Source organism: Rhincodon typus, chromosome 1, assembly GCF_021869965.1.
Source record: "Rhincodon typus isolate 14 chromosome 1, sRhiTyp1.1, whole genome shotgun sequence".
In the NCBI taxonomy this organism is placed as follows: Eukaryota; Metazoa; Chordata; class Chondrichthyes; order Orectolobiformes; family Rhincodontidae; genus Rhincodon; species Rhincodon typus.
The window spans coordinates 20,891,845-20,955,826 of record NC_063332.1 but is presented as its reverse complement, the minus strand read 5'-3'; the positions used below and the strand labels follow the sequence as shown (position 1 = coordinate 20,955,826).

Genomic DNA, 63,982 nt, shown 5'->3' with positions numbered 1-63,982 from the left:
TCCTGGGGAACAATCCATCCAGCCCTGGCGACTTATCCACTTTCAAGGGTTCCAGCTCCTTGAGCACTTCAATCAGCGGTTCTGACACTGTTTGTTTGGCAATTTCTCCATCTGCAGACCCTCTCTGGGTTTATAAGGCCCTTCCATATGGGGTTGGTGCTGGCACTGAGAGGGCATTGGGCAGTTGGGTGATGGGCTGGAAATGGGCCAATGGGTGAAGACCCTACACCAATGGGCAGCTGGGTCTGACCATGAGTCTGGGTTCAAATTGGAATTCCCGTAGGATCTCACTGGCAAATACCGGAAGCAAATCCCTGTGGTATCCAGAGTCAGCCCCTCCCACTAGAGCAAAAGGCTAGGGGGCAGCAGGACATCCCCCCACCACCACCAAAACCCCCAACCCTCCCCTCACTAGAGCTGTCCCTGTCCATCAGCGACAGCTGCAGATCCACTGGGTGGGGCAGCGGCTTGTACTCTACAACGACGGCCTGCTTCCTGCAGCAACCAGCCATTTGTAAATGTTCATTGTTTGATGTTGCTGTCCATTCAGAGCTCCTCTCACATTCTCCCACCTGCCCCAGCAACACCTACATTAAACTGCTGGCTGCACTACACATCAGCCCTCCCATTGGTCCAGGTGGGTGCCTTCTCCTAGTGACAGCCTCCTAATTGGTTGCCCTGGAGAAAAGGCTCGTGTGTGTGACCAAAGGTTAACTCGCTGCATCTGAGCAGCATCCTGATGGCTGGGTGACCACTCTGTGAGTGACAGACAAAGACCAGCTTCACTGACCAATAACAGAAGTTGCTGGAAAAGCTCAGCAGGTCTGGTGACAATAGTGAAGAAAAAAGATCAGAGTTAACGTTTTGGGTCCAGTCACCCTTCCCCAGTTCCTCAGTTCTGAGGAAGGGTCACCGGACCTGAAACATTAACTCTGATTATTTTCTTCACAGATGCTGCCAGACCTGCTGAGCTTTTCCAGCAACTTCTGTTTTTGTTTTGATTTACAGCATCCACAGTTCTTTCGCAATTTTTTAAAAAAAGAGATATTGAAACTTTGGTCAGAATAAAGGAGGTATGGCTCAGGTACAGGCAGCTGGGATCAAGGGAATCCCTGGAGGTATACAAGGGATAAGGAGCTTACTGAAGGAGGAAATCAGGAGGGTGAAAAGGGGACATTAGATAACTTTGGCTTAGGGTGAATCCAAAGAGATTCTTTAAGTATGTTCAAGGAAAAAGAATAACTAGAGAGGGAATAGGGCCTCTCAAGGACCAAAGCGGACATGTGTGGAACCGCAAGAAACGGGTGAAGTCCTCAATGAATATTTCTCGTGTTTATCGAGGAGAAAGACACGAAGACTTGGGAACTTAGGGGAAGTTAGTGGCAATATCTTGGGGACAGTACATATCACAGTCGAGGTGGTGTTGGAAGTATTAGAATATATGAATGTGGATAATTCTCCTGGTCTTGATCAGATATATCCAAGAACCCTGCAAGAGACTATGGAAGAAAGTACGGAGGCCCTGGCCGATACATTTGCATCGTCATTAGCCACGGCTGAGGTCCCGGAAGACTGAAGGGTAGCGAATGTTGTGCCCTTAAAAAGGGCTGCAAAGAAATACCTGGGAATTATAGACCAGTAAACCTAACATCTGTGGTTGGCAAGTTACTTGGGAAGATTCTGAGACAAGATATACATGCATTTGGAAAGACAGAGTGTGATTAGGAGTAGATGGGATGGCTTTCTGTGAGAGATCATGCCTCACAAATTTGTTAGAGTTCTTTGATGAAGTGACCAGGAAGGTTGATGAGGGCAGAGCAGGGCAGGGCAGTAGACCTAGTCTACATAGATTTCAGTAAGGCTTTTGATAAGGTTCCACATGGTAGGCTGTTCTGGATGGTTAGATCACATGGAATGCAGGGAGAGCTGGCAAATTGGATATACAATTGGCTTGATGGTAGGAAACAGAGGGTAATACTGGAAGGATGCTTGTCTGACTAGAGGCCTGTGACTAGCAGTGTGCCTGAGGGATCAGTGCTGGGCCCATTGCTGTTTGTTATCTATATCAATGATTTGGATGAGAATGTACAAGGCATGATTGGTAAGTTTGCAGATGACACTAAAATAGGTGGTATTGCGGTATAGTGATTAAGGTTATCAGAATTGCAGCAAGATCTTGATCAGCTGGGGAAGTGGGCCAAAAAATGGCAAATTGAGTTTAATATAGATAAGTGCGAGGTGCTGCATTTGGAAAGATAGGAGTTTCATGGTGAATGGTAGGGCCCCAAGGAGTGTAGTGGAAGAGAAGGACCTTGGAGTTCAGGTGCACGGTTCTCTAAAAGTGGAGTCACAGATAGACAGCGCACTGAAGAAGGCTTTTGACACACTGGCCTTCATCAGTCAGGATTTTGAATATAGAATTTGGGAAGTTATGTTGCAGTTGTAAAGGACATTGGTGAGGCTGCACTTGGAGTATTGTGTTCAGTTCTGGTCACCTTGCTATAGGAAGAATATTATTAAACTGGAAAGAGTGCAGAAGAAATTTATAAGGATGTTGCCAGGACTCAAAAGATTGAGTTATAGGGAGAGGTTGGACAAGCTAGGTCTTTTTTCTTTAGAGCGCAGGAGACTGAGGGGTGATCTTATATAAGTGTGTAAGATCATGAGAGGCATGGATAGGGTGAATGCACTCAGTCTTTTTCCCAGGGTTGTGGAATCAAAGACTAGAGGGCATCAGCTTAAGGTAAGAGGGGAAAGAATACATGAGAACCTGAGGGGCAATTTTTTTTTTTTTTTACACTGAGGGTGGTACACATATGGAATGAACTGCTAGCGGAAGTGGTTGAGGCGGGTACATTTAAAAGGCATTTAGACAAGTACATGGATAGGAAAAGTTTAGAAGGATACGGGCCAAGTGCAGGGAAATGGGCTTAGCGTGAATGGACATTTTGGTCGGCACGGACCAGTTTGGGCCAAAGAGCCTGTCTCCGTGCTGTAGGACTCTATGACTCTACTACTTCTCTCACTAACACCTGAAGAAAGAGTGAAGCTCCAAAAGCTTGTGTTTTCAAATAAACCTGTTGGACTATAACCTGGTGTCATGTGACTTCTGACCTTGTCCACCCCAGTCCAACACCGACACCTCCCTGTCAATAGTGAGGTAACATCTGGATTAGATCAGTCTCTTTAAGATTTACTATGTAATCAGAGATTGTTGAGGTGTTGTGTCTGTATGCACTGACTGACAATCTGGTAAATGCGGCACAATCAGGGAGTAGTTACGCAAAGGTAAGTTACATTTTTATACTACTGCTTAGGACTAACAAGTCTTACTTATGTCTCCCTCACTCTGGCACTTTGTCCGAGGGTATAATGTGTAATGACAATGTTCACAACACAATCAGTATGAATGAAAAATACGAGGAATACAAGGAAGCTGGAGCATGAGAAAATTAATTAAATTTCAACATTATTCACAAAGCTCACGATGATGCCAGTAGGGTACTTTGGAACTCTTTTCCAAAATGCAGGCATTAATATTGAATTAATTTATATGACAGAGAACAGACTTTAGAGCAAATGTTATAATGCTATTTCAACAACCCATTCTTAAATAGAACATGACAGTGTAAACTTCAAACAGTGATGAAATACACAAATGCTTGGTATACAACTTCTGTTTAATAAGATTTTCACTATTATATTTCAGGTTGTAATTATGTATTGGACATGGTACCATACACCTAACTAACTTATCTACATGAAGCAGAATTATACATGTTTATCCTTCATGCATTGTTTCCTTTCCCCATGCCAATACTCTGCTAGCCCACTTCCAATGCAAATGCTTTTTAAATTTACAGTAAATTTAAATAATCAGCCCCTGGGAGCTCAATATATGCACACTCAATGTTTGAGCTTTGTGCCAAATTGTGTCAGGAAAGAAATTACATGAAAATATACCAAAGCTACCTCAATCAAACCAACATAGAAAGGTATGCAAACATTACCGGCAGTTGTCTACTCATACATTCAATTTTTCTATTTTCTTTAAAGAATGAAGATCACACTGAACTTTAAAAAAATCAAATTTAACCCATGAAATGACAATGATACTATGAGGAACCATACGAAAACATTGTTCATGGGTAATTACATATATTTTAAGTTTTAAAAATGCACTACTAGTATTGTTTCAATATAAAATAACTGCATGAAATGGTGAGTGCTGGTGTACTCACTTGATCAAGTATCAAGACCAAGCTGAGTTCAAAAGCCCTATTGCAACCAATTTATACCCAGTAGTCTTCCCTCTTTAGTCCATCCCAAATACACATCGGCATATTCACACCATCGGTAACTTAGCAAGCATTAGTCCAACAGAATAATGAATTGCTACAGCACTGCTCAAAACTTCCTAAACTATCCCCCCCAGTCACAATAATCTTCAAAAGAAGATCTGTTTTGCATCAGCTGGTGCTTGCTCCATTGGACAATACGGGCATTTTAACCTAGGAAGTGAAGAGATATGAGAATTAATTAGAAAATCACAGTTAAAAGAATCAGAGGAAGATAAACAGTCCTTCATGATCACCCTACCGGACAAAGTTTAACAAGCACAATTCTGCTGCAGACCTGTGGGTGACTTACCCACTCTCAGACATTTCTAAGCAAACGAGTTAAACATAAATCTATTGTTCTTAAATATTTCCTAAACTATCCATTGAATATTTTTTCCAATGTGAAACTATTCACTGACAGACCTAGATAAATTATTTTGCCTAGTGAGTGTGTACAGAATAAGACGACATAAGCTTAACAGTAGAGTTGGCCATTTCAGAGTGAAATCAGATAGTGTTTTTTTTATATGAAGGGAAACAAAGTATCGAACTCTCAAAAAAAAGTCATGAAGTTAAGATCTTACCCTGGAGTTTAGAAAATTGAGAGGTAATTTTATTAAAATAAATAAAATTCTGAAGGGAATTGAGAAGATACTTATTATGAAGTTGTACCCCTTGCCTGGGGAAATCAGAATCCCTATAGTGTGGAAACAAGCCATTGGGCTCATTGAGTCCACACTGACCCTCTGAAGAACATCCCACCCAGACACACCCCACGATGCTATCCCTGTAACCCTGCATTTTCCATGGCTAATCCACCTAGCCTGCACATTCCTTGACATAATGGGCAATTTAGCATGGCCAATCTACCTAACCTAACCTGCACATCTTTGGACTGTAGGAGGAAACTGGATCACCCTGACAGATAGACATGTGGAGAATATGCAAACGCCACGCACTCAAGAGTGGAATCAAACCCAAGCCACTATGCTGCTCCACTGGAAATCTAGAACACAGTCTCAGGTCAAGTGATACAGGGCTGGGAAAGACCGTTATTTAGAATTGAGATGACGCAAAATTTGTGGATGCTTCATTATTCAATATTTTTAAGACTAAGAGTGATGGATTTCTGGTCTCTCAGGAAATCATGATGGGTAGTACGCAGCAAATCAAATTTAAATTTGTTGAGCAGTCTGAATGGCTAGGCGGCTCAGTAGGCCATATAGTCAACTACTGCTCACCATTTCTCATGTTTTTAAAAGCTGTGGTGCTGGGTCAATGGAAATTTCTTAAGATTGAGACCAGTTTTTTTATTTTGAATAACAGTATCAAGCTATGTGAATAAGAGCTTGTTCTTAGTGGAGCAATGGTACAGATCAGTCATGATCCTTTTTTTTAAATACATACACAGAATGAGGGTGTCACTGGCCAGGCCAGCATTTATTGCCCATCAGGCAGTTAAGAGTTAGCCACATTGTTGTGGGTCTGGAGTCACATGTAGGCCAGACCACGCAAGGATGGCAGTTTCCTTCCCTAAAGGGCATTGGTGAAACAGGTGAGTTTTTCCGACAATCGACAATGGACTCATGGGCATTATTAGGCTAGATTTTTCCAGATTCTTATTGAATTCAAATTCCACCGTCGGCCCTGGCTGGATTGAACATGATGTAGAGGTGCCAGTGTTGGACTTGGAAGAACAAAGTCACATGGCACCAAGTTATAGTCCAACATGTTAATTTGAAATCACAAGATTTTGCAGTACTGCTCCTTCATCAGGTGAAGTCACCTGACAAAGGAGCAGTGCTTTGAAAGCTTGTGATTTCAAATAAACATGTTGGACTATAACCTGGTGTCGTGACTTCTGGATTGAACATAATCTAATTGAACCTAAAACAAGATTACGAGGAGCTGAATGACCTACTTCTTTTGTAATGAAGGAATTTTGTAAACAATCACCAAGGATGACCTACTAGCTATTTGTTCTGAGTGATAATTAATGCAAACATGGAATTGAAACATCCAGAAAATCTGAGGGGTTTGTGTGACAGCACTTACTTGCTTCCATTAATCATTTTGTTCAGAGCATCTCGTGAGATTATGTGGCCACAGACAAGCTTCATAGGTGGATTGGATTCTGTAGTCTGCTGTCGGAGAATTGGACAGGCAAAGATCGAATGATACCAACATTTTTTACCAAGGTCTACTTCAATCTAAAAAAAAAATTAGGAGAAAATTGCATTCAGTCATATGGTGGGTGTTTTCTTGCAAGAAAGCAATGCTTCAGGAATGATTAGGACTAAGAAAGAGGGGAAGTAGGAAACGGACTGTATCAGACTGAAAAGACACAGCCAAGGAGAATTTTAATAAGATTTTTGAGAGCAAAAACAAAGTGCCTAGGCAGAAAATTTTTTGGAACTGCATCTGTATCTGAGAAGTGTGTACCAAAGGAGATCAGAAAAGTAAGAAGAGGTTGAGACCATGCAGTGATTTGGCAAAGATAATAATCTTGTAATCAGTCAGCTGCATACAAGAAAGCAGATAAGGAATAGTAATCTGAAGAGGTTATATAAGAGTGAAAAGAAAGCAACCTATAAACAGTTTTGTGTAATTAGACTAGACATTTTAGTTTTTAAAAAATAGAAGCTTGTGAGTTGCACCAGCCACAAAATAACAAGAACCTAAGAGTACCTATTTCTCCTCTAATTCCAAGTTATGTCATATCAGCATTAGGGAAGCTCTCAGTTCAGGCACAAGCACTCCTAATTTCAGTTCAGTATAGGCTCTCGAAGAGGTTTTTCTATTTCATGCCTAATAATAAAATCCAATCCCAATATTCAAGGCAACTCACTGCAGTTTTGTATGTGTCTCCTCAGTATATATAAACTATTAAAAAGAAGGCAACCATTCTCTATTCTACTAGTTGTGAGTGCAGACACTGCAGCTAGCAGCCTGGATATCAGGATCAAAACCACCAGCTACTTTAGTAAGAGTTCTCATTTCTATTCAAACTGCTAAACTTCAATTACTGCTTCTCTGTATCACTTGATGCAAAATTGCTTCACAGCAAAACAATTGGAAAATTGCAGTTTACCACTTCTATTTCTCACTACAGCCATTGTTGTATCTACTACATTAGCAACTTAATGTTAAACAGGGATGAATCATGGGCTGTGATTTTCCCCATAAAAGGACTGTACTGAGCTGGCCCAAGCCTATGTCCTGTCAGAAATTCACTGTACAGTCAATAAAGTGAAACGACTTTCATTAGGGCTTTTGTGAATCTACAGCAAATTTAAACCGTATCTTTCCATTGCTTTTATATCTTTCCTACAATGAATTGCCCAAAATTGTAGTGCTCCATGGCCTTGTGCAAGTTAAACGTTATTTCCTGGCCTTTTTAAAAATAAATTTGCAATCCTGTTGCTAAAATTTTCTCTCCATGTTGCTTGTGGGAAGGTCCACATATTCCCATGACAGTGGGAAGGTCTAAATAAACTTACTTGTGGACCATATGGGTGGATTAGTCCTCAGCTAAAATAAAGTGGTTAGCCTTAGAAATCCAGACTGCAGTGCACCCCAGGTCTCTGATTCAAGGCTGCTTCAACACGTTGGTTCCAGGCTTTAAAATGAGAACACGACTCTGTGCAAAATATCAGGAATTTGCTTGAATACTTGCTACCAAAACGTTAAGGCCTTCAGCAAGGTGTTCTACATTGAACTTGGACTGAAACAGGGATAAGAAAGAAGTTTTCTGACTGTTAATGATTTTCTTCCCATTCTTCCACACAACTCATTTAATGCATTTCCAATGAATTTTGAAATAGCTTGAAAAGTCATCATATAATCAAGCAATTACCCAACTGGAAAGATTTGAATAACATGTACAATACATCCTTCACTATCTAACTGCCATACAGTAGAAGGTAGTAACAGCAATTCTTCAGCTTGGCTGCCAATTCTAGCAGCTGAACCCAAGTTGATCCAAACTCTATCAACAGTCTGGGTCTATCACAGGTTTACATACAATCTGAATATAAACATTAATACACACTCACTGGCAACTCATCCTTCTGATTCCATACTCCGGTGCATTGTCTCTGCTCGATTACTGCCTTAATGTTAATGAGAGCTGGCAATGCAATGCACCCTGCTGAAAAACTGAACAAATAATTATTAATAAAATTAAGATACATATATCAATTTAATACAAAAACGTTTCAAACATTATATGTAACATACTGTGAATTTGCTTTTCAATAGCTTTTGCAAACAGAAGATAATATTTGGCATTGTAAAGTACAGCATGTCAAATATTTCATTAATATAGCAGTAAAATTCAATTGTACTAGGTTTGAGAATTAAGATCCAGCGATCTTGAAGATTTTATTCTGAAAAGATGTTGAAATATTACAAAACACATGAGCTGCTGAGTAGAAGGCTCTGTTTAGACCAAACACTGGTAAGATAGATTAAGTACTAATGATTATATAGTTCAGTCATGACTTCTCTAGTTTTTAACGAGAAAAGAAAATGATTACTCTCTCTTGAACAAACAAAATAGTCCCTGGCTGAGAAAACAAAAATTCCAATTCTCAAATCAGTTAAGATGCATGAACGTAGCCAAAATGAATCATTCTTAAAAGTTTTTTGCTCAAAGTGAGAAGGATCACTCAGCCTTTGTGCCTCCTCAGGCAGGGCCAGTAAGATTAGGAACATATCAACAGGGAGAATAATTTACATATGTGAATTTGAAGTGGCACAACACTGCCATCAAGTGAATAAAAAGTATTTCCCCATACATAACACCACAATCAGGATCAATTTCTGAAATTACAGCATAAAATTATGTTGGATATACAGCACAGAAAGTGCCCATTTGGTCCTATTATTCTGTTAGTCTTTTTATTCGACAAGTCACCTCCCAGTATTGTTGACAAAGCACAATTTGGAAGTTCAAATGCTTTACTAACCATAAGAATTTCACAAAACATACCGCAAAGTGTAATATTACTGTGAAAAATGACTGCCCTTGTCATCAAGACAGCATGTGATTGAGTATGGCATCAAAAGTCAGAACAAAACTGAAGTCAATGGAAACCATGGCAAACTTTCCACTGGTTACACCTAGCACAAAGATGGCTGTGGTCGTTGGAGGCAGTCATCTGTTTCTGGACATCATTGCAGGGTCCCTCAGGGTAGTGTCCTAGGCCTAACATTCTCCATCTGCTACAATGATCTCTCTTGCAACATAAGTCAGAAGCAGGAGGATCATGGATGATTGCACAATGTTCAGCACCACTCACAAGATAACAAAACAACCAGTGTTCACATGAAACATCAGGACTGGGCTGATAAATAGCAAGTAAAATTTGTGACACACAAGAAACATTTGCCCTTGAAATTCAATGGCATTATCATTAATAAATAATCCACTATTCAACTTCCTAGCAGTTACCTTTGAACAGAAAATGTTCAGAAGTGAACAGAACGTACTATATAAATACTGTTACAACAAGAGAAGGTCAAAGGCTAGGAATTCCCCAGTGAGTAACTCACCTCCTGATTCACCAAAGCCTGTCTACCATCTGCAAGGCACAAATCAGGAATGTGATGGTATACTCTTCTCTTCACCATCCAGGACAATACAGTGCACTTGATTAGCACTGCATCCACCATTTTCAATGTTCATTCCCTACGTCATCAAAGTAGTGATGTACTGCAGCAACTCACTAAGACTTCCTCCACAGCACCTTCCTAACTCATGGTCTCAACACCTAGAAGGACAAGGGCAGGAGATGCATAGGAACAGCATACAAAGTTCCTGTCCAAGCAACACCATCACTGACTTGGAACAATATCACTGTTCCTTCACTTACCAGCAATAGAAATCCTGGAACTCCCTTTCTAGCAGCTCTGCGGTGTACCTATCCACTACAGACTCTAGCAGATTAAGGCAGCATTACACCACCATTTCTCAAGGGCAATTAGGGATGGATAATAAGTGTCCAAGCTAACGATGCTATCATCTGCATTCAAAGTATATGACAAAGGTCCCAGAGGTTTGCACACTAATATTTGCTCTTTTGGACCTGGAATCAAATTTAGTTCAGATTGGACTTAAGATGCCGTGTTGGGTGTAAAGGACAGAATTAGTTTGTCAAAAAATAGAAAATGCTGGAAACATTCAACAGGTGTAGCAGCATCTATGGAAAGAGAAACAGTTAACATTTTGAATTCAAGTTGACTCTTCTCTAGAACTAGGTTCAGTTCAGTTTAGGTACATAAGAACATAAGAACTAGGAGGAGTAGGCCATCTGGCCCCTCGAGCCTGCCCCGCCATTTAATAAGATCATAGCTGATCTCTTTGAGACTCAGCTCCACTTACCTGCCCACTTACCATAACCCTTAATTCCTTTACTGTTCCATAGAACATAGAACATAGAACAGTACAGCACAGTACAGGCCCTTCGACCCACGATGCTGTGCCGAACTTTTACCCTAAAGGTCTATCTAACCTCCACTGCTACCTTATACTATCATCCATATGCCTATCTAATAGCCACTTAAATGCCCCTAACGAGGCCGACTCCACTACCCTCTCCAGCAATGCATTCCACGCCCCTACCACTCTCCGAGTAAAGAACCTACCTCTGACGTTGCCCCGATATCTACCTCCTTTCACTTTAAAACTCTGTCCCCTCGTAAAAGCTACCTCTACCCTAGGAAAAAATCTCTGGCTGTCTACTGTATCTATACCTCTGATCAATTTGTACACCTCTATCAAGTCAAAAATTTATCTAGCCTTGCCTTAAAAACATTCAGCGAGGTAGCTTCAACCACTTCACTGGGCAGGAATTCCACAGATTCACAACCCTTTGGGTGAAGAAGTTCCTCCTGACCTCAGTCCTACATCTGCTTCCCTTTATTTTGAGTTGATGCCCTCTAGTCCTAATTTCACCTGCTATCGGAAACAACCTCCCTGCCTCCACCTTATCTATTCCCTTCATAATCTTATATTTTTCTATAAGACCTCCCCTCATTCTTCTGAATTCCAATGAGTATAATCCCAGCCTACTCAGTCTCTCCTCATAATCCAACCCTCTCGACTCTGGAATCAACCGAGTGAATCTCCTCTGCACCCCCTCCAGTGCTAGTATATCTCTTCTCAAGTAAGGAGACCAAAACTGCACACAGTACTCCAGGTGTGGCCTCACCAGGACCCTATATAGCTGCAGCATAGCCTCCCTGTTTCTAAACTCCATCCCTCTAGCAGTGGCAGACAAAATTCCATTTGCCTTTTTAATTACCTGCTGCACCTGCAATCCTACTTTTAGCGATTCATGCACAAAGACACCCAAGTCCCTCTGCACAGCAGTGTGCTGCAATTTTTTACCATTTAAAACATAGTCCATTTTGCTGTTATTCCTACCGAAATGGATGACCTCACACTTATCAACATTGTACTCCATCTGCCAGACCTTTGCCCACTCACTTAGACTATCTATATCCCTCTGCAGACTTTCAGTGTCTTCTGCACACTTTGCTCTACCACTCACCTTAGTGTCATCTGCAATTTTTGACACACCACACTTAGTCCCCAACTCCAAATCATCAATGTAAGTTATAAACAATTGCGGTCCCAACACTGATCTCTGAGGCACACCACTAGCCACTGACCGCCAACCAGAAAAACACCCATTTACCCCTACTCTTTGCTTTCTACTGGTCAACCAATCCTCTATCCATGCCAATACATTACCTGTAATACCGTGCAACTTTATCTTGTGTAGCAGCCTTTGGTGTGGTACCTTGTCAAATGCCTTCTGGAAATCCAGATACACCACATCCACAGGTTCCCCATTGTCCACCATGCAAGTAACTTCCTCAAAGAATTCCACCAAATTAGTTAAACGTGACCTACCCTTCATGAACCCATGCTGGGTGTTCCCAATGGGACAATTTATATCCAGATGTCTTGCTATTTCTTCCTTAATGATAGATTCAAGCAATTTTCCCCACTACCCAAGTTAAGCTAACTGGCCTATAGTTACCTGCTTTTTGTCTACTTCCTTTTTTAAACAATGGCGTCACATTGGCTGTTTTCCAATCTGTGGGAACCACCCCAGAGTCCAGTGAATTTTGGTAAATAATTACTAGTGCATTTGCTATTTCCCCCATCACGTCTTTTAGTACCCTCGGATGCATTTCATCAGGGCCAGGAGACTTGTCTATCTTTAGCCCCATTAGCTTGCCCAGCACTGCCTCCTTAGTGATAAGGATAGTTCCTAGGTCATCATTTGCTATAACCTTCTTGCCATTAGTTTTCGGCATGTTATTTGTGTCTTCCACAGTGAAGACCGACTCGAAATAACTGTTTAATGTCTCGGCTATTTCCTCATTCCCAGTTATTAAATTGGCCTTCTCATCCTCTAAAGGACCAATGTTTACCTTTGCCACTCTTTTACGATTTATATATTTATGGAAACTTTTGCTGCCTGTTTTTAATATTCTGAGCTAGTTTACTCTCATAATCTATCTTACTTTTCTTTATAACTTTTTTTGTGGCTTTCTGTTGGCCTTTAAAGATTTCCCAGTCTACTAGTTTCCCACTACTCTTTGCTTTTTTGTACGTGTTTTTTTTTCAATCTGATACTTTCCTTTATTTCCTTAGACATCCATGGCTGGCTCTCTGAGGTAGTCTTAGTTCAGTTCTTAATATGCATGAAACCTCAACATATGATTGTGTAAACAGATCTAATAATGTTTACTCATACCTGACGCTCAGTGGTGATTCAACTGAGAGACCAAGGAGAGAGCAGGCATCCCTGGTGAAGATATCACAGATATCAGCCCACTGGTTAGAATCTAATAGGTGCATGTACGGGGAGTTTGCTATTCCCTGTCTCAAATAAACAAGGCTTCCCATTAACACCTGGATATCTGTAAAGAAACAAAAAATCAGAACATATCTCTCGCAACTAAAAGGAACATGCATCAACTTTCAAAACCAAAAATACTTTTGCGATCTTAAAATGCACAGCTTTACTACAAATATTATTTAATTTTGTTCCTTCTTCCATAGCCTTCCACCCCAACACTCAATATTTATGGCTTTCTACTTTTCACATTCAAATTAAATATAAAGAAAAACACTTCCACAGAATAAATTTGTTCATGTGAAATGATTACATAGATTTGCAACGCCGTGTAAATCCTGTACTTAATGATTTAAAATACCTACTTTCTTCACCTCTTACAAATGGAGTCAGAAAGTTATACAGTACGGAAACAGACCCTTTGGTCCAAATCGCCTGCACAGATATCCTAAACTGATCAATTCCCATTTGTCAGCATTCGGCCCAAATCCCTCTAAACCCTTCATATTCAGATGCCTTTTAAATGCTGTTATTGTACCCACCTTCACCACCTCCTCTGGCAGCTCATTCCATATGTGCACCACCCTCTGCGTGAAAAAGTTGCTCTTCACATCTCTTTTAAAGCTTTCCCTTCTCAACTTGAACCTATGCTGTCTAGTTTTGGACTGCCCTACTCTGGGATAAAAGCCTTGGCTATTCACTGTATACATGACCCTCATGATTTTATAAACCTCCAAAAGGTCACCCCTCAGCTTCCAACGCTCCAGGGAAAGAAGCCCCAGCCTACTCAACCTCTCCCTACAGCTCAAACCATCAAATCTCTTTGAGGGTGAGCTGCACTGTGGCATTCAAGGACAGGCACTGGCAATTAATATATCCCAATATGAAATATGTAATGTTGTAGATCAAAATTATAAGTCTTCCTTGTTGACTGCGTTTCTTAAGTAGATTGTATTATACTGGTCAGGGAGGTCTCAGGTTCAATCCCCAGAGTGTGCCAAATTAATTGACTTCAACACATGCAAGGATAAAGATACTTTGAATTTCCTTAATTCTTTAGGATACAACACAAGAACTAGGAGCAGGAATAGGCAATTCAACCCCTCGAGCCTGCTTCGCTATTTAATATGATCATGGCTGATCTCATCTTGGCATCACTCCATTTTTCTGCCAGCACTTCGTAACCCTTCCAACCATTGTTAATTAGAAATCTGTCTATCTCCTCATATTATGCCCAGACATCCACGAAACTCTGGGGTAGTGAATTTCATTGATTAGCAATCTTTGAGAAAAGTAATTTCTCCTCAGCTGTTTTGAATTTGCAACCCCTTATCCTGAAACTGTAACCTCTTGTTCTGAATTGCCCCAGGAAGGGAAGCATCTGCACTACATTTTCTTTGTCAATTTTAAGACCCTAGGGTGTTGGCTTCCAGGCCCTGGAGACTTGTCTGCCATCAATCCCAATAGGTTTCTCAGTACTTTTTCCCTAGCAATGACAATTCTTTAAAGCTCCTCCCTTTCTCTAAACTCTGGAGTACCTGTTACTATCGAAGTGGCACTAGTGTCCTCCACTGTGAAAAATGAACCAAAGTATGAATTTAGTGTCTCCACCATTTCTGTGTTCCCCACTAATAACACCCTAGTCTCATCCCCCAAGGATCAATATTCAGTTCAGGGACTTTCTTCCCCTGTATAGAAGCATTTGCAGTTTTTTTTATTTTTTTGTGCTAGTTATCTTGCATAATTTACTTTTACTATTTTAAAGAGGCACTTTATCTTTAAATGTTTCATAATATTCCAGCCTTCCACTGGCCTTGGCAATAAAATATGCTTTAGCTTTTGCCTTTACATTCTCTTTAACTTTGTTGCTTAGCCATGGATGTTTCCCTCACCCACCTCAGTATATAATCTCACTTCTCTGCTGGAATATACTTTAATTGGAAGGAATTGAATATCTCCTTAATCATCTGCAGCTGTTCATCAACTATTCTACATTTTAGTCTTGCTGCATGGTCCATGAGGGCTTGAGTCTATGTTTAACTCCAGAAGACGAGTGAGAGACTCCAGCTTCCCACCATCAAACTGAATTTGAATTTCAAGCATCCTATGATCACCTTCCTTAGAGAATCTTTTACTATAAGATCATTAATTAATCACACCCCATTACAAAATACCAAATCCAGAATAGTCTGCTCCCTGAGGGTTGATTCCAAAACACACTGCTCCAGAAATAATTTCCAATACATTCAATGAACTCCCCCTTGAGGCTGCATGACCAATTTCACTAATTCAATCTATATGCATTTTAAAATCACCCACGATTATTGCCGTACCTTTCTCACAAGCCCCCAGTATTTCCTGGTTTATATTGTGCCCTACTGAAGGAGTACTGTTTGGGGACCCTATAGTTTACCCACCTCCAGGGACTTCTTTCCCTTACTAATACTTAGTTCTACACAGACTGATTCTATGCCTCAATCACCAGTATCTATATCATTTCTCACTACTGCACTGAACTCTTCCTTTACTAACTAAGCTTCACCATATACTTTTCCTTCATGCCTATCCTTCCAAAACACAGAGTACCGTTAGATATTCAACTCTCGAACCTAGCCTCCCTGTGACCAACAAATCATACCCATTTGCCTCTACTTATACTGTTAACACATCAATTTTATTCTGAATGGTTTGTGGATTGAGATATAAAGTTTTTAAATTTGTTTTATTTGGAATAGGAAAGATAAAACTAGTCAGTGTCCTGCTTAGGACATCCTTGAAGGAACTGAACTGTTTGGAGAGACAGGGGGAGAACAGGATTGTGCTCAGCTGCTACAGCAGCTCCTATCAAATAGCCTTTTAATGTTCCTCATTAATAATTGAGCATGAATACTTCCATTCTGTAAGGGTAAATGCAGGAAGGATGTTCTGCAGCAAGGACCTGATGGGATTTATCCAAGGATTCTATGGGAAGTGAGGGAAGAGATCGCAGGGCCTTTGGCGATGATCTTTTCATCCTCACTGTCCACGGGTATAGTGCCGGAAGATTGGAGAGAGGCGAACGTCATTCCCTTGTTCAAAAAAGGGAACAGGGATAATTACAGGAAATTACAGGCCAGTTAGTCTTACGTCAGTGGTAGGCAAATTATTGGAAAGGGTTCTGAGAGATAGGATTTATGATCACTTGGAAAGGCACAGTTTGATTCGTGATAGTCAGCATGGATTTATGAGGGGTAGATCATGCCTCACATACCTTATTGAATTCTTTGAAGAGGTGACCAAACACGTGGATGAAGGTAGAGCAGTGGATGTGGTATACATGGATTTAAATAAGGCGTTTGATAAGGTTCCCCATGGTAGGCTCATGCAGAAGGTAAGGAGGCATGGGATAGGGGGAAATGTGGCAGATTGGATTCAGAATTGGCTGACCCTTAGAAGATAAAGGGTGGTAGTGGACGGAAAATATTCAACATGGTGCTCAGTTACGAGTGGTGTACCACAAGGATCTGTTCTGGGTCTTCTTCTTTTTGTTATTTTTGTAAATGATTTGGATGAAGGAGTGGAAGAGTGGATTAGCAAGTTCACGGACGATACGAAGGTGGGTCGCATTGTGGACAGTGTGGAGGGCTGTTCTAGGTTACAAAGGGACATTGATAGGATGCAGAGTTGGGCTGAGAAGTGGCAGATAGAGTTTAACCCTGAAAAGTGTGAGGTGATTCATTCTGGAAGGACAAATTTGAAAGCGGAATACAGGGTTAATGGAAAGATTCTTGGCAGGGTGGAGGAGCAGAGGGATCTTGGGATTCATGTCCACAGTTCCCTGAAAGCTTCCACCCAGGTGGATAGAGTTGTTAAGGCGGTGTATGGTGTGTTAGCTTTCATTAATAGAGGGATTGAGTTCAAGAGCCGTGAAGTTATGCTCCAGCTATACAAAAGCCTGGTTCGGCCACGTCTGGAGTATTGTGTCCAGTTCTGGTCACCTCATTACAACAAAAATGTGGAAGCGTTGGAAAAGGTGCAGAGGAGAGTTACCAGGATGTTGTCTGGAATGGAGGGAAGGTCTTATGAGGAAAGGTTGAGACAGCTAGGGCTTTTCCCTTTAGAACGACGAAGGATGAGAGGTGACTTGATAGAAGTGTACGAAATGATCAGAGGTATAGATAGAGTAGACAGCCAGAGACTTTTTCCTAGGGTGGAGGTAGCTATTACGAGGGGGCACAGTTTTAAAGTGAGTGGAGGTAGATATAGGGGAGACGTCAGAGGTGGGTTCTTAACTCAGAGTGGTTGGGGCGTGGAATGCATTGCCGGAGAAGGTAGTGAAGTCGGCCTCATTAGGGGCATTTAAGCGGCTATTAGCTAGGCATATGGATGATAGTATAAGGTAGGGGTGGAGGTTAGATAGACCTTAGGAATAGGGTAAAAGTTCGGCACAACATTGTGGGCCAAAGGGCCTGTACTGTGCTGTACCGTTCCATGTTCTATGTTCTATGATGTTCGTGAGGACCAGGGAATCCAGAACCAGGGGTCAAAGTCTAAGGAAGAAGGATAAATCATTTCGGACTGAGATGAGGAAAAAATTTTTCACCCAGAGTGTGGTAAGCCCATGGAATTCTCTGCCTTGGTGGTTGAGGCCAAAACACTGCATGTTTTCAAGGAGTTAGATATATTTCTTAGGAATAAAGGGATTAAAACAGGAAGAGGGGTACTGAACTGGATGATCAGCCACAATCATACTGAATGGCAGAGCAGGCTCAAAGGGCTAAATGGCCTACTTTTGTTCTACTTTTATGTTCCTATGTACATCTGTCTGCAGCTGAAACATCTTGGATTTTAAAATTCTCATAGTTGCTTTCAAAACTTTCTCTTGCCTCATCCCTACCTACTTCTACAATGTCCTTCAGTTCTACAACCTTCCAAGAGTTCTGCATTCCAATAATTCTATCCTCTTGTGCACTCTGAATTCCATTTGCCAGACAAACTATGCCTTCAGTGACCGAGACCCCCTGACTCTGGAATTCCTTCCCTCATCTTCCCCACTCCTCTATTCCACCTTCAAAAACTACCACAGTGACCAAATTTTTAGTCACCTGCTCTAATATTTCCAAGCCATCATGGTGTCAAGTTTTAACTGTTAACATGCCTGCGAAGTCCCTCGGAGCATTTTACTTTGTTAAGGCACCATGCATGATTGCATGTTGTTATTGAATAATGTTAGCTTGGGTGAAGAATTGATCACAAGTGACACCTGTGGAATTGTCTACAGGAGAGGAAGAGAGAAAATCTAACAGAAAACATATTATCATAACACATTGTAAAACATGGGTTCTCACAGTATAACTTTTCAAGCCAAAATGTAGCTTACCCTTCTGGTGATTTAATGCAAAAGGCTGAAAGTTCTTGGCATACTGAAGTGCTTCCCTCTGATTCTCTGTACCTCCCATTAACAGGCTTATAAAATATAATCTGTGTAGTTTGAATTCTAGGGAGCTGTTCTGTGCCATCAACATCTCTCGGTTTGCAACTGCCCATCTTGAAGGAAAATAAATTTACAAATGTGTTAAAGGAAACCCTACAAACCAACAAAATCATAATATAGTGGCTATGCGACTGGATTCCTGACCAGCTGCCTAGAGTAACTATTCATACGTTTGTACAAATCCCACTACAGCTGCCAGAGAACCTAAATACGGAATATTAAAAGCCAGCAATAGTGCCCACGCAACTTCAAAACTCTTGCAAAATTTAAGTGCGCAGAACTCCAAACAACTAAAAAAGCTCAATGTTTTCCACCATTCTTTCAAATTTCAGTAAAGTTGTATTTCATTTTTGAAGAAAAATTTACTTTTTAGAAGGAGGACACTTTCAGGACTTATCAAAAACAGAAAATGCTGGAAATGTCAGCAAGTCAGGCAGCACCTGTGGAGACAGAAGGCAGAGTTAATATTTTGATTATTGATCTTTCATCAGGCGGTAACCTCAAACACTAACTACACTTCTCTTACACAGATGCTTCCTGACCTACTGTGTATTTCTACTTTCTGCTTTTATTCAAGGTTTCCAGCACAGGAGTATTTTGCTTCTGTATTACTCAATAACTAAATTTTGGCAGCACAGACTTGCTGGGCCAAAGAGCCTCATCTGTACTGTATGATTCTATGAGTTGCATGATTGATAGCGAAGATTGATAATGAAGATATGATTTGATATCATAATAGTAGTCAGACAATGCCATTTCCTAGGGTAAAACAGAAAATGCTGAAGGAGTTTAACAAATCTGATCGTGTTTGTGGAGAGAAAACAGAGTCAACTTTTTGAGTGCAGTGACCCTTCTTCAGAATGTTAACTCTGTTTTCTCTTCACAAATGCTACCAGGGCTGCTAAGTCAACCCAGAAATTTCTGTTTTTGTTTCAGGTTTCCAGCATTCACAGTTCTTTGTTTTAATATATTACCATATACAAGGAGTTCAGGCCTTTGCAAAGAAGAAGACAGCCAATTCTGAAATGTTTTTGTGGCTGATTTGACAAATTTTGTTCAGGCAAAATTTTAAAAAAATCACTGCATAATATTTTAAAAAATTGCGACTTACTCCAGTGCAGGCCTTAGATCTCTTACTCTGAGCGCCTCCAAGATTCGATTGAGTTCTACAAAAGGTTCCTTTTGGTTTCCCTCTATACACAAGCCAGCTTCCTATTGGACAAATAGGTATAACGTTTATATTAGGAGCATTCATTCTGGCTAAGAGGCAACCAAACCACTTACTGCCCAAAAAGGGAAGGTAGAGGTGTAGTGTTAATGTCATTAGCAATCCAGAACCCTAGGCTAATGCTCTGTGGACATGGGTTCAAATTACATGTTGGCAGATGGTCAAACGTGAATTCAATAAAATATCTGGAGTAAAGAGCTAGCCTACCGGCAACCCTACAATCACTGTTGATCATCATTAAAACCCATCTCGTTCACTATTGTCTAACAGGGAAGGAAATCTACCTTGGTCTGGTCTACATGCAATGCCAGACGCATAGCTGACTCAAACTGCCCTCTGGGAAATTCGGGATGGGCAATTAATGCTGATCTGGCTAGTGAGACCATCATTCAATGAACAGAAAAGAAATGCATCTCAAAATATAATTAATTCCAATCAAGACAAACTACAATGTGAGCTGATTTAAATGACTCTATCGGTTAGTCAGGTTAGACATGGTGGTGAGATTTACTATGCCAAATGTCGTTATTATAAATTGATCAGAGTACAAGAATAAAGAAATAAGAGGTCATAAGTTTAAGACAAGAGATGCTGAGAATTTTCTTCTCTCAGAGGGCTGTGAGTCTATGAAACTCTGCTTCTCAAAAGGTGGTAGAACAAGAGTCTTAAAATCTTAGCATTGTGGTGGATAGATTCTTGGTAAGCAAAGAGAGTGAAAAGTGATCAGGTTAGATGGGAATACACCAAACATGTTCATAGTATATGGTAGAGCATGCCTGAGGAGGGCCAAGTGGATTACTACTGCTCCAAAAAACATATGTCTGGCATATCCCCAACTTAACCACTACCATCAAGCCAGGGGATCAACACTGGGTCAATGGACAGTGTGGAAGGGCATGCCAGCAGCAGGACTGGACATACCTGAAAATGAGGTGTCAACCTGGTGAAGCCACCAAACAGGACCATAAGACGTTGGAGCAGAAATTAGGCCATTCAGCCCATTCAGCCTGCTCCACTATTCAATCATGGCTAAGTTTCTCAAGCCCATTCTCCCCCAACCCTGAAATCCCTTGACAATCAAGAACCTAACTATCACCAACTTAAATATACTCAATGATCTGGCTTCCACAGCCTTCTGTGGCAGTGAATTCCATAGGTTCACCACTCTCTGGCTGAAGAAGTTGCTCCTTATCTCCATTCTAAAAGGTCTTCCCTTTACTCAAAGGCTGTGGCCTCGGGTCATAGTCTCTCCTATCAATGGAAACATCTTCCCAACATCCACTCTGTCCAGGCCATTCAGTATTCTGTAAGTTTCAATTAGATTCCCCCTCATCCTTCTAAACTCCATCCAGTATTGATCGAGAGTGCTCAAACATTCCTCATGTGTTACGTTTTTCATTCCTGGGACCATTCTCGTGAACCGCTCCAGGGCCAGTACATCTTTCCTACGATATGGGGCCCAAAACTGCGCACAATACTCCAAATGTGGCCTGACCAGAGCCTTATAGAGCCTCAGAAGTACATCAATGCTTTTACATTCAAGTCCTCTCAAAACAAATGCCAAAGTTGCATTTGCCTTCCTAACTACTGACTCAACTGGCAGGTTTACCTCGAGAGAATCCTGGACTAGAACTCCTAAATCTCTTTGCACTTCAGACTTCTGAATTTTCTCCCCATTTAGAAAATTGTTTTTTTGCCTTACTCCCTTTTTAAGCAGGGCTGTCATGTTAGCGATTTTCCAGTCCTCTGGGATCCTCCCTGACTCTAGCGATTCCTGAAAGATCAACTCTAATGCCTCCACTATTTCTTCAGCTATATCCTTAAGAACTCTGGGGTGTAGTCCATCTGGTCCTGGTGACTTATCCACCTTCAGGCCATTCAGTTTTTCTAGCACCTGATGGCCATCATACTCAGTTCTGCCGCCTGACACTCTCGAATTTTTGGGATATTACTCATGTCTTCCACTGTGAAGACTGATGCAAAGTAATTATTCAATTCCTCAGCCATTTCCTTGTTCCCCACTACTATCACTCCAGCTTCATTTTGCAGAGGTCCAATGTCTACTTTTGCCTCTCTTTTGGCCTTTATATATCCAAAGAAACTCTTACAGTCCTCCTTTATATTACTGGCTAGCTTACCCTCACATTTAATCTTCTCTCTCCTAATCTCTTTTTTTGTTGCCCTCTTGTCAGTCTTTGTAAGCTTCCCAATCCTCTGGTTTCCCACTGCCCTTCGTCACATTATATGCTTTCTCTTTCACTTTTGCTATCCCTGACTTCCCTAGTCAGCTATGGTGGCCTCATCGTTCCTGTAACATGCTTCTTTTTCCGAGGGATGAATTTTTGCTGTGTCTCCTGAATTACTCCTAGAAACTCCCGCCATTCCTGTTCCACTGTCTTTTCTGCTAGGCTTCTCTCCCAGTCAACTCTGCCCAGCTCCTCCCTCATGCCTCTGTAGTTGCCTTTATTTAGCTATAATACCATTACCTCTGATTCTATCTTTTCCCACTCAAATTGCAGAGTAAATTCAATTATATTATGATCACTGCCTCCTAAGGGTTCCTTCACCTTAACGTCCCTTATCAAGTCTGCCTCATTACACAACACTAAATCCAGAACTGCCTATTCCCTAGTGGACTCCACCACAAGCTGCTCCAAAAAGCCATCTTGTAGACATTCCACAAATTCCTTTTCTTGCAATCCATTACCAACCTGATTTTCCCAGTCCACTTGCATATTGAAATCCCCCATGATCACCGTAACTTTGCCTTTCTTACACGCCTTTTCGATCTCCAGGAATATTTTGCACTCCAGCTCCTGACTACAGTTTGGAGGCCTGTGCATAATTCCAAACCATGGGTTTTTTTTTTAAACCTCTGCGGTTCCTCAACCCTACCCACACAGATTCTACACCATCTGACCTTACTTCATTTCTTACTATTGATTTAATTTCATTTCTTACTAATAAGGCAACCCCACCCCCTCTGCCCACCTCCCTATCTTTTTGATAAGGTGTGTATCCTTGGATATTCAGCTCCCAATCCTGGTTCCCTTGCAGCCATGTCACTGTAATGCCCACCAAGTCATATCTTCCAATTTCGATCTACACCACAAGCTCATTTATCTTCTTTCTTATACTGCGTGCATTCAGATATAACACCTTCAGATCTATAATAACCGTCCCTTTTCTCACTGTCACTCGTTTATCCAGTGTGCTTGAAGTTTGATTCCTAACCCTTTCCAAATACTCTGTCCTATTTGTGTCTGTGCTGGAGACTCCCTTTCCCGTCATTATTTTCATATTTTTCCATATAGTGGAATCCATCCCTACAGATGTTAGCCTGTTGCTTTGTTCCCCACTGAGGGAAGTTTTACCACCTCCCCCACCCCACTTTCTAGTTTAATGTCCTGTTGACCAGCCTATTTATCCTTTTCACTAGAACATTGGTCCCAGCTCAGTTCAGGTGGAGCCTGTCCCAGTGGTACAGATCCCTGCTGTTCCAATACTGATGCCAGTGTCCCATGAAAAGGAACCCCTCTTTCCCACACCACTCCTTTAGCCACATGTTTACTTCCCTTATTCTCATGTCCCTATGCCAATTTGCACTTGGCTCGGGCTGTAATCTAGAGATTATAACCCTTGAGGACCTGCTCTTTAATATTGTTCCTAGCTCCTGATAATCCCTGAACACGTCCTCTTTCCTAGTCTTGCTTATGTTGTTTGTTCTGACGTGGACCACAACAACTCTCCCTCGACAACACTTCCAAATGGGTTTGTGGAGGTAGTGGTGACTGCACCGATGCAAATCTTCGCCCCGACCGCCAATCAGCATCGTCGCTGCCCTCTGGTGAACCATGCCAAACACCATGAGTAGCAAATGACAGGCAGAGCCCAGCGATCCCACAACCAATGGATCAGATCTAAGCTCTACAGTCTTACTAGTCACAAATGGTGGTAAACAATTAAACAGCTCACTGGTGGAGGAATCTCCACAAATATACCCATCCTCAATGATGGAAGAGCCCACAATAGCAGTGCGAAAGATAAGGCTAAAGCATTAGCAGCAATCTTCAGCCAGAAGTGCCAAACGAATGATCCACCTTGGTGTTCTCCACTGGTCCCCAGCATCACACATGGCAGTATTCAGCCAATTTGATTTATCTCATGTGGTATCAAGCAACGGTGTGAGGCACTGGATACTGCAAAGACTATGGGGTCTGACAACATTCCGGCAATATTGAAGTCTTTTGCTCCAGAACTTGCCTCTCCCCCAGCCAAGCTCTTCCAGTAAAATTACAACACTGACATCTAACCGACTATATAGATGGCCTTTTTCTTTTCTATACGTTTGTGGGATGTGGGATGTGGGTGTTGCTGGCTGGCCAGCATTTCTTGCCCATCCCTAGTGGCCCTTGAGAAGGTGGTGGTGAGCTGCCCTGTTGAACCACTGTAGTCCTCCTGCTGTAGGTTGACCCACAATGCTTTTAGGGAGGGAAATCCAGATTTTGAACCAGCGACAGTGAAGGAATGGTGATATATTTCCAAGTCAGGATGGTGAGCGGCTTGAAGGGGAACTTGGAGGCAATTGTGTTCCCATATGTCTGCTGCCCTCGTCCTTCTAGATGGAAGCGGTCGTGGGTTTGAAAGGTGCTGTCTGAGGATCTTTGGTGAATTTCTGCAGTGCATCTTGTAGATAGCAGCAGTGTGTACTAAGTGTCGGTGGAGGAGGGAGTGGATGCTTGTGGATGTAGTGCCAATCAAGCGGGCTGCTTTGTCCTAGATGATGTCAAGCTTCGAGTGTTGTTGGGGCTGCACTCATCCAGGCAAGTGGGGGGTATTCCATCACACCCCTGACTTGTGCCTTGTACATGGTGGACAGGCTTTGAGGAGTCAGGGGGTGAGTTATTCACCGCAGTATTCCTAGCTTCTGGCCTGTTCTTGTAGCCAGTGTTTATGTGGTGACTCCAGTTGTGCTACTGGTCAATGATAACCCCCAGGATGTTGATAGTGGGGGATTTAGTGATGGTAACACCATTGAATGTCAAGGGATAGTGGTTAGATTGTCTCTTATTGGTGATGGCCATAGCTTGGGATTTGTGTGGCACAAATGTCACTTGCCACTTGTCAGCCCAAGCCTGGACATTGTCCAGATCTTGTTGCATTTGAACATGGACTGCTTTAGTATCTGAGAAGTCACGAATGGTGCTGAGCATTGCACAATCATTGGCAAACGTCCCACTTCTGATCTTATGATGGAGGGAAGGTCATTAATGAAGCAGCTTAAGATGGTTGGGCCTAGGACACTACCCTGAGGAACTCCTGCAGAGATGTACTGGAGCTGAGATGATTGACCTTCAATAACCACACCATCTTCCTATCTGACGATATAGATATTTCCCAGGTATATCCTGTACACAAAAAGCAGGACACATCCAACCGGCCAATTGCTTCCCCTTCAATCTATTCTCAATCATTGGTAAATTGACGAAGACATTATCAACAGTGCTACCAGGAAGTAATTGCTTATCAACAACCTGCTTACCGATGCCATTTTGGGTTTTGCCAGGGCCACTCAGCTCCTGACCTCATTACAACCTTGGTTGAAACATGGACAAAAGTGCTGAATTCCAGAGATGAGTTAAGAGTGACAGCCTTTGACATTAAGATTGCATTTTACCAAATGCGCCATCAAGGATCCCTAGCAAAACTGGAATCATTGGGCATCAAGGGGCAAGCTCACAGCTGACTACAGTCATACCTGGCACATAGATGGTCATGGTTACTTGAGGTCAATTATCTCAACTTCAGGACATTTCTGCATAAGTTCTTCACGGTAGTGTCCTAGGTTCAACCATCTTCAGCTGCTTCATCAATGACCTTCCTTCCATCATAAGATCAAAAGTGGGGTGTTCACTGATGATTGCACAATGCTCAGTATCATTCGCGACTCCTCAGATACTGAAGTAGTCCATGAGCTGACAAGTGGAAAGTAACATTGCCTAGCATTTGTATGGCACCAACGTTCACCTCTAATAAGAGATGATCTACCCACTGCCCCTTGACATTCCCCAGCATAACCATTATTGAATCCCCCACTATCAAATTCCTGGCAGTCAGTATTGACTAGAAACTCAGCACCATATAAATGTAGTAGGTATAATAGCAGGTCAGAGGCTAGGAACACCGCAGCGAGTAACTTATCTCCTGATTTCCCAAAAGCTGTCCACCATCTGTAAGGCTCAAGTCAGGAGCGTGATGGAAAACTTCCCACTTGCCTGCATGTTCCAACAACACTCAAACAAACTTGACACCATCCAGGACAAATCAGGTCCCTTGATTAGCACCACTAGCAACGACCCCCTCCACCACTAATACTCAGTCCATATTGCTGATACTATCTACAAGACGCATTGAAGAAATTCAGTAAAGATCCTTAGACAGTGTCTTCGAAACTTATGATCTCTTCCATCTTGATGGACAAGGGCAACAGATATATGGGAATGCAACTACCTGCAAGTTCCCATCCAAGCCACTCACCATCTGATTTGGAAATATAATTTTCTTTCCTTCATTGTCACTGGATCAAAATCCTGGAATTCCCTCTTAAGAGATCCCCACAACGCCCGAAAACACATGGACTGCAATTGTTCAAGAATGCAGCTCACCACCACTTTCTCAAAAGCAGCTAAGAATGGGCAATAAATGTTGGCCAGTCAGCAATGTTCATGTCCCATGAGTGAATGAGAGAAAAGGCTTCAAGCTTAACCACTTTCTTCAAAACCATAAAATTCAGATTTCTCTACTTTCTTTTTCATAACCAATATCCTATATATGAATTAGTTTTCTGTTCTTTTCTGTATCAATTCTAATCAATGTGCATCTTTTTTCAGGCAGTGACAATTATATGCTATTCTTCAGTGCTAAACATAAGCAAACATTTTGATGCAGTATTCATCACACAATGGCAGGTAACCTTGACTTTAACTACTACACCGCCCGCAGTATTGCTCAAAACAAGCCAGAAGATATACCAGATGTTTAAGACAGATATCAATAAACAGCCAGTGGGTAACAGTGCATTTTCTAAATTGTCTCCTGGAAGACAAAACACTGAAGTGTACACCTCCTATTGTGGTGCAGTATGTATAAAATGCAATGGCAGCAAGCATTGCAACAGCAACTACATGTCAAAATCTATAGAGTTAATGAAATGCCCTAAATAGTACAAGAAATACTAAATGTAAATGTGCCTCATTCAATGTTCTTACTAACAGAGGGAAAGAGTTATAAAAAGACTGTAAGGGAGTGGCAGCAAACAATTAGAGGGTGGATACGAAGGTGAGTCGCGTTGTGTACAGTGCAGAGGGCTGTTCGGGTTACAAAGGGACATTGACAGGATGCAGAGCTGGGCTGAGAAGTGGCAGATAGAGTTTAACCCTGAAAAGTGTGAGGTGATTCATTTTGGAAGGAAAAACTTGAAAGCAGAATACAGGGTTAACGGAAAAATTCTTGGCAGGGTGGAGGAGCAGAGGGATCTCAGGGTTCATGTCCACAGTTCCCTGAAAGCTGCCACCCAGGTGGATAGAGTTGTTAAGAAGGCGTATGGTGTGTTAGCTTTCATTAATAGAGGGATTGAGTTCAAGAGCTGTGAAGTTATGCTCCAGCTATACAAAAGTCTGGTTTGGCCACATCTGGAGTATTGTGTCCATTTCTGGTCGCCTCATTACAGGAAAGATGTGGAAGCATTGGAAAAGGTGCAGAGGAGATTTACCAGGATGTTGCCTGGAATGGAGGGAAGGTCTTACGAGGAAAGGTTGAGAGAGCTAGGGCTTTTCTCTTTAGAACGACAAAGGATGAGAGGTGACTTGATAGAGGTGTACAAAATGATCAGAGGTATAGATAGAGTAGACAGCCAGAGACTTTTTCCTAGGGTGGAGGTAGCTATTACGAGGGGGCATAGTTTTAAAGTGAATGGAGGTAGATATAGGGGAGACGTCAGAGGTAGGTTCGGGGCGTGGAATGCATTGCCAGAGAGGATAGTGGAGTCGACCTCATTAGGGGCATTTAAGCAGCTATTAGATAAGCATATGGATGATAGTATAAGGTAGGGGTGGAGGTTAGATAGACCTTAGGATTAGGGTAAAAGTTTGGCACAACATCGTGGGCCGAAGGGCCTGTGCTGTGCTGTACTGTGCTATGTAGTGATGCATAAAGAATTAGCTGCATTTGTATGATAAAAATAATCTATTCTGAAATACATTGTCAATTTCAGACAAGCAATTTAGAAAAGACTGAGGAATTACCAATGGTATAGAATACAAACTACTCCAGAACCCATCAATTTACCTGACAGAGTTCTTCTGCCACATCCAGCATTCCTTGTCGGAAGAAGTGTTCCACCATCACCTCGCTAAGGAGTCGTTGGCTATCAGTTTGCCAGCATCCATCTATTGCCACCCCATTGATGTCTGCATCAAAATTCTTTAAAGTGCAAATGGGAATATTGACATTTAACAGTAATAAAGAAATAAGGAGTAAATCCATTTATTTAACTGCACAAATACTAATAGTCATTTGCAGCACAGGCCAAAAATGAAGCATGATAATACACCAGCAAAAATGAAACTACAGATAGTCCTTCCTATATCATTACATCTTCAAATAATAATTCGTATGCACTTTGTACCTTCAATTGTTGAAAAACAAAGTACTTCACAGAAACATTATCAAACAAAATATCACAGAACCACATGAAATATTAGGGCAAATTACCAACAATCTGGTTAAAGGAGAGGTTTTAAGAAGTATTATGGAGGAGAAATCAGAGGTAGAGGCATTAAGGGGCTTAGGGAAGAAATTCCAGAGCTTAGGGCCCTGGTATCTGAAGACACTGCTCATGAGAGGGACTCAATTAAAATCATTTGGTTCTAGAGCCAATAATCAGAGGACAGCCATATCTTTGATGGTTGTATTGCTAAAGGAGATTACAGAGATAGTGGAAAAGACATTCAGTGAATACAAAAACAAAGATAAAAATTTTAAAATCAAGGCTGACCAGAAGCTAGTGACAGTCTGAGAGCATAACAGTGATGGATGAATGGGACTTGGTGCAAGGACATATGCAGCAGAGCTCCAGTTGAAGAACCCTGAAATGTTAATACTGCTTTCTGTCCACAGATGCTGCCAGACCTGCTGAGTTTTGCCAGCAATTTCTGCTTTTATTTCAGATGTCCAGCATCTACAGTTCTTTGGTTTTTTTGAATTATTTAGACATTGGAGAGCAATTTAGATACTGGAGAACACTGTGAATGATTGCAAAACATGCGTCATCAGGATGGTCAGATAAGGGGATTTTAGGGAGAGGCAATGGGCTCAAGGAGATTACAAAGAAAGAGGGGGGGGGGAAGTGGTAATCATTCAGTGACCCAGCTCAAGATGGTAGAATTTGCATTAAAAAAATCTGGAATTAAAAGATTTGTGATGAATATTAAACTAATGTTGACCATCATAAAAGCCTATCTGGCCCAGTAACATCCTGGTCTGTTCTACAAGTACCAAGTAATATTGGACTTGAAATGTTAACTGTTTTTCTCTCCATATATGCTGTCAGCCCGACTGATATTTCTCCAGCATTCTCCAAAATGAAATTATGCACTTGGGTCTAGATCATTTATATTGGGAAAGCAAAGATTCCAACATTGACCTTGGGGAACTCCGCTACAAACATTTCTCTAGCCTGAAAAGTATCCATTAAAACACTTCTATTTTCTGTTGTTCAGTCAATTTAGTACTCATGTTGCTACTATCTCTATCTCTTTTATTTCATGAGCTATAAAACTTTGTTTACAAGTATTTTTGCTCATTCATTCATGGAATGTGGGCATCACTGGCCAGGCCAGCATTTATTGTCCATCCCCAACTGTACTGGGGAAGGTGAGAGGCCTTCTTAATCTGCTGCAGTCCTTGGGCTGTTAAGGAGTTCTAGGATTTTGACTCAGCAAATCATAAGTACTTCATAGCCAAGGAAATACTCTAAGTGTAGTCACTGTTGCAATGTACAAAACAGCAGCTAATTTGTGCACAGCTAAGTCCCAGAAACAGCAACATGATAATGACTAGGTAATCTATTTTTGCAATGGATTGAGGGAACAATACTAGCTTGGACACCAGAGGTATCTCCTGCTCTGCGTCAAACTGATACCATGGGATCTTTTACATCCACCCAAGTAGACAGCTAGGGCCTCAGTTCAACATCTCTTTTGAAGGACCTCACCCCAGACAGTGCATCACTCCTTCAGCACTGCACTGAAATGTCTGCCTTGATTTTTGTGCTCAGGTCCCGGAGCAGGACTTGCACCCTGAATCTGTGTTGCTAACTGAGTCGCAACATGAAACAAAAATAAAACAGGCGTTTATATTAATTAACTGCACTCACAACCCTCCTTGTGCAAAATTCTCAGGAAAGTGCAAAGCAGTGCTGAAATTCCTTACAAGAATTGCGATGTGAACAATTATGATGGTAACACTGGGTAAGGCACCCTGCATCACCTGTCACCTCAAGACTATCAAGACATATTAAAACAGCCAACACAATGAAGTAGGCTAGAATTGTCAGATGGTGGCAGTGCATTGTCCAATTCTGGGTTATAAAATGCCAAACAGGGTACATTGGTAAAGCAAGGTATTGTGGAGACCGCTACAGAAATGAAAATTGATTGTGGGGGGAAGAAATTAACCAAGTTACCTGATTCGTAGCAAAATTCTGTCCCATTCTTGGATAAAAGGAGCAGTATTTGGCATCTACTGTAAGTATAAAGAATGGGGATACATGCCGAAATACCTAGAATAAATATAGCAAAAGACATCGACAAAATGGGGTATTTAGTGGTTACATAATTGGGGAGGGGGGTCATCACAAAGATTCATAGTTCTTCCAAAAAGTTTAATTTACACATTCTAATTTTTTTTACTTGAAAATATTTTATGAACATGAATTCTGTGGAATATAGTGTTGCAGGACCACTGACCACCATTGTTACACCACTATTCAGAATGAACCCCAGGAATGGAGAGATAATAGTACATTCCAGGTGGTGACAGATAATGATCATCTCTACAACAGAACAGCCAGCAGTTCAAATTGAATTTGTCAGTTAAGCTACAGGGAAATATTGCATTTTCCTGAACAAGTGAATAAAAATCAGCAGTGGTTTCTTAGTCTCCTGCTAATAAAAGAGCTGAACATCTTTGTACAGCAAGACATAACTATTATACCTCATAACAGGAGCAACATTAACCAGTCACTCAATTTAGGTGGCAAAATTATGTTTAGGACTATGTACCAAAAGGAAATCTGAATATGTTCCCATTTTACAGCATATAAGAGGTTAATCTAAACAAATTGCCCAGGTTAGCTCAAGTGTTAGCAATTTGTACAAAAGATAACCAAAATTTGAACCAGCGTTCCTATTACTCAAAAGAAAATCAAAGAACTGCAGATGCTGGAAATCTGAAAGAAAAACAGAAATTGCTGGAGAAACTCAGCAGATCTGGGCAACATCTGTGGAGAGATCAGTTCTGAAGAAGAATCACTAGACCCAAGATGCTGAATTTGCTTTCTCTGCACAGATGCTGCCAGACCTGTTGAGTTGCTCCAGCAATTTGTTTTTCTTTCCCTATTGCTCATCATTGCCCAATGGCACAGATTGGAAGTGCAGATAGATGTCAGGTGAGCGCAGAATTAAGACTACACTGAGATGCCCCCACCAACCCTGCCATTCTCCTATTATTCACCAGCTTGCCAACACACTTACACAATTAGTTTACTTCATTTTTCCAAAATAATTCTGGAATACCCACCTCCCCAGTGTTTTAAAAAAAAATCATAAAATGTAAGCACTAATGGCAAGGTAAGCATTTGTTATCCACTCTTAATTTTGATTGCAAAGGTGTGCAAGGTGAAGCATTTAATTGACATTAAATATCAAGCTGGAAAATGGCATTCTGGATAAAGTAGCAGAGAATGATCAGTGGTCCTGACTATATTTCAGCTTAGACTGTCTTGAAAGGGAGGGAAAATTAAACTGAAAAAAGTATGATGTTCATTAGCCAATGATAAAGGTATGTGCTGAAAAATTGTAGAGAAAACATTGTAACTTATAGCCAGAAAACAAACTGCTCCTTATTTATATTGTAGCAAATTAAGATACAATAAAATTTGCATTACCTAGCACCACACAAACTGGAATCTCTGCTATCACTCCAAACATCAGAGGTGAAAATTAGTTTTGTTGAGGGCTCCTCTTTACATTTCCTTAAAAGGTATTTCCTTATTTTTGGCAACTACTTTTTCCAATCTCACTAGCTCATTATTAGGTAACGCTATCATGCTGCAACAATACCTTGTATCTCTATTGACACATTGGTTACTTGAACTCTCACACAAGCAGAATTAGAATAATTCATCAATATCCTCAATACTTATCAATTCATTTAAAATTAAAACCGCAAAGAAAACATTAATTTCTAATACAACATGGTATTTAAATTGGAACAAGATAACAAGCACAATTTTACAAAAGTTTTTTTTTCTCTCAAATTAACTGGTGTACATTTCTACACAAAAAGCCACCACTGTAAACACATCTTCTGCAGACTGGTGAGGCCACAGCTAATGCGTTTCCATAGCACTAGCACAAAGCTTACAGTTACACATTTAACAATTGACAGTGCTCATTACAAGAGAATCCTCTATTTTTTCTTCAAAGTCTAATAGCTCCTGAACTTACAGTGCCCTAGACTAGACATAGTACATTCATTTGCAAGAAATTCATTCCCTGAGCGCCTTGAAGTTTTCTTGGACCCAGTCAGCTGAGTATTTCTTTGTTGAAAGGTTTAAAACTGTTTTCTCTCCCCCTTGCAGCCTCCTTCTCTCTTCCCCCCGCCATCACCCCCACTCCTGCCCAACTCTTGCAGTGTCCTCCATCACCCTTACCCAGGCCTTCTGCAACCACCTATCTGTGCATTTTGAGCATGGTCAGGCACCACTACTATATAAAATACCATGCGGGCAGCTTTAAAGAATTGTAGAAGAACTGGCTGTAGGTGGGAGCATTTTTTCCCTCCGTATTTGAAGTGAGAAGAGTCAAAGGTAAAGGGGCTCCAAGCCTCTGCAAGTTGCTGAAACATGTCATCAAAGCATGACTTCATTTCATATCTGTTACCACATACATCAGTGGGTTAACCAGCATTTTGGATTTACTGGCCCCACCCGAACATAGTGCATGCTAGATAATGCAAATATTACTGTATAAATATTTTTGTTGTCTTAGGCAAGCCTACAGTTAAAGAACAAAAGGATAAAAGTAAAACAGTTAAACAAACAACATTTTGTTTGCTGATTTGCTTATGTTGAGTTAACGGATTGTCATCCAGATTTTATTGCTAATAAGTGTACAGTATTCTTTAATTGAATGATACCAACCCACAAATTACAACATTAATGGATTAACACCTAATTCATTTACATGGTATCTGCTTGCTATTTCAACAAGTTTAAACAGATTTACATCCCATTAAAATAATCGATAGATTAATGTCACAAATGTACATTAACATTGTTTTTGATCCTTAAAATTTTTTAATTGGTATTTAGTCTACTGTATTTTGAAATAATGTGAAGTCTAATGGTAGAAATAATGATACTCAATATTCATTTAAAATGCTCAATCTAAAAACTGCTTCTCAAATTATGTGGACAAACACTTAAAAGATGTAATCGTACAATCGTAAATGCAGATTTAAATCACATACTATGAAGCAGTCTATTTTTCCTTTATATTAACCTTTCAGTAATGTTCAGGCTTGACATTCAAAAAAAAAACTCCTGGTTATACATGAACCATGAATTTTGGTGATAAAAGCTTAGAGGTTTGTTGACCGAATCTTGAAAATACAGTAAAATGTTTCAAAACAATTGGCTGTTTGCATCCATAGCACACAAAAAAAGGGCCAAATCTTGCTGGTATGAGGCATTTCAAACCATGAACAATTATTTGAACTTTTTCCCTGCACTCATCAATTGAAATGTAATTTGGATTTAAACTTGCTGGATATGAGAGCTTATAGTGTCATCACGAGGGCAAGGTAGGGTTCTGGGACCTTAGTGAAGGAAAAAAAGTAGGAGAAGGAATAGTTGAAAAGAATCTTATCAAGTCTTTAAAGGCAGGGAAGGAGTAACATGGATGACAAAGATGTGGGACAGGTGGGGTGTGTGTGTGTCTGCGTGGTAAAAGAGAAGCTCCACAGGAGAAAAGTTCAGTGACATAAGAAACTTTACCTGATGGTTGGCGGAATTGATGTGTCCTAAAGCCTAATATCACCTAGTGGGGTAATATTAAAATATATCAAATAAATCACATGCACAATTTTACTATTGGACTAACCTAACTCAAACCATAAGAACAAAACTGTGCACAGTGTCAGCAGAAACTGCCATGAACTTACCCGGTCAATGGCTTTACCTACTCGCGAAACACTGCAGTGAATGTCCTTGTGGTCAGAAGCCAGTTTTTGAACTGTGTCCTTTATTCTTTTGCAACACTGAGATAAAACAAGCGACAAGGTCCCTGACAACTCAACATCTTGTCCTAATGCCAGATAAAAAAAAAACACATGGATTTAAATCTTTAAAACATGCATAGTTCAGCCCTTATTCCTATACTAATAACTTACTGCTACTTATAAGTCAGACATCATTATCTTTTGACCTCTGATGACTTCTTCATATTATTAATAATATTGCAATTTACAACAGAAGCTTAATTATATCCAAATTAACACACACATTGCAAACCTCTTCAGTCAATTTTAATAAAATTAATTTTCTGGATATGGACATCAGCATCACAGAATACCCAGTCTCTGGCCTACTCATGTCATTGTATTCAGGCCACTGGACCAGTTACGCTTCTGGTTAACAGCCCTAGGATATGGACAGTGGGGAATTTGACAACACTAATGCTGTTGAATATCAACAGTTGATGGTTATATTTGCTCTCTATTTTGAAATCAGTATTGCCTGACTTATTGTGCAAATATTGCTTGGCATTGATTAGCCCACGCTTCAATTTCCAGGCCTCACTGTGATTAGTGATCAGTGATCCATAGGTCTTGAAAAACATTCTATTATGGTGCAATAGAATTTTGTTTTGCTTTATCTTTGATTTTGTTATCAATGTAAAACACAAAATTCAATTAAAAATACACCCTGAAGGCAGCTGTTATGGAGTCACTCACTCTTCAATTCCTTTCCTTGGTAAATAGGAATGTAAAGAAAAGCTGTTACGATTCAGAGGCAGAAGTTCACTACCCTAACACTCATTTTCTTCCTTCAAAGACTGACTATGGGCAGGCAGTTGCCACATATCCGAAGATCTCTATCACTCCAATTCTAAATTCCTAGCTATTCATAATGGCAATGTCTTAGAGTCTGAGTCACGCAGTGTGGAAACAGACCCCTCAGTCCAACCTCTACGCCAACCATGTTCCCAAACTAAACTAGTCCCACCAGCCTACACTTGACCCTTATTCCTCTAAAAATTTTCCTATTCATAAACGTATCCAAATGTCTTTTACATGTTGTAACTCTATCTGCATTCACCACTTTCTCTGGCAGTTCATTCAACACACCAACCACTCTGTGGTTAAAAAAATTGGCCTTCGTGTCCTTTTTGAAATCTTTTTCCTCTCACCTTAAAAATATGCCCCCTAGCTTTGAACTCACCGACACTCTGAAAAAGACCCTTGTCATTCACCTTATCTTATATTTGTCAAAATACAATAACCATTACCAATCTGCAGATTCAATTTCCAAGCTGCTGGCACACTCCAATTCTTTTCATTATCTCATTAAGGTCTGCTGAGCACAAGAACAGCCTAAGCAACTAACGCTTCATTAATGTACACTGAATGAAATCTAAGTTATTGAATGATTTTTAAAAACCTTCTGAGTAAATTAATGACCACATTCCATCAGCTGTAGTAAATGGTGGATATTCGAAAGCTATCCAGATTTCTGGAAACATTTTCCTCATCTACCATGATCATAATGAATGGCAGAGGCGGTTTGAGGGCTCGAAAGACCTACTCTTGTCTTCTAGGTTTCTAACTGTATCAGAATTGCAAGGTTTTCTTGATTGAAAGGAGGAGGAATTTTGTAAATTACTGTCACAAAAACTAATAAAAATATGGCATAGAAAACGCACACAAACACAGGACACAAGCTTAAAAAGAAGGGGAGGATGCTTTGCATGAAGACAGGGACGTAGAGGGAGGTACAGTTTAAAGCTCTTGGAGTCCATGAGGGATTAGATATTAAATTGAAGTCCTAATGTTTTTTTCGTTTCTTCAGCAATGACAATGTTTAGAGATTGAGTGACTGATGAATGGTATTTATTTGTTGCTGGGCACTGGTTTAGGAGTTTGAGAGAAACAGGTGGAGAGAGTGTGCCTTCCAGTTCTTGCTTGTAAATCATTTTTTTTCCCCATCTCTGCTCTTATTCAGCAAATGTTCAAAGGAAATTACAATTGAAATTAATCTGCTTCTAAATGGAAGCATCTTTAACAGCATGAAACACTTAATTTAACTTGTGATGTTTCATTAATTAATTTGTGATGTTTCAGCCACAGCAGACGTGCAAGTTGAACTGTTGATTCACGACAGTAGTTTCACTAGGTCCCGAGATTAAAAACCTGGTACTTGGTCAAATCAATTAAACTTCCCTTTGAAAAACAACATTGGGTATGAGCTTTGAGTATTTTATATTGTGGATTAAATGACAAGAGATCAGGCACTGCTGGTTCACACTACCGAATGTACTTTGTAGATTACATCAAACAGATTTTAAATCTGTAAAAACAATAAAGATTATGAAGATAGCATGGTCACCACACCACAGTACAGCCACTTCCAAGATTTTGGTTGTCAGATGGTCCTGACCCTCACATAATGCCTCATTTTGCTAGAAATGAAAGAGGAGGCGCAAGACAAAATTAAAAAAAAAATAATTTTGGGGGGGGGGGGGCGCGCGGTGGGAGGGGAGCGAACCATGGGACTTGGGTTTACATGTGTACAAATTACAGACAGTGACAGGATAGGTTGAGACACCAGTTAATTGAACATGGGCTTTATAACTCTAAACAGAGAGTACAAAAGCTTGGAAATTAATGGTAACTGTGATGATGCTAAGACTTTAAGAGATGTATTTTGTCCTGATTTCTTTTAAGAAAGATTGAACAAGAGGTGCAAAGCAGTATGTGGCAACATAAACAGCTTGTGAGCCTTCGGCTTTTTATTAAAAAATGGTTGCAATAATAGAAGCAGCCTGGATGGAAGCGGCCAGCTCTCCCAGACCAGGATTTCCAGGTTTTTTTAAAAAAGCTTTTGAATTCAGCCGAAGCTGCTGGAATCCTGATGAAGTAGAAGCATTTTCTACCTCTAGAAATTGGGGTTTGTCTTCCTACTGCAGGCAATGTACGCGAGAAAACCTGACTTCTGAATTTGCCTTTTTGCCAAGGGGTGTGTTTATGGGATGAGACTATATTTGAACAGTTAATTAGTAATAGTTACTGTATCTATTATTCTGTTAAGTTTTCAACAGAGTTAAGTTATTCTAAATTCTTTCTTTTGTTGTACTTTAAGCATAGTGTTTGAATAAGTTATATTTTACTTAACACAGAGTAATTTGACCAGTCGAATTGCATCAGGGACATAATACTTCACATTTGCCTTTAACATAAGCAAAAGCTGTGGTCTAGGCTACCTTCTTAAAAAAGTTTGAGGTGGTCTGGTCTGGTCCGGACCATAACCCTATGTAAAACAATAATTTGATCTCACCTTGAGTACTGTGACAAATCCTGAGCACCACTCTTATAAAGCACGCAATGGCTTAAGAGAGGCTGCACAAAAGTTTCATGAGAACTGGTCAAAGGATAAAGAATTATGATTGAAAATTCGGAGACTGCTTCCCTTGGAAAAAGAGGTGGTCAGAGGAGAAGGGTTCAAAATTATTCAGAATATGGACAGTTTGTTATGATCATAGTACAAAATAAACTATAAATATTCCACTTCCATCATCTGATTTTAATATCCACGACCTTCATGGATTCAAGTGACTTTTAAAAAGGACAAACACTGACCTCAATTGACTGCTGTGACTACAGTGAAACCAAACAAATAAGCATCAAGAAATTTGCATCAGGTTTAATTCATATATGATCATTTCACATATTGGAAGACGAAAGGCTCAGGTGCCAGTCACCCAGCTTGGAAAAACAATGAGCAGACTCAAACATACAATGGACCGACATTAACAGCTGCTTGGGGCATAAGAGCAGAGACGGGGAAATTTGATTTACAAGCAAGAATTGTAAGGCACTCCCTCTCCACCTGTTTCTCTCAAACACAAAAACCAGTGGCCAGCGAAAAAGTAAGTTGGAACATCCAGTATTCACTGATCACTCAATCTCTAAACTTCGACACTGCTGAAGAAATAAATAAGTTAGGACTCAAATTTAAAATCTAACACTTAATGAACTCTAAGAGCTTTAAACTGTAACTCCCCTTACATCCTTTTCTGTGTATAAAGCATCATTCCGTTCTTTTTATGCTTGTTGTCTGTGTGTTTTCTATGCCATGGTTTATCTACTTTTTGCAGCAGTAGTAACAAAATTCCTCCTTCTTCCACTCAAGAAAACCTCGCAATTCTGATCAAGTTAGAAACATAGAAGACAGGACAACAAGGTGCAGAGCTGGACGAACACAGCAGTCCAAGCAACATCATAGGAGCAGGAAGGCTGACGTTTTGAGCCTAGACCCTTCGCCCGAAACGTCAGCCTTACTGCTCCTATGATGCTGCTTGGCCTGCTGTGTTCATCCAGCTCTGCACCTTGTTGTCTCAGATTTTCCAGCATCCGCAGTTCCTACCATCTCTGATAGAAGACAGGAGTAGGCATTTCAACCCTCAAGCCTTTTCTGCCATTACCATCATAGCTGATCATCCAACTCAATGCTATAATCCACTCTCTCCCTATATCCCTCGATTCCTTTATTCACAAGAACAATATCAATCATCTTCTTGAAAACATAACAGTTTGGCCTCAACCACTTTCTGTGATAGTGAATTCCACTGGCTCACCATTCTCTGGGTGAAGAAATTTCTCATCTCAGTCATGAAAGGCTCACCCCTTTTATCCCTTAAACTATGACTCTTGATCTGGACTCCTCCACCATCAAGGACATCCTTCTAGTATCTAACCGGTCTAGTTCTCTGAGAATTTTTTAGGTTTCTATGAAATCCACCCTCCCACTCTCCTAAACTCCAGGGAGTACAATCCTAACTGACTCAATCTCTCCTAATGTCAGTTTCAGCAACTGGTGCATGAAGACACCCAGGTCTTGTTGAACATTCCCCTCTCTCGATTTACAGCCATTCAAATAATAATGTCTCCCTATTTTTGCTACCAAAGTGGATATTTATCACATTTACCCACACCATAATGCAGCTACCACGCATTTGCCGACTTTCTCAGCCTGTCCAAATCACACTGCAACATCTCTGCATTCTGCACGGATCTCACCCTTCCACCCAGCTTTGTGTCACCTGCAAATTGAGATATTACATTTAATTCCCTCATCCAAGTTATTAACATATATTGAGACTAGCTGAGGTCGTAGAACCAATCCTGTGGTGCCTCACTTGTTAATGCCTGCCATTCAGAAGAAAAAAAGTTTAATCTTATTCTGTTTCCTGTCTGCTAACCAATTTTCTATTACTCTGATTACACAACCACTAATCCCATGTACTTGCTCTTTACACAATGCAATATTAACATTCATTTGGACAGGGGTCTATCATAATGAGTAGGGATGTAGTGCTGAGGCTGTACAAGGCTCTGGTGAGTCTGTATTTAGAATTTAATGAGCAAGTTTGGGCTCCAAATCTAAAGAAGGATATGCTGGTCTTGGATGGGGTCCAGAAAGGTTCTCAAGAACGATCCTGGGAATGAAGGGTTTGCCATATGAGGAGCAGTGGAGGAGTCTGGCTCTAATCAATGGAGTTTAGAGGATGAAGGGGGAACTCATTCAAACTTACGGAATACTAACAGACCTAGAGACAATGCTTCCACTAGTAGAAAAGACCAGGAACCAAGGCCACAACCTCAGAGTGAAGGAACAACCCTTTAAAACTGAGATGAGGAATTTCTTCAGTCAGAGGGTGATAAATCTACTTTTTTAATCCATTGCTAAAGGCGGCTATGGAGGCCAAGCCATTGAGTGCACTGAAGACAGAGATTCTTGATTAGTAAGAAGATCAAAAGTTCTGAGCACAGGGTGGGAAAATAGGGTTAAGAAACATGTCAGCCATGATCAAATGGTGGAGCAAACTCAATAGGCCGAATGGCCTAACTGTGCTCCCATATCTTATGGTCTTATTAATTTCTTATGTAAGACTTTGTTGAAAGGCTCTAAAAGTCCAAATAAACCACTTCCATAGTCTCCACTTGTCAACTTTGCAAGAGGGTTACAACCTCAAAAGAATTTCAGTAGATTTGTCAAGCATGATTTCCCTTTTGGAAATCCATGCTGACTGTGTCGGATTCTGCTACTGTTTTCTATGCGCTCTGTTTTAAATTCCTCACTATAAAATTCTATAAAATGCTATAAAATTCCTCACTTCTGACATCAGACTCACTAGTTTATAATTCCCAGTTTTCTCTCTCTTACTTTTTAAATAGACATGTTTTAATTCAGATGTGCTGACTGTGCACTAAAAGTGAATAAAAGTGTATTGCAAACAACCAAGAATGGATTAAACTACTCAATTTATTAAAATAAGATTGGTAAAACTGATGAGTTCTGTATTAGGCCAAAGACTTGTAAATCATTTTATCTAGTTTTGACAAGGTGATAAATTTGCCTTGTTTGGTCTATATTTCACTGATGGTAAGCCATCTCAAGTAGAGTTAAATTGCAGACAGCGCATGCCCAACTTATCAAAATTACAATTTTAGGCTCACTACAATACTGAGAAATGGTCTAAAAGTTTGAATTCTTCACATCTGAGCATCAAATTCAGAAAACCAAAGTCATCAAGGAAATTCATATGGTGATAACAGAAGATGTGAACCACAGGATCCCACATCCTGAAATCCATTTCTGGTCAGTTAGTATTTTTGGCAGGAACCAATTTGAACAAGTTATGCAGCAGTGAATCCTGAATACTGAATTATCAACACTGAGCATTCAACATCAGCACCAAGTATTCTTCTGGGTGCAAGTTCCTAACAATCCCAGTTCCACTTTCATTTCTCTTCAGCTCCTGGAACTGAGAGCCACAATGCAAAATAATTCTAGTATAAAAGTTTGCTCAAGTTCAAAATTAGTAAATTCAAAAAGTAAACAATGATTTATTAAATATAAATATATAATATTGTTGAAAAAAGAGACACTTATTTTGCATTCACCAGGACAATTTGCAACAATGAAAATTGAGAGAGGAAAACCAATACTTATTATGCATGAGTGCGCTGATTGGTTGGCAAGTGGACTCCAACAGTGGTATTACCATGGAGAACGCATAAAGGTAAACAAAAATAGAAATTGCTGGAAAAGCTCAGCAGGTCTGGCACCATCTGTGAAGAGAAATCAGAGTTAACGTTTCGGAACGAATGACCCTTCCCCAGACCCAAAACATTAACTCTGATTTCACTTCACAAATATTGCCAAGCCTGCTGAGCTTTTCCAGCAATTTCTGTTTTTGTTTCTGATTTACAGCATCCACAGTTCTTTCAGTTTTTACGCACAATCAAAGATGACTGAATCTTAGTGTCTTTTCTTCAACAATATGCTATTTCTGTATTACCAAACAACAATTGGAACATGTTACAAATACATTTTTGGGATTAGAAATGATTTTGATGCTCCTACTTGCTCTAGCAGTGACTAACTCCCAAGTCAGCCTGCCAGTTACTCTGTGGTATCTGAAATTGGGCTTTCCACCTCAGGAACCTGCCCTACGTTTGTTAATTAGATGAAAACCACCAGGCCTTTTATATGGCCACTTCGGCACTTTTGACCTAGAACCAGTCCTGACCACTGAAATGTTTTAAAGATTCTGTCCACAGTGTCTCCTGATCAAATTTATAACAAGGCACACCTTCCTAATTTGCAAATAAAATCATCAATCCATCACACTCATTTTGTGAAATTCCCACGGTTTGCAACTTAACAATATTTTGGGGAAACACTAAACAGACTGCAGCAATTACAGGTAACTTTAGCTCCTCGGGTTAATGAGGGCTTGAGGTAACAGATTGGGAGGATGTGGCTACAGAGGGAATTGAAAACATGGGTGAGAATCTTACAAATGGGATCCAGTGAGATTGATGAATGAACCAGACAGATTAAGAACTAGAATACAGACAAAGATTTGGATACATCCAAGTTCACAGAGGATGCAAAAATGGGAGGCCATCCAGAGACCTCAGATGACAAAAGTTTGGATAAGGCTTTCAGCAGAGGAGGCTGACAGAAAGTTAGAAAAAGGTTGAACTGTGTTTGATGGTAAAGCTGCTAAACTGTGAGGCCTGAGAAATCTCAATCTCAATCTCTAGAAAATACTGTGATGCAGCAATTGCTCATTTTGTTATTAAATGACACCTTCAGAGAAATTTTGCATAACCCATGCATTTCAGATCACAAAATTAGTTAGTCACTATTCAAAATCTGCATTTACGCAGCAAGAATGTTCCTATGGGAAGTCAACACACAGAACTATGAACTAGGTGGCAAAAACTTCAAGAAGGAAAGAATAAGGAAGTAAAAAAAATGTTCAGATTAATAAGGGACAGGCATTGGATGTCTTAGCAAGCATACAGTTACATAAATCCCCAGGGACTGGTAAGATGCATCCCAAGCTGCTATGGGAGGCAAAGGAGGAAATTGCTGGAGCCAAGGCAGATGCATTTAATAGCTCACCAGCCAAGGGTGAAGTGCCAGATCACTGGAGGACAGTTAATGTAGTTTATTCATTCAAGCAGGGATAGGCCAGGTAATTATAGACCAGTTAATCTGACATCAGTGGTGGGGAAATTATTGATAAAATAATTCTGAAGGACAGGATTATTCAACACTTGGAAAGACAAGGATTGATCAGGGATAGTCAGCATGGATTTGTTAAAGGGAAAGCCTGACTGACTAATTTAATAGTTTTTTTGAAAAGGTGATTAAATATATTGATGATGGTACTACAGTTGATGTGGTTTACATGGACTTCAGTAAAGCCTTTGACAAGGTCTCATGAAGACTGTCCAAAAGCTAAGAGCCTACAAGATCCAAAGCAAGTCAGGAAACTGGATCCAAAACTGGCTTACAAGTAGGAAGCAAAGAGGTGGAGGGTTGTTTCTGTAATTGAAAGCCTGTGACCAGTGGTATACCAGGGATCAGCGCTGTGGTTGAATTTGAACCCTGGTCCCCAGAACATTAGCCGAGTCTCTGGATTAATAGTCCGGTGATAATACCAAAAGGCCATCATCTCCCCAGTACTACTACCTCCCTCAAGCTCTTTATCAGATTAAGGATTAACACTATATCTGACCCTATCTCTACTGGACATTTGCCTGCATTGAACACAATAGTTGAATATTAGGTTGATTTTTTAAACTCTCCCTAACGCAACAGTTCTGCACCATTCTACTGTCCCAAATCTTAAATATTCTTCATACAGTTCAGGATAATCACCATGAAAGCAGGTAGCATGTTCCATGGTAATCAAGTAATAAATTCATAGGTTACTACACAACTCCCTGACCTTTACTATAGTCATGGAGAGGGATAGGCGCAGACTGTATGGGAATGTATTTAATTGGGGGAGGGGGAATTACAATGCTATTAGGCAAGAACTCCAGAGCACCAATTGGGATCAGATGTTCTCAGGGAAATGCGTGACAGAAATGTGGAGGCTGTTTAGGGAGCAGTTGCTACAGGTACTGGATAGGTTTGTCCCACTGAGGCAAGGAAGGGATGGTAAGGTGAAGGAACCTTGGATGACAAGACATGTGGAACACCTAGTCAAGAGGAAGAAGGAAGCAAGTATCAGGCATGGCTCTAGAGGTCTAGAAGGTAGCCAGGAAGGAACTGAAGAATGGACTTAGGAGAACTAGAAGGGGGTATGAGAAAACCTTGGCGGGTAGGATCAGGGAGAACCCCAAGGCTTTCTATACTTATGAGAGTAACAAGAGGATGGCCGGAGTGAGGGTAGGGCCAATCAGGGATAGTGGAAGGAACTTGTGTGCAGAGTCAAAGGAGGTAGGGGAGATCCTTAATGAATACTTTGCTTCAGTATTCACCAGTGAGAGGGACTTTGATATTTGTGAGGACAGCATGAAACAGGCAGATATTCTCGAACAGGTTGATGTTAGGAAGGAGGATGTGCTAGAAAATTTGAAAAACATAAGGATAGATAAGTCCCCTGGGCCAGACGGGATATACTCAAGGTTTCTATGGGAAGCGAGGAAAGAGACTGCTGCCCCTTTGGCAATGATCTTTGTGTCCTCACTGTCCACTGGAATAGCACCAGAAGATTGGAGGGCAGCAAATGTCATTCCCTTGTTCAAGGAAGGGAATAGGGATAATCCTGGAAATTACAGACCGTACTTCTGTGGTGGGCAAATTATTGGAGAAGATTCTGAGAGATAGTATTTATGATTATTTGGAAAAGCATAGTTTGATTAGAAATAGTCAGCATGGCTTTGAGGGGGGCAGGTCATGCCTCACAAACCTTATTGAATTCTTTGAGGATGTGGTGTATATGGATTTTAGCAAGGCATTTGGTAAGGTTCCACATGGTAGGCTCATTCAGAAAGTAAGGAGGCATGGGATTCAGGGAAATTTGGCTGTCCAATAGAAGACAGAGGGTGGTAGTAGATGGAAAGTATTCAGCCTGGAGTTCGGTGCCCAGTGGTGTTCCGCAGGGATCTGTTCTAGGACCTCTGCTCTTTGCGATCTTTCTTAATGACTTGGATAGGGAAGTGGAAGGGTGGGTTAGTAAATTTGCTGATGACACGAAGGTTGGAGGAGTTGTGGACAGAGTGGAGGGCTGTTGTAGGTTGCAACAGGACATTGACAGGATGCAGAGCTGGGCAAAGAAGTGGAATTCAACCCAGAAAAGTGTGAAGTGATTCATTATGGAAGGTCGAATTTGAATGCAGAATACAGGGTTAATGGCAGGATTCTCGGCAGTGTGGAGGAACAGAGGGATCTTGGGGTCCATGTCCAGAGATTACTCAAAGTCACTACCCAAGTTGATAGCGTTGTAAAGAAGGCATATGGTGTGTTGGCTTTCATTAGCAGGGGAATTGCGTTTAAGAGCCACGAGGTTATGCTGCAGCTGTATAAAACCCTGGTTAGACCACACTTGGAATATTGAGTTCAGTTCTGGTCACCTCATTGTAGGAAAGATATGGAAGCTTTAGAGAGGGTGCAGAGGAGATTTACCAGGATGCTGCCTGGACTGGAAGGCAGGTCTTATGAGGAAAGGTTGAGGGAGCTAGGGCTTTTTTCATTGGAGCGAAGGATGAGAGGTGGCTTGATAGAGGTTTACAAGATGATGAGAGGCATAGATAGAGTGGATAGTCAGAGACTTTTTCCCAGGGCGGAAAAAACTATTCAGAAGGGGCATAATTTTAAGGTGATGGGAGGAAATTATAGGAGAGATGTCAGAGGTAGGTTCTTCACACAGAGAGTGGTGGGCATGTGGAATGCGCTGCCGGCAGTGGTAGTGGAGTCAGATACTTTAGAGACTTTTAAGCGACTCTTGGGTAGGCACATGGAGGATAGTAAAATGTAGGGTATACAGGGTAGATTGATCTTAGTGGGATAATAGGTCGGCACAACATCGTGGGCCGAAGGGCCTGTACTGTGCTGTACTGTTCTATGTATACTCAATTTCACAAAATATAAATTGTTTCATAAATCCTATGCTACTATATTATAGTTCTGATCGAAGGAGCAATGATAATACCATTACATATAAAGTCATTGTTACTGTACAAAAAGTCACAGAGGATACGTCAATTGTATACACTGCCATAAATTACCAGAAGAGATGTGGCAACAGGCTTTCAAGTAAAATTTTCTTGCAGATTTGAGAACATACAAATTAATTCATCAATAGCATGCAGTAAGGTGGCACTTGTGGTTAAAAACAGTATAGCATGCAGCACGCTTTATGTGTAACATAAGAAATAATTCAGTTTTGTGCAGAAATTAAAAGAAAATTGCTTTGAACAGTAGCAGTGAAGTCAAAGATGCCAACAGACAGACACATGCTGTTCCTCCCAAAATTAAAAAGCTACACACATTTTGTAGTTGCTTTTGCAATCATACAGGAAACACCTCTTCCTCCACTCAAAAATCAGTTTTAGGTCCTGCAGATGTGACATTAAACTAAAGAGTATTACGGATACAATAGTTCAATGGAGTGATAAGTGGAGCAGATAGGTTTTCCCAAACCATCAATATGTATGCACAAACTGGCTTTTACGTTTCCTGCATTACAGCTTAAAGTGCTGTTAAACTTAAACCTGCTTCACTATGAAGCATTTGGATGCCCGGAAATCAGAATAAGGCACTACAAAAAAAAGTGTGTTTACAAATTTCTTCACATTTAATTAAAATGTTGTTAAATTACGTTGACTACAAATTACAATATTATGAGTCATGTTGTTTCTGGCATTCACTTACCAGGGAATCTCTCACTTCAGTATGCCTAGTTGAAAAGGATGCCTCCTAACAGATTGTCCATTGGACTTTCACTCTGATAGCAAACAAGTTCACATGAGGTTTGAAGGAGTAAAATTATCATTTCTGGTTCCAATTAATAGCTCTAGAGATCCAATCCATAGAAAAAAAAACAAGCCATAGTGCTATTCACACCTGTGAATATTGAGCTTTTAAATATTTTTTATTGTTTGCAGATGCAGAGCTTGGGAGAAAAAGTATGTGTCTTATGCCTTGGTGGATAAACATGGAATTGGCATACAAAGGTAATTGCAATTACATCTCAAGATATATGATAAACTAATAAAGTCAACTTTGTAGGTGATCCTCCAACTCCATGGGTTTTTTTAAATTCAAGAGAACTTTTTTTCTGAGCCAACACATAACAGGAAAAGAGGAGGTGCAATTCTAGATTCAGTCTTAGGAAATGAGACTGCGCAAGTGGATGAAGTGGCAAACGTGACCATTTTGGAGATAATGACCATGATAGTTAATTTAGCATCATTACAGAAAAGGCAAAGATAGTTCAGAGTAAAATTTATAAATTGAAGGGAGCCAAGAGGTAATCTGATAAAGTTGGACTGGATACAACTCCCCGAAGTGAAAGTCAGTGGAGGCATTCAAAAGTAAGATTTTACGGGCACGGTGTAGACATGCCCCCACAAAAAAAAAAGGGGTGGCACTGCCCCCGGTTATCCAGAAGCAGATCAATGCAACCAAATAAAGCTTATGACAGTCACAAAAAAAAATACTGTAGAAGCCTAGGGGGGCATAGAAGTTTTTTTTAAAAATTCATTCATGATATGTGGACTTTGTTGACTGGGCCAGCATTTATTGTCCATCCCTAGTTGCCCTGGAAAAAGTGATGGCAAGCTGCCTTGTTGAACTGCTGCTGTCCATCTGATGTAGGTATACTTACAATGCTGTCAGAGAGGGAACTCCAAGATTTTGACACAGCAACATTGAATGAATAGCAATATAAGTAAGCTATCCACTCAAACAGGTTTCAGATTCACGCTCAATCCACACTGTCAGCTGATTTCAACTAGGCAGCAATATCAGGTAAATGAACCACCTCTAGGATAAGCAGGGAAGGGAATCAAAGGGGAAAACCTATGACCCTTTGTGTAAAGCTCACATATAGGGACACATGGTGGTGACAGATACAAATGATGGACAGTCAAGTAAACTATCAGCTCAGAGGGATGGTTGCATAAAAATCTAAGTAACAATGCTGGTTGTTGTGACTCAAGACAATGCTTGCATTCACTGGAGCACAGCTAAGTAAGAATTATCTGTAAAAACAGAAAGGGAGAAAATGACAGGGAGAAAAACATATATGCATTTCACCCACACAGCAGTTTAGGAATACTAAAGTGGAAAATGGGAAGTAAAGTGCAAAGTATGCAAGTAACACATTGAATTTCCAGGCTTAGATAACAAGGTGTAGAGCTGGATGAACACAGCAGGCCAAGCAGCATCATAGGAGCAGGAAGGAATTTTCAGGCTTGCCAGGTTTTGTAGTTGTCCTTAGTTTGGCTCATCTTAAACACAACTGGTCTTAGTATTATTGAGTAGAAAATAAAATAATCTCAACAATGGATCCTGTTCCTAACAATGGTGGCTCACACGATCAGATAGCTTGTAACACTCATTGCTAAAACTCTTAGGAATGCAACTTGGACATGAAAAGAGGAAAATAACCAGAATTCAGGAAATGGAATCACAGCATGCAGCAGAAATCTTCAGAAAAGAAAAACAGAAAACACAAAAAAAAGGGAAGAACTAAACTGGTTCCCAGTAATCAACTACAAATTATGTGGAACTGATTATCATTAATGTTCAACACCATTGTTATAAAACAAAAGGACATGACATATTTTGCAGACTAAAGAGAAAGCAAATAAACTGAATGATGATTATGAAACCACAGTATACAAGAGTTAATAAATACTAATCTCATCACACGGTGCAAAGAACAACTGTGATTTAAGATACACGAACAGATAAGATATAGATTATGTAAGCATAATTAAGAAAATGTACACATTTAATCTCACCATAAAAAACTAAATATTTCATTTGACGTAACATCTTACTAGAATATGGTGCAATTGCAATAGATAAGGTATTTGAATTAGCTGGTCTATAACATTCTGATGTTATACATAATTTCAATTGCACTTACTTATGCTGTAGAGTTGATTCAAGTACTAAAGGCACTAACAGAAAACCCTATATAAAGGACTCAAACACTTGCTCTGCCAGTGACTTTGGACATTTCCCATTGCTTCCAACATAATGTTACCTACCATTCAACAATCATTAAAATATATTATCTGGTCACTGTCACGTTGCTATTGGAGAGACTTTTCTGTGCACAAATTCACTGCCGCAATTCCTACATTGCAACAATGACAAAATTCCAGAAGATATGCAATTGACTCTGAAATACGTTGGAACATCTTAGAGTCATGAAAGTCACCACATAAATGCAAGTCTTGCTTTCTTTCACTGACAGTATGCAAGTCTAATGTATAAATGAAACTGCAATAATCGAAATCTGCACACGCACAGACAACCAAAACACACATGATTACAGCATTCAGATCTCAACTGCTTACAGAATTTTCTTCCTATTGTTGAATTTTTTCTGCTTTATGAAGAGGGCAGATTCAGCAAAAGCAAGAGCTAATTCTAATGAAAACAAATCAATATACTGCAATATTTTGGATTAAACTTGCATTTAACCCATCTTAATATTCAACTGCCAGCTCTTTAGACAGCACAGAAATAGTTACTGTACCAATTAATGACATCGCTAATACTCTCTATCCAAATCATTTTCAACAGAACCTAATCAAAATCAGTTGAAGTTTCATCAACTATTAACTAATCATGGAAGAAAGCTAGTTCAATGTAAATCAATCACCTCCTCCTCTTGCCTAAGAAAATCATAATACAAGATCTCAGCAAGTGCAAACAACTAAAAAAAAACTATTTAAACAAGATGCTTAACATAGTGGAACATTTTAAAATATTTCACAGGAGCATTGTCACCAAGGCACATAAGGCAAAATTAGGGGAGATGACCAAATGTTTTGTTAGAATCTTTGATACCAATTCACTCAAGAAAACCTTAGTCGGTACGCTAAATCTAGCCATGCTTTTAACATTTGCAAAGGTCAGGTGGGAATACAAAAAATCATATTCAGCATTATGTAAACTTACTGTAAACAAAACACCTCAGCTACAATTTCAAAATTGATTATACATTTTATTTTCCTAAAACCTTATGACCACACTATTATAATATAGCTTAATTTGTAAAAAAAGATTTAAAAACTGTCGACAACTATTTTTGAGCAGCATAATAGCCAATTTGCAATAATTAAGATTTTCTGAGAGATGCACTTACATCAATTCCTGTTGTAATTACATCATGACTATCTGTCAAACAACTAATATTACCATTATCACATTGTGGTGTGCACAAAGATCAAATATCTGCAACAGGGAAATTTTAGGTTGAAACATGCAGTGTGCCATCTGTCTACTGTAGTATCACTGTAGTGGAGTACATGGTAAATAAATAGAATAGGAGCAAGTCCCATTTAAAGTTTGAGAAAATTTGCAGCTCCGGTTGTGGATGATTTTGCAGACTTGCTCGCTGAGCCGGTGTGTTGGATTGCAGGTTCATCACCCTGCCAAGTAACATTGTCAGTGCAACTCTGGTGAAGCGTTGGTGTTCTGTCCCGCTTGTTATTAATCAGGTATCAGGGTAGCCCACAAACCAACAACCACCCTGCGGCAGCTACTGACAAATGTAAAGGATCCAATACTCTCAACCAATAAAACCAACATAATATACAAAATACAATGCAAGGTCTGTGAGAAACATTACACAGGCCAAACTGGAAGAAGACTGATAATAAGGATACAAACATCAACTAGCTACCAAGAGATACGACCAATTCTCACTGGGCTCAGCATACACGGACAAAGAAGGACATAAATTTGACTGACACAACACATCCGTAACAGCACAAGCCAAACAGAGACATGCCAGGGAATTCCTGGAGGCCTGGCAATCCAACCGGAACTCCACCAAAAACACTGAACTGGGCCCGACATACAAACCACTGAAAAACAAAACCAGAAGTGACACCAACCACCCCAGCAAACCAAGGCATATAAATAACAAGCAGGACAGAAGACCAACATTGTATCAGTTAAAGACATTGCTAATGAGGTTGTTGACTTGCTTGCTAAGCTGGCTTGTTTTTGTTCAGACGTTTCGTCACCATGCTAGGTGACGTCATCAGTAGAGCCTCCGATGAAACGATTTTATTCTACTCCACTTGGAATTTATACTGTCTGGTCCGTTATGGTGAGTACTGTCATTTCCAGTTCTGTATGGGTTTATATATGGGGTCCAATTCTATATGTTTGTTGATTGAAGTATGGGTGGAGAACCATGCCTCTAGGAATTCCCGTGGGTGTCTATGTTTGACTTGGGCTACTATGGTTACCTCATCCCAGTTAAACTGATGGCCTTTATGGTCTGAATGTACAGATGTTAAGGAGAGTTCATCGTGCCGTTTTGCTGCTAGCTGATGTTCGTGTATTCTGATGGCTAGTTTCCTTCCTGTCTATCTGATGTAATGTTTGTGGCAGTTGTTGCCCCATGCAGCAAAACTGCACGACGAACTCTCCTTAATATCTGTACATTCAGACAATGAAGGCCATCAGTTTAACTGGGACAAAGTAACTATAGTAGCCCAAGCCAAACATTGACATGCATGGGATTTCCTAGAGGCATGGTTCTCCACCCATACTTCAATCAACAAACATATAGAATTGGACCCCATATATAAACCCATACAGATCAAAACCAGAAATGACAGAACTCACCATAACGGACCAGACAGTATAAATTCCAAACGGAGTACAATAACATTGCTTCATCAGAGGCTCTACCTAGCATGGTGACAAAACGTCCGAACAAAAACAAACCAGCTCGGTAAGCAAGTCAACAACCTCACCCACAACCCGAGCTACAGATCTTTGCCAAAGCTTTAGACATTACTAATATTATCTACCCAAATCATTTTCAACAGAACCTAATCAAAATCATTTGAAGTTTCATCAACTACTCATGGAAGAAAGTTAGTTTAATGTAAATCACTCACCTCCTCCTCTTGCCTAAGAAAATCATAACACAAGATCTCAGCAAATGCAAACAACAAAAAAAAACTATTTAAACATAAGATGTTTAACACTGTGGCGCACTGACGATGTTATCTAGCAGGGTGACGAAATGTCTGCAATCAAACACACTGGCTCGGCGAGCAATTCTACAACATTAGTTCATTTGCCTGCATTTGGCTCATATCCCTCTAAACCTTTCCTATCCACGTACCTGTCCAAATGTCTTACACATTGCACCCACTTCTACGACTTCCTCTGGCAGGTCATTATGCCCTTCAAACCTATTCGACTATTAGATATGACCTTGGCTGATTTCCTGCTACTACATCTTTCTGCATTACCTCTATATCCCTTGATACCTCTTAGATCCCCAAAAATATATGAAACCCGGTCTTAAATATACTCAGCAACTGAGCCTCCATAGCTCTCAGGAGTACAGAAGTACAAAACTTCACAACCTTCAGTCATAAAACGTCAATTCCTATTTCTGGATCCTCTGGTCAAAAGAAACATCTTCCTGGCATCTATTCTATTAACAATGTTAAGAACTTTAGCTGCTTGTTTTAATTAGGTCAACCCTTACACTTCTAAACATTCAATAACATAGAAGAGAATCAGAGAATGGTTACACCCCAGGAGTTCTTTTGACCTGTTTTGCCCCAAGAACAAAGAACTTAGTGCCACCCTCCTGTCTTTATCCCATTGTCCTGTGCCATTTCATTGTCAGAAAATGATACAAGTCCTTTTTGAAAGCCTTAATTGAACCTGCCTCCATCGTAACCTCATTCCAGATTCTAACCATTTTGTGCATCTTGCTATTGTTTCTTTCGCCAATTACTTGTGTCCTCTGGTCCACGATCCCTTCCACACTTAGGATCAGTTTCTCCCCATCTACCCAGAGTATTCTTAATATTGAAACTTCTGAAAGTCTCCCTTCACCTTTCCTTCTCCAAGAACAGTCCCAACTTTTCCAATTTACATTAAATTATTAGGACTCTACATTCAAAGTGACTTCAAATGGGATTGCTAAATGTGCTAAATGCTTCTGAGAGCTAATTAAAGACTTTACGTACTCAGTCCTCTTAAGTATTACAACACAGCATAAACTGACCTATTCACCGCCTCATGATAATTATGGAAGACCCCAACGCCCATTTAGAATGTTTTGACATACCCAAAGAACATGTGAACAAGCTAGAAAGCATTTAAAGCACATTCTAAAGTTACTCTGATACCATTGGAACATCATGATAATTAGAAAATTGTTCTGATGGAAAGGTCAATGATCTGATGAACATTTACTGTTTCTCTTCATAGATGCAGCCATAACCTGCTGTTTTTAAATAATGAATGCGTGAGTAGTTCACAAGAAAACTCTTGAATTCTACCTTGGATTGGCACCATCTTGGCCACAACCACACAAAAGTAAATATATAGTGAAGGAGAAAAGATGTCATTCCCAAGTGAGATACACAAACAGACAACACAGCCCATTCCTTTACTTTGTAAAACTCAAACTGCATGTAAATAATTCAGAATTTAACTGACTCGACCTGAGAACATATGATCTATGAACTTTCAAACGAAATGCAAGGTGCCGTAAGCCTTCCATTTCTACTTTATAAATAAGGGATCTGCATTTTGTAATGTATTGTAATTATTTGCAGACTGAAGTGTTCATGCTTATTCAATCTTTTTATTTTATACTTTAAATTTTATGATTGTCTGTAACTATGTTGTACATTATTGACTTGTTTCACTTGTGCCACTACCAAATTCAGCAAAAGGAACTGTAATGATTTTTCAATAAAACAAATGTGTCATATGTAATGAAGTCCCTCAACCTTTCTGTTCTCTCTAATACTTTCACATTGTTCCCAAAGTATGACATCTAGAAGTGGATGCAATACTCCAGTTGAAACCAAACCAGGTTTGACATAACATCCTTGTTTTTGGACCCTATACCCCTTTTCACAAAAACTAGGATCCCATATGCTTTATTAATTCTCCCTCTCTCAACTTGTTTTGCAACTTCAAGGATTTGTACATTCAGGTTTGTCTGCTTTCACAATCCTTTCAGAATTATAGGGATAGAAACATTGAAATATAGGTCTTGTCTACTCAATCACTGCTCACACAAAGACTCTCATGCTAATATTCAGTCTAGTGAACCTTTGCTGAATGCCCTCTAAAGCAGGTGCATCATTCCTCAAGTAAGGAAGCCAAAACTGCACACAAATCTTCATGAGTAGTTTCACCATGGTCATACAGAATTGTTGCAGGACTTATTTTCCCCCCAAAGTTAAATGTTCAAATACATCAATACAACTATGGTGTCAGTGCAGGTGACTGTTGTGCAACATTTTAGCTCCAGCGTCCAATATAGTGTTATTGTGTGAAATGGAACACCGCAACCTTGTTCTTAGTTGTGATAAAATGTTCCAGAGAATTGTAAACTATCAGTGCAAGGCAATATTACACTATCCAACCAAGACATAAACATATATCTTACATGTGCACACACACACGCCAAACAGAGCAGCCAGTATAATTAAAGGCAACGTAAGATTCGTGTGCGCGGGTAAGTGCAATGTGACAGCTGTAGAGGATAATCCTGTCCGATTGCAATGTGCCCTCGAGTCAATTCAAGGTACACAAATACAAATTCACACACGACAGGGCTGCCTACTGTTATACATTGGTGGTACTGCTCCTGCTTGGCCCAGTGTCCTGGTCGCCATGGCGGCGCTCACCTCCAGTCTGGGTCAGCTCCTGCCTCAGGCCGCTTGTGTACTCGATCAGCTCCTCCAGGGTCCGGTCACAGTGCTGTCCGTACGAGGTGAATTTCTGCAGCACTTTATCCAACTCCCTCTCCACGTTCAGACATTGCTCCATGATACAACCAAACACAAGGGAGGTGGGAGGAGGGGGAGGGGAAGAGGATGGATGGTAAACAAACAGTGGGACGGAGCGCTCCGCCAAGCGGACGCTCCTCTGGACTCCTCCTGTATGTGTGTGTCACTCGGTTTTTTCCCGGGTCCGGCTTCGCGCCTGCGCCCTTCTTCCTCCTCCCACTACCCGTTCCGGTTCGATCCAGTCCCGCTTCCGCTCTGCGCCTGCGCCTCACCGCAGCTCCGCCCACCAGCGCCGTTGTGAGGAGGTGCGCGGCGCAGGCGTTGAGTGAGACGTTCGACTTGCTCTGCGCTTGCGCAGCTTCACGACGGTGTCCGGTTAGCTCCGACCTGCGGCGCGCACCTCGCAGTCGAAATTGTTTGCGGTTGACAAACGGCACAACGCGCGACGGCTGGGCGACACCAATATTCAGCATTTGCGTGGGGGGTAGAGGGGCGAGGTTTACAACCTGTAAGGAAAGGTAAAGATAAACAAGTATATATTCACCATATATATTATGCAGATATATTTACATTTTCCACTGTGATTCCTTTTAAATACAATTATTCCCAAAATATCATGGATATGCCTGTCGTAACGGTATTCCCTCCTAATGGACTAGACCGAAAGTTGCACCTGGGGTCGTTGAATTTGTATAATTGGGAGGATAACGTTTCGTAAGGTCAAGGTGGTAACTAACGAGCACATAAAACAGCCAAGTGTTAATCAGATTTGATTTTTCCTGTGCTTCGATTTATGTGTTATTGGACGACGTTTGAGGAAAAGTTGGAGGTTTCTTTGTTGATCCCTGGGCGGGCCTGTTTGGGCTGACCTTTGACCCGCTGTCGCTGTGTTACAGGTGGCCTCCTGGATTGTGTTAGACCAAACAGCCAGAGTTTTATGGAAGCAGATTGGTGTTTGGGAATGTCTGGAGTTTAGCGTTGAATTGCAATTTTGTGATTAAAATTGAGATAAAAGAGAAACAGATGCCTTATCGTTGCCATGATGTGGATGTGCCGGTGTTGGACTGGGATGGACAAGGTTAGAAATCACACTGACACCAGGTTATAGTCCAACAGGTTTATTGAAATCACAGGCTTTCGGACCATAGCCCCTTCGTCAGGTGCAGTGAGAAAGAAGCACACAGAACACAGAATTTACAAGTAAAAGATCGAAAGGTCACACAACTGCTGAGGATGTATTAAAACATATGTAAGATGCTGTTAAATCTTTAATCAGTCAGAAGGTTTTAATTGATTAATATGTACATGTAAATCCCCGAATTTTTTTCAAGTCACCTGCCCTGAGAGAACTAAAGGTTTTATCAGTGTAAAGGAGAGGTGGCATTTTAGGTCAGACAATGCACGTTGGGTGTGAGGCCTTGATTTGTGTGGCATTTTATAAATTTCTACTGTAGAAACAAAACCAATCTGACTCCAAAACATAAACAAATTCTAAACTTGTGAAACCAAGCCCACGGCAAATGTGGTTGAGTTTCAACTGCTTTCTGAAAAAGTGTTGCAGACCAGTTGGACCAAAGAGCTGTTTAAAAACTTGAATCAGATGAAGTGTATTCACTGCAATGTGGAGATTGGCAATAAATACTGGTCTTCCCTGTGATGCCCACATCTGTGGCATAAGGGTGGATATTTTTCATTGCAAATACTAGAAAATGATATTTGTGCCTTTGGAAACAAATGTCAAAACCTTTTTATGGACATTAAGCTACTTTGACGTACTGAAAAAGAGCTCCAAGTGTAAACTGGTTTATTGTTCTTGACAAATCTGACAACTTGGATTAATTAGGAATGACAACATTGCTGGACTGCTAATGCAGAGACCCAGCTAATGTTCTAGGGACCTGGAACAAAAACAAAGTTGCTGGAAAAGCTCAGCAGGTCTGGCAGCATCTGTGAAGGAAAAAACAGAATTAACATTTTGGGTCCGGTGTCCCTTCCTCAGAACTGATGGTGGCTGGGAAAACATCAGTTTATATGCAGAAAATAGGGAGGTGGGTGGGGTAGGGAGTAAACGATAGGATAGAGCGTATCACACTAGGAAGTGTGGGCCAGGGTGTCCCGGAGGGAACGGTCCCCGCGGAAAGCAGACAAGGGAGGGGAGGGGAATATGTGTCTAGTGGTGGCATCTCGCTAGAGGTGGTGGAAATGGCATCTGATGATCTTCTGGATGTGGATGCTGATGGGATTGTAGGTGAGCATAAGGGGAACCCTATCACTGTTGCGGGGTTTCACACTTCCTTCACCCCCAACACCTCTCCACAGCCCCATGGCACCTTCCCCTGCAACCAGCGAAGGTGCAACACCTGCCCATTTACCTCCTCCCTCCCCAGTATCCAAGGGTCCAAACATTTCTTCCAGGTGAAGCAACACCTCACCTGCACTTCCCAGCATCTAGTCTAGTGCATTCGCTGCTCACAATGTGGTTTCCTCGACATTGGGGAAACGAAGCGTAGACTTGGCGACCACTTCGCAGAACATCTACATTCTGCTCGCAAAAAAGACCCTGAACTAACTGTTGCCTGCCACATTAACGCACCACCCTGCTCCCTGGCCAACATCTGTGTCACTGGCTTGCTGCAGTGTTTCAGCGAAGCCCAACACAAGCTGGAGGAACAACTCCTCATTTTCCACTTGGGGACCCTACAGCCCCTCGGACTCAATATTGAGTTCAATAATTTTAGGGCCTAAACTCTCCCATGTCGCAGCCCCCTACCCCACACACCAGGCCTTGTTACCACATAGCCTGCCATTACACATCCGCTGTTGTTAGTCCCCATTAAGAACTATTCACCCTCCCAGCCTGATCGTTAGCAACTCCTTTGACTGTCCATCTGTCTTTCTCTCTCTTTGGGCTCTATGCTATCGTTTATTCCCTACCCCACCCACCTTCCTATTTTCTGCATATAAACTGATGTTTTCCTGGCTACCATCAGTTCTGAGAAAGGGTCACTGGACCCGAAATGTTAACTCTGTTTTTTCCTTCACAGATGCTGCCAGACCTGCTGAGCTTTTCCAGCAACTTTGTCTTTGTTCCTGATTTACAGCATCCGTAGTTCTTTTGGTTTTTATTCTAGGGACCTGGGTTCAAATCCTACCATGGCAGATGGTGGAATTTGAATTAAATTTTAAAAAAATATTAATTAAGTGTCTAATGATGACCATGACTTCATTGCCGATTGTTGGAAAAACCCATCTGGTTCACTAATGTCCTTTAGGGAAGAAAACTGCAATTCTTACCTGGTCAGGCCTGTATGTGACTCCAGACCCGCAGCAATGTGGTTGACTCTTAACTGCCCTCTGGGCAGTTAGGGGTGAGCAATAAATGGTGCCTAGCCAGCAACAGCCTCATCCCGTGCATGAATAAAAACAGCCTTTTTCCCATTTCATAATTCCATTTCTCCCTCATCCAACACATGAAATCAGTTCAGGTTATCTGTTTAACATAGAAATGTGGACATAGAAAATAGGATCAGAAGTAGGCCATTCAGTCCTGCATCCAAATCAGTACCTGGTTCCTGCTTTCTCCCCATACCCTTTGATCCCTTTAGACCCTAAGGACAATATACCCTTCTTGAAAACTTGCAATGTTGTACCCTCAACTGCTTTTTGTGGCAGATAATTCCACAGGCTCACCAGTCTGGTTGAAGACATTTCTCCTCACCTCAGTCCTAAGTGACTTACCCTGTATCCTTAGGTTCTACCCCTGCTTCTGGACTTCCCAGACCTTGGGAACATCCTTCCTTCATCTAGTATTGTTAGAATTGTGTAGGTTTCTAAGAGATTTCCTCACACATTATTCTAAACTTTAGTGAATATAGTTACAACTAGTCTCTCTTCAAATGTCGGTCCTGCCATCCCAGGGGATCAGTCTTGCGAACCTTTGTTGCAAAACCACAACATCCTTCCTTAGACAAGGAGACCAAAACTGCACGCATTACTCCATGTGTGCTCTCATCATTGTCCTGTGCAATTGCAGCAAGACATCCTTGCTCCTTCATTCGATTCTTCTTACTGTGAAGGCCAACAGACTATTTGCCTTCTTTACCGCTTGCCACACATGTATGCTTATCTTTAATAACTAATGCACAAGGATGCCAAGGTTTTGTTGCACCTCCCCCTTTCCCAATCTACTGCCATTCAGCTAATAACTTGCCTGCTTTGTTTTTGCTACTAAAATGGATAATCTCATATTTATCCACATTATACTTCATATTTCGATGGCTTCGCTGTCTGCAGTGATGCCAATTTGCAGTATTCAGTATACGGATGCCAAATTTTTATTTATCACAGTATTTATAGTGTAGAGGAGCCCCCATTTTCAGCAGGTGCATCGATGTTGATGTTGGTGCAGTCAATCCAAATTCCACTTGCCTGCCTTTTCTATGTTTTTCAACTATGTACTTAATTCCACTTCAAGTGGTGTTTTGTAGAGCCTGCACAAACAATTTAGACTCCATAGCTGTGCTGTACCAATTCTGTGATTCCATGAACATGCATTTATACGGTATTGTTCACATCTTCAGGACATACCAAAATGCTTCGCAGGCATTAATTTTTGACATGAAGTCGTCATTGCTCTTTAGGATGACACAGTGGATGAACAACCACTGATGTGTTTTCATGGTAACAATTGATGAATGTTGGCTAACCCCACAATTTTTTGGGTGAAATTCCATAAGTGTTTAACATGCATCTAAACAGGCACATGGGCTTCACTTTAATGCCTGATCTAAAGGACAACATCTCCAAAGATGTAGCATTCCCTCAATATCATAAGTGTATTTAAATTCAAGTATCAAATAGAAAATGCTGTAAGTGGCAATGGCAACTTGTTAAGTGTAGGGAAAAAAATGGCCAGCTTTTACAGACAGTTGGAATGCAGTGATCTAGTCACCGGGAAGGCCTTGCACAGCTCCGTGATACCCAGAGGATTTCACCTGTGAGCCAAAGAGCACTGCTCCACCAGTCCCCATCGACACAAAAATGTAAGATTTGATTTAGGGAAACTGGCCGTTCCCTGAAACAAATGGGCTGTTTGGACACCATGACTCTGAAATTTAAACTGGCGTTCTATATATATCATAAAAGCTCAATTTTGCATATTATAAGCACCTCCTCATCTAAGACAGGTGGCTTCTGACAGGCTGGCCATCTAAGAATCCTACTCATGTTTGCAACATAAAAAAGTAGCAAGTATCCTATGACAACAAGGTGCAGGGCTGGATGAACACAGCAGGCCAAGCAGCATCATAGGAGCAGAGAGGCTGACGTTTCGGGCCTAGACCCTTCATCAGAAAAGGGGGAGGGGAAGGGGGTTCTGAAATAATTAGGGAGAGAGTGGGAGGCGGATAGAGGAGAGGATAGGTGGAGAGGAAACAAACAGGTCGAAGAGGCAGGGATGGGGCCAGTAAAGGTGAGTGTAGGTGGGGAGTAGCCACCTTTTTGCCACTACCATTCCTTCTACTCAGGACAGAAAGAGTTAAATTGACTCCATAAACTAAAATACATACATTTTAAGATATAAAATGTTGCAGTTGCAATATAAACCCAACTACACCAAACTTTGGAAAATTAACCTATAAATGAGGCTGCCCCATTAATGTAATCCTGATGCAGGATTAATGTAATGCCCAGATCAGCACCATTCACAATTCTTCAGATAATGAAGTCTAATGCAACAGTACATGGACAATATCCAGACTTTGGCTGACAAGTAGCAAGTAAAATTCACATCACACAAATACCAAATTTCCAACAAGAAAGAATTAACCATTGACCCTTAATATTCAGTTGCAACACCATCACTGAATCCTCCACTATCAATATCTTGGGGTTACCCTTAACCAGAAACTAGACTAATCACATAAGTACTGTGGTTACAAGAGCAGGTCAGAGGCTAGGAATCTTGCAGGGAATAACTCACTTCCTGACTCCCTAAAATCTCTCCATCATCTACAAGGCACAAGTCGGGAATGTGGTGGAAAAATCCCCACTTGACTGGATGGATATTGGTCCAACAACATTCAAGAAGCTTGATACTATCCAACCCAAAGCAGCTTACTTGATCTGGCACCACAATCACAGTAATTTAGCCCCTTCCTCACAAATGGTCAGTAGCAACACTATGCACCACCTACAAGATGCACTGCAGAAATTCACCAACACTCCAAAGATAGAACCTTTCAAATGTACAACCATTACCATCTGGAATGACTAGGGCAGCAGGGATATGGGAACTCCACTATCTGCAAGTTCCCTGCAAGCCAGTCAGCATTCAGACTTGGAAAGATATTGGTATTCCTTCAGCATCACTGGGTCAGTATCCTGAAACTCCCTTCCTAATGGCATTGTGGGTCTTCCTACACCGAAAAAAATGTTGCGGTCCAAGAAGGCAGCTCACCACAACTTCTCCAGGGTAACTAAAAATGGGTAATAAATGCTGACCCCGCCAGCAGTGCCCACATCTTGTGAGTGAATGAAAAAAGATGAACGTTGCAAACTTTTGATAATTTCATATGATGCTAGCCATGCATGAAATTTTCAATAGCTCATTAGAAATACATTGTGTTTTCTGTAAGAAATCCTGTCTCATGAAAGTGCCAACCGATGACATAAAAGAGAAAGTGGCTTCAAAGATAAGCAATCTGTATCCGTATGCAGCAGATGCAGCAAGACTTGGACAATATTCGGGCTTAGGCTAATAAGTGACAAGTAAAATTTTTGCCAGAACGAAGAACAAAGAAAATTACAGCACAGGAACAGGCCCTTTGGCCCTCCAAGCCTGCGCCGATCCAGATCCTCTGTCTAAACCTGTCGCCTATTTTCCAAGGATCTGTATCCCTCTGCTCCCTGCCCATTCATGTATCTATCAAGATACATCTTAAATGACGCTATCGTGCCCGCTTCTACCACCTCCGCTGGCAACGCGTTCCAGGCACTCACCACCCTCTGCGTAAAGAACTTTCCATGCATATCTCCCTTAAACTTTTCCCCTCTCACCTTGAAATCATGACCCCTAGTAATTGAGTCCCCCACTCTGGGAAAAAGTTTCTTGCTATCCACCCTGTCTATACCTCTCATGATTTTGTAGACCTCAATCAGGTCCCCCCTCAACCTCCATCTTTCTAATGTAAATAATCCTAATCTACTGAACCTCTCTTCATAGCTAGCGCCCTCCATACCAGGCAACATCCTGGTGAACCTCCTCTGCACCCTCTCCAAAGCATCCACATCCTTTTGGTAATGTGGCAACCAGAACTAAGTCCTGTACAACTGTAACATGACCTGCCAACTCTTGTGCTCAATACCCCGTCCGATGAATGAAAGCATGCTGTATGCCTTCTTGACCACTCTATCGACCTGCGTTGCCACCTTCAGGGTACAATGGACCTGAACACCCAGATCTCTCTGTGCATCAATTTTCCCCAGGGCTTTTCCATTTACTGTATAGTTTGCTCTTGAATTGGATCTTCCAAAATGCATCACCTCGCATTTGCCTGGATTGAACTCCATCTGCCATTTCTCCGCCCAACTCTCCAATCTATCTACATTCTGCTGCATTCTCCGACAGTCCCCTTCACTATCTGCCAGATGAAGGAGCCAGACAATTACCATGTCGAACAGGAGAGAATCAAACTATTTCCCTTTATTTTAATTGTATTACCATCACTGATTCTCCTATTATCAACATCCTTGAGTTAACAAAGACCTGAAATTGAAGTGGACCAACCATGCAAGTACTGTGGCTACAAGAGGAGGTCAGAGACGGGAAATTCTGTGGCGATTAATTCACCTCTTGCCTCCCTGAAGTTGTCCCCATCTACAGGGCACAAGTCAGGAGTGTGGTGGTATACTCTCCATTTACCTGTGTTGGAAATGGAATCCCGTTTAAAACTGTGCTTTTAGTATTCCATATTTATTATTTCCTGTATAGCATAAGACCTCATTTAACTGTGTTCTGATAGTAACTAGCAAGTATAAACAAACGGTTATCAGGTACTACACTACTCTACTTTGAGTGCAGTGCTTTCAAAAATAAAAAGGTTTTGTTCTTAGAACAAATGAAAACTAACTTTCAAATGGAGGTGGGCAAAGGGACAACAGTCATCTGGCATAATGGGTAGCAGTTCATTGGTCAAAAGCATTCAGCAATTGATTAACAATGTGTAAGTTACCAGCACTTGGAAATATGGTAGATATTTTCTAATCATCCTGTTCAGGGAGGTTATTATTCACCTCTGGAGCAGGTGGGACTTGAAATTGGGCCTCCTGGCAAAGAGGTACCACAACTGCACCATAAGAGCCATCCTAGAAATAGGGTGTCTATACAAGTGCACAGTGGCAGGGAACAGTGCTCATCAGGCAGTCCTTGTCGGCAGCAGTCCTTATGAGAAGGTCTTAAAAAGAGCTGTCTTCTTAGATGGTATAACAAAAGGAGAGGAGACCCAGGGAAAAGTTCCCTAACGCCTTGACGAGAGAATAGGATGGTGCTTTCACAACTTTAATAAGACCAACACTTCTGCACCAACAACCTGTTCTGTGGTATCGGTAAACCATCCCGATTGTCATGGTTGTATACTTAATTTATCTACTAACTGACATATCAGATCAAAACTGCTGCTTCATTATAAAGTCAATAAACTGTCAGTAAACTGCTACACGTTGTCAACTGCCCGTACGAATTAACTGTGATCACAAAAAAACCCTAAAATCAACACCTGGATAAAGAATTCCACAGATTCACAGACTTGAAAAAAAATCTTCTTCTGTCTTAAATAGGCACCCCTTATTTTGAGATTATGTGCTTGGATCCTAAACTCTCTTACAAGGGAAAACAACCTCTCTGCATTTATCTTACCAAGCCCTCTAAGAATCTTATATGTTTCAATAAGGTCTCCTCATTCTTCTAAACTCCAAAGCGTACAAGCCCAACTTACTCAAACTCTCCTCGTAAGAAAACCCCCCCCTACTCAGTATCAATCTAGGGAACCTTCGCCGGATGGCATTCAGTGCAGTATATCTTTCCCTAGATAAGGGGACTAAAACTATTCACAATATTCCAAGTGTGGTCAGTGCCTTTTTTAGTTCCTTCAGGATGCGCTAT

The 63,982-nt window shown here is 40.8% G+C and overlaps 1 protein-coding gene across 2 annotated transcripts; it reads right to left on the bottom strand.

Moving 5' to 3' along the window:
* Positions 1 to 3,662: 3,662 nt before the first annotated feature.
* On the bottom strand, positions 3,663 to 55,052 carry LOC109916638 (E3 ubiquitin-protein ligase RMND5A). 2 transcript variants are annotated; one of them, XM_048597760.1, is made up of 10 exons: positions 54,721 to 55,050; positions 34,423 to 34,565; positions 30,662 to 30,757; positions 28,264 to 28,398; positions 19,801 to 19,901; positions 18,576 to 18,742; positions 13,115 to 13,280; positions 8,396 to 8,498; positions 6,396 to 6,550; positions 3,663 to 4,511 (listed from the first exon to the last, which is right to left on the bottom strand). In XM_048597760.1, the coding sequence occupies exons 1-10, from the start codon at positions 54,860 to 54,862 to the stop codon at positions 4,448 to 4,450; spliced, it is 1,272 nt and encodes a 423-aa protein (XP_048453717.1). In that variant the 5' UTR covers positions 54,863 to 55,050; the 3' UTR covers positions 3,663 to 4,447. The 2 variants fall into 2 exon arrangements, with proteins under 2 accessions (XP_048453717.1, XP_048453725.1); XM_048597768.1 differs by lacking the exon at positions 30,662 to 30,757 and having other exon boundaries at positions 54,721 to 55,052.
* Between the last annotated feature and the right edge of the window lie 8,930 nt (positions 55,053 to 63,982).

Bases quoted from the DNA above. Each gene is read 5' to 3' on its own strand.
- LOC109916638 (XM_048597760.1), bottom strand. From the start codon at position 54,862: ATGGAGCAATGTCTGAACGTGGAGAGGGAGTTGGATAAAGTGCTGCAG. The intron at 30,758-34,422 runs GTAAGTTCATGG...TATTTATTCTAG, and splicing joins TAGGTAAAGCCATTGACCGG to GTATTTCGGCATGTATCCCC. The intron at 8,499-13,114 runs GTATGAGTAAAC...TTATTTGTTCAG, and splicing joins GAATCACCACTGAGCGTCAG to TTTTTCAGCAGGGTGCATTG.